General features: G+C 37.5%; 1 protein-coding gene across 1 annotated transcript; it reads left to right on the top strand.

Moving 5' to 3' along the window:
• Positions 1-57,834: 57,834 nt before the first annotated feature.
• On the top strand, positions 57,835-63,547 carry OLIG3 (oligodendrocyte transcription factor 3). The gene has a single exon (XM_007484620.3). It carries the CDS (start codon positions 59,632-59,634, stop codon positions 60,448-60,450), a length of 819 nt encoding a protein of 272 aa, XP_007484682.2. The 5' UTR covers positions 57,835-59,631; the 3' UTR covers positions 60,451-63,547.
• Positions 63,548-72,089: the final 8,542 nt, after the last annotated feature.

Below are 72,089 nucleotides of genomic sequence, written 5' to 3'. Positions count from 1 at the left end.
ACAAAGAGAACCCAGGGCTCTAAGAGGCTCATATCCAACAAAACCATGAATATTATACACATAGACAGAAAACTACTTAAATCCAAATAGTTTCATAATTCATATTGATCTTTTTGCTTATGATAATAATACTTTAGCATATTTCAAAGCTATTTCAAATGAACAAGGTTCCTTCCCCCCCTTTCCTCCTTTCTTATAATTCTGTAAGTCTGTGCACCACCCTCCCCATGTAAAAAAAAAATCTCCTTACATTGGACATCTGCTCCTCCAAAGTGATACCTCCCACAGCTTTTCAGAAGGGCTTGCAGAGAGAAAGGATGGAAGTGTGGGGAGGAAATACATATTAATGGTCAACAAACAAACAAAAAAGAATCAATATAAAATGATAAACAAACAAAAACGCCTTTGTTTTCAACCAGATGGAACTGAATGACAAAATAATAATTTAGGAATTGATCCAGATTCTTCAAAAGTCAAGGAAAGCAAATGCTCCTTTGGAACTATTTCTAGGTTCGTCAGAAATAAAGTTAAAACTGTGTTCTTCTTTGAAGTTGTCAAAGCCGAAGTGATCTAGTATCAGAATACTAGAGGAAAAATTCATTTGAAATCTGAGGATGACTGGTTCCTTTTGCCTTACCAGATGGGTGAAGTGGGTAAAAATTATCTTATCTTACATTCCCAGATATTTTTTTCTCTCCACCCACCTTGACATTCTTTATATCCTAAAATTCTATCCCTTCTCACCAATTCTGGAGCCATAATCGAATCCATTCTGTCCTTGCTCCTGGAAATGAATCTTTCAGTCATTTTTGGTCATGTTCAATTCTCTATGATCCCATTTGGGGTTTTCCTGACAAAGATATTGAAGTGGTTTGCCTTTTCCTGTTAATTTTATAGATGAGGAACTGAGGCAAACAGACTTGCCCAGGGTCACACAGCTAGTAAGTGTCTGAGGCTAGATTTGAACTCATGAAATGAATATTCCTGACTGCAGTCCTGGTGCTCTTGCCATTGTACCACCTAACTTCCTAGGGAAATGAATCTGCATCCCTATTGCTCTAATTACCATCCAGTAACCTTCCAAACCAAAATGGCCCTATTTACCTACCACTCCCATACATGTATTGCTTTCACCCATTAAAATAAAATGTAAACTACTTACACAAAGACTGTTTCTGATATTTCTGGGTTTTTGTTTTGTTTTGTTTATTTTGTTTTGACATTCTCTCTCTATCTCACTCAAACTAGAAGAATATGAGCTACTCACAAACTTGACCGCACTGTTATTTAGTTCCAGAACTTTCACTTGCTTCCTTTCAGATCTGAATAGGTTAGCCCTTCATAGGCTACCTAAATCCACCAGTTCCCAGGAGCTCACCCTAAGTAATGCTAGACTTAATGAGGATGTCCAGTAGACTTAGTGTTCTGCTATTCAGATCTATCAAGCTCAAGAGATCCAGCTTTCCTGTAGAAAGAATTACAGACATTAAACATTAGTTATGATGCCCCATTGATCCTGCTTTTGTATTTGTATCCCCAGCCCTGAGTCCTGTGCTTAGTCCTTAGTCAGAACTTAATAAATGCTTTTTCACCCAATCATTTATCCATTCATAATGGACATTTTGATTTTTCTATTAGGAACTTCCTAGAAGCATAATGCCTTCACCTGAAAAAAAGGAGTGACTGTAAATGTGAGAAGAGTAGATAATAAGGCTAGTTTGTTTGGAAATTATTTCTGAGAAGGCCAGCCTTTAAGCACTACCTCAGCAATATCATATAAACATTATTCTCTCCTCTGAACTTTCCTAATACTTTGCTTGTACCTCCCTTAAGTATGTGAAACAATTTGAATTACAGGCATTTATATACTGTTTTTGCCATCTACTATTACTCTGTGAACCCACACTTAATATACTATATAGTCTATATATACAGTAGTGCTAAAACTGTATACTATATATATATATTATATATAGTGAACTGTTTTCATCATCTCTACTCCTTGTAAACTTGGCATTTACTCTAAAAACTATATTATATATGCACATACTATATATATATAAACAATAATAATATAAATACCACTAATAAAATAAAACCAGTATACTATGTATAGTATACTGTTTTTATATCTCTATTATTACTTTGTGAACTCTAAACTGGAACTTCGTCTTATATTTCTTTGTATCTTCCCTCAGATCCAGATATAGTAACCTAAAAAATAGGGTATTGCAAAAGTCTTTGTGAAGTTTTAAATTTTAATATATATCAAGTAGATATTAAATATCAACAGTCTTAAAGCTTAAAACTTCACTAAGACTTCTGGGACACCCAGTATAATGTGTTTCATAAAAGTTTGATGAAATGAATTATCAGATTAGGAGGGGGAAAGATTACAGTCCATGAAAATCATTACTAAGAGACAAGAATGACATGATGAAAATCATAAGAAAACATTAAACTAGGGGGAAAGAAATTTTATGGCCAAAAGATCACTCTTTCTAATGGCATCTTAGTTTTTAGCCTTAAGGAACTAGAGTACAGACAAGCAACCATGTAACTTCTTAACAATGTTAATTTAATTCCATAGAATAAGAGAAAAGGAGGTCAGGAATGTCCCAGACACCATCTAACATTCATTTTCCTTGTTCTTTCCCTTTTCCCTGTATGTGTACCAGCTTACCAGCCCTTTAACCTGACTTAAGGAATTTGTCCCCCAGGCTCCATACCCACCCTTACAATGCTTATACAACAAGATTATATATATGCACGGTGATTTAATTAAAGTAAGATTCCAGTCAAATTCTATCCATCAGAATATAAATTGGCATTCAAGGACTAGATTGAACATTAGAATCACACAGGGCACCTGAGATCATTTAGTCTGATCCCCTTGTTCAAAATCTTCTAGTTAAACCCCTTGTATTACAGTTGATGAAATTGACACCTCAAAACGGTAGAGATGAAATAATTTAGCCAGTGTTACAGACCAGTAAGTGTAGAAGTCAAGATTTGAACCCAAGTATAAATATGGAGTCAAGTGAATCAATCAATCAAATAGCCCCTACCTTACCAAAAGTAATTAATAATATGCTATGGCCAGATAAATTTATAAAGAAAGAATGCGTTCCAGGTTTTCGCTAAGTGAGAAAAAACCTGGAGGTGTGACAAATCTATTTATATTGATTGGGGGCATTGGTCATGCCCTCTTACATATGTATAAAACTATTGAACTAGTTGAAATTGGAGATTGTATTGTCTGACAATGGAGAAGAGACAGAGACAGAGACAGAGACAGAAAGATAAAAAGAGACAGAGACAAAGAGATAGCTGCTTCTGAGAAAAAATCACTTTGTCACCAGAAGACCTCATGGATTTTAAAGGGTCTGGAGGACTTTCACTTTTTCCTTAGTTTCATAGCAGAATTCCGAGAATTGTGGTGGAAATATGTGCCTCAGGAGTCAATGACATACTGAATATGATGATAAAAGCATATTCGAAGCTTGACAAAGAGCCCAGAGAAAATGGAACCAATACCTGAGAGGGATCTCTTGAGGATTCAGGGAAAGGACTTCCAGGAGCTGTTAAGTTAATCCCTAGACTAAAAAAAGCCATTAAACAAATGAGTGCAGGCAAGGCACCCGGTAAAGATGGGATCCCAACCGAGGTGTACAAGGCCTTAAATGGAAAGGCGCTCCAGGCATTCCACATAGTGCTGACCAGCATATGGGAAGAGGAAGACATGCCCCCAGAACTCAGAGATGTCTCCATCGTAGCCCTATACAGAACAAAGGCGCACAAGCAGCCTGTGACAACTACAGAGGTATCTCACTACTCTCCACTGCCGGAAAGATCCTCGCCCATGTTATACTCAACAGACTCCTGTCATCTGTTTCAGAGCAGAACCTGCCTGAATCACAATGTGGCTTCTGACCAGATCGCAGCACCATCGACATAGTCTTCACGGTGAGGCAAATGCAGGAAAAATGCCTTGAGCAGAACCTGAGTCTCTACATTGTCTTCATAGACCTGACAAAGGCGTTCGACACAGTGAACAGGGACACATTGTGGGTGATCCTCAGCAAGCTCGGTTGCCCAGCAAGATTCGTCAAACTGATCCAGCTCTTTCATGTCGACATGACAGGGGAAGTCCTATCTGGTGGAGAGACTTCTGATCGCTTCAACATCTCCAATGGGTGAAACAAGGCTGTGTCCTTGCTCCAGTACTATTCAACCTATTTTTCACCCAAGTATTACGACATGCTGTGATGGATCTAGACCTGGGCGTCTACATCAAATACCGACTGGATGGCTCACTATTCGACCTTCGCCACCTGACTGCAAAAACAAAGACAACAGAGAGACTCATCCTGGAAGCTCTCTTTGCAGATGACTGTGCTCTCATGGCCCACCAAGAAAATCGTCTCCAAACCATTGTGGACAGGTTCTCCACCGCAACAAAACTGTTTGGCCTGACTATCAGCCTCAGCAAAACAGAGGTGCTGTTCCAACCTGCACCAGGGAGGCCAACGAACCAGCCGTGCATTACAATCGACGGCTCACAGCTTTCCAACGTCAACACTTTCAAGTACCTGGGCAGCACCATCGCCAACAACGGGTCCCTGGACCATGAGATTAAAGCCAGGATCCAAAAGGCCAGCCAGGCACTCGGGAGGCTGCGCTGCAAAGTCCTCCAACACAGAGGTGTAAGCACTGCGAGGAAGCTCAAAGTGTACAACGCAGTGGTCCTCAGCTCGCTCCTGTAAGGTTGTAAGACATGGACACTGTACCGGAAGCACATGAAACAGCTGGAGCAATTCCACCAACGCTCCCTCCGGTCAATCATGAGGATCCGATGGCAGGACCGAATCACCAACCAGGAAGTCCTCAACAGAGCCAACTCCACCAGCATCGAAGTCATGGTCCTCCAAACCCAGCTACGATGGTCTGGACACGTCATCCGCATGGACCCACAGCGAATACCAAGACAGGTATTCTATGGTGAACTGTCAGCTGGACTCAGGAAACAAGGCCGACCAAAGAAAAGATTCAAGGATCAGCTAAAGTCCAACTTGAAATGGGCTGGCATTACACCAAAGCAACTAGAACTCGCTGCCTCTGTCAGAAGCAGCTGGCGAACCCACATTAACCAGGCCGCCACCACCTTTGAAGATGAGCGACGTCGACGTCTTGCCGCTGCACGTGAACCCTGACACCAGGCCACAGTCGCACCTCCCGTAACAACTGGCATCCCATGCCCCGTGTGCCACAAACTCTGTGCCTTTGGACTTCAAAGCCATATGAGGGTACATCGTAGATGAAATTGCACAAAGACAATCGTCATTCTCGGTCCCGGAGAGACTATCACTACTACTCTAACCTTAAGAATGTTTCCCCCCAAACTTCCCCTGAGAGAGTGTGTCACCGACTTTTGGGGAAAATATTTGTACCTACTCTACCAACTATGCTACCTTAGTGAACCCTACTGTTTTTGTATGACTAGTGGATATCATTAATAAACAAGAAATAGTACACTGGGGGGGCTTTTGAGTTTTAGCATGAGAGGATATCTTCAATCCCTCAGGGATATCTAGAACTCTGAAAGGATGAAGCTAAAAACACCAAGAAGAACCTCGATACCATAATGTAGGAAATGATACAAGAAAACCATCCAGAACTTTTGAAGATGGACTACAAAACGCAAAGTGAAGTAATATATATTACCTTCAGAATAAACTAAAACAAAACAAAAATCTTGAGTCTCAAACTCCAAGAGATTCAATAGTTAAATTCAACAATTTTAATGACAAACAGCAAATAATGCAGTCATCCAGGAGAAAAACATTCAATTTTTCACAAAAAGGAAATCTTAATAACATAACATTATATATAATCAAGAGAAATCCCAAAAGCAAATGGAAGATTGCATTTCAATAGGCAAAGGAGCTCATACCGAAATGCATATTGACATACCTACAAACCTGAATCTAATTCACACAAAAACTAACATTTAACAACAACAAAAAAAAGAGGCATTTGAAGCATTTCTTCAAAAAAAAAGTTACATGAGTAGACTATTTGACCAGTGAACACCCAAACAATAGATATATAAGAAAGTCAAAGTAACATATGCTTCTTGCTATTTCTACTAAATGATCTTACACTTTACCTTTCCATGTCTATGAGAACTGTCACTCTTCCTTGAAATACATTCCTGCCTCACTTCTGCTGAGTAGAATTCCCTTGTTGTTGTTGTTCACTCATGTCCAATTCTTTGTGACTGCAGTGTGACTTTTCTTCACAATGACACTTGGTGTGGTTTGCCATTTCCTACTTGAACTCATTTTACAGATGAAGAAACTAAAACACAGGCTTAAGGGACTTGCCCAAGGTCTCATAACTAGTGTCTGAGGCCAGATTTGAACTCAGGAAGATGAGTCTTTCTGATTCCAGGTCCAACACTCTAGCTACTTCATGATTTAACTACCCGTTGGAATCTCCACATTTTTTTAAAGTTCAGCTGAAGTGTTATATCCTACACAAAGCCTTTCTTTTTTCCTCCCAGCAGTAACTGCATTCTCTCAATTACACTGCATTTATTTCTTTAAAAATTTTTTAATATAGTCAGAGTGCAAATGCAAAGTGTAATGCTCGAGGAAAAAGACTCATTTTTGCTTTGTATCCCAGGGGTCTATCATAGTTCCTGGCACATGGTAGGGACTGAAAAAAAGTCAGTTGATTAATATATATATATATATATGTATATATATATATATATAGATAGATAGATAGATAGATAGATAGATAGATAGATAGATAGATAGATATATGCAAAGATGTTTCAGATTTTTTTATTTTTATATGTACATTTCTTTTATCTTCTCATAACTACAACTTCTCTAGGATAAATGCTTTGCATGACATATTCCCCAAAATAGAAATACAACAAAACAATTTCTTTTAGCATTTATACAATACATATTAAAGTGGAGGGTTACTGAATATCAGATCAATTTGAGGAGTGTAGGCAGCTAACTTGGATTACTAGACCTAAAACTCTACTTCCTCTTAATAATCTTCATCTTTACAATTAAATCATCCACATAATTTGATAATCCTGAGCTTCCAAATATAGCATCCATAATGCCTCAGAAGTTCATACTCACAATTGTTTTTAAAACATCTGCAAATTAAATATTAGAACTTAAGTTTCAAGTTCACATTCATTTCAGAAAAGTGAGACTATTTCCAGTCTTTTGAAATGTCACTTTACACTAACATAAAATAACTCTGCTTGATCTGGTTTCTTCCAATGTATAAACTACACCCTGTGGATAAATTAGTCACTTTGTCAGCTGCAGTAGCATTTTTAGGTCACTTGGGAAACATTTAATATAACAAAGTAGTAATTTACTAAATTTATTACCTAGAACTGAAAGAATAAATGCTGTTTTCAAAAGTGTCTAACTTCCTTTCTAGGTGTGTCTTATGCCACAAGACAAGTTCTAACAAAGGTTATTTGCCTATTGATATTTGTGTGTGTGTATTTCATGTAGTGAATATATGTACGTATCTACATTTGTGCATATACCTCTATCTATAACTAATCTATACACATGATTATAGTTATGTCTATATTTTCTGTTTATTCCAGACTTGTGATTTCATTTGTGTAGGGGACTCCTAATGAAGCAATTCTCTTTCCTAATGCAGACTGATGGTTGCTCTGGAGCTAAAGTGATCTCATTCAACCACACTCAATGAGAAAGGTAAACTTCTGCACAAGTAAAGTCAATGCAATGAATCAGAAGAATAATATAGATTGGGAGAAATGTTTCCACTAAATAACCCATTGAGATCCATCATCAAAGTCTATAGGAAATTCGACGTGAATAGGTAAAAATAAGAGGCAAATAAACAAGTGGTCAGTAGCCATCAACGGTTTTGAAAAAGAGACACTCAAGTGATCATATCAACCTGGGAAAAAAAGAATACAAATGAAAACAACCCTGAAATCCACCTCATACCTTATTGAATTAGCAAAGACTGAAAGTTTCATTGTTGAAGGAATTGTGGGAAGGCCAGCTTGCTAATTAACTATTGATAGAATTCTACATTGATTCAACCATTCCAGAAAAGAATTTGAAACTATGTAAAAGTACTTACTCACCATTTTATATACCTTGACTCAGAAATTCTACTACTGGGACTAATTTAAAGAGATTACAACAGTCAGAAAAACTCTACTGTACAAAAAAATGTATAGCAGTCTTATTTTTTAAAACGCTTACCTTCCATCTTAGAATCAAACCAAGTATTGTTTACAAGGCAGAAGAGCAGTAAGGATTAGACAATTTGGGTTAAGTGACTTGCCCAGGGTCAAACAGTTAGGAAGTATCTGAGGTCAAATTTGAAGCCAGGACATCCCGTTTTTAGGTCTGGCTCTCTGTCAACTAAGCCACCCAGCTACCCTGAGCCTTATTTTTTTTATAAGAGAAGATGGGAAAAAAATGTATGCCCAGGGATTAGATAATGATTAAGTAAAACATAACTATTTATATTTATGCACAGAAATATATAACTCTACCTTGAGAAATGATTAAAAGAAAGGTCAAAGAAACATGGGAAGACATGAAGAAAGGGAAAAGTGAAGAAAATAACATAAACTCATAGGAACATAGGCATTGACTGAAATGATACGATTACAACTGACATGTAGAGGCAAAAAAAATCTTGTCACCTACTGTGATCAGTGTTACTACTATATTGTCAAAATTAAAGAACACATCCTCTCCTTTCCCTTAAAAATGAAAATCACTCAACAAGCATTTACAAGGTGCCTATAATGTTTCAGGCACTGTGCTGAGCACCAGAAATACACAGACAAATATAAAATAGTCCTTGTCCTCATGGAGTTCACATTCTATTGCTAGAGACATGTACATATAGAATATATAAAATATGTATACAAAATAAATATAAATTAATCTTTGTGAAAAGGCACTAGGATCTAGAGAGATCAGGAAAGGTCTCATAAAGCAAAAAGCCTTTGAATTGACACTTGGAAAGATCTAGGAACATCAAGAGGTAAAAGATGAGAATGGAGTGAATTTTAGGCATGACGGATTGCTAATAAAAAAATATTGAGCTAGAATTGGAATGCTATGGATGAGAAACAAAAGGTATGCAAATTTGGCAATATCATAGAGTTTATGAAAAGGAGTAATACATAATTGGTGTGGAAAGACATTAGAATAGGTTGTGATGGGCTTTAAATGCCAAACAAAGGAGCAATTTTTTTTATTCGTATTGGTAATAGGGAAATATTGGAGTATTGTGAGCAATCACTGAGCATTTATTATGTGCTAGGCACTGTGCTAAGTGCCATGGATGCAAAAAGAGACTCTCAGGAAATTCACAATCTGAAGAGAGAGACATCAAACAAACAGATCTAGATATATGAATAAACAATGTATAGGATAAATAGGAAATAATTAAAAGAGGGAAGATGCTAGTATTAAGAAGGGTTAGGAAAAGCTTCTTATAGAAGATGGAATTGTAGTTGGGACTTGAAGGAAGCCAGTAGGCAGAGATGAGATGGGAGAGGATTCTGGCATGAGAAACAACCAGAGAAAATGACCAGAGCCAAGAAATGGAGTGTCTTGTTAGTGGAACAATAAGTAGAACAGTGCCATTGAATAGATGAGTACATGTTGGAGAATAGGGTAGAAGAAGACTAGAAAGGTTGGGGAAGGGAGGCTTAGGTTATGAGGAGCTTTGGGTAGCAAACAGATGGTTTTCTTTTATTGAATAGGGTTTCACCTGGCCAGATCTGAACTTTAAGAAAATTGGCTGACTGGAGAAGGAATTTGAGTGAGGATAGACAGACAGACAAACCAGCAGGGTCTTGCAGATGAGGAGGGCTTCCACTAGGGTGATGGCACTATCATTGGAGGGAAGGGGGCATGTTTAAGATAAGGTGCCAGTTTGGAATTGATGGACCTTGGCAACAGATTGGATATGGAGAAGTAAGAAATAGTGAGGAGTCAAGGATAATGCTTATGTCGTGAGCCTGGGGCACGATGGTGGTACACTCAACAATTATAGGAAATTTGGAGGGGGTGAGGCAATGGAGGCTTAAGGGGGAAAATAATGAGTTCGGTTTTGGACATGTTGGATTTAAGACATCTACTGGATAGCAAAGGGAATTTTCACTCCTTTGAGGCACAGCAGAGTGAGGTTAACAGCTCCAACAGAGAAGGGGAGGAAAGGATAGAATCCATTCTTCTCCCAAAACTGATGGCTGCACCACAGCTGTAGAAAAGTGATTAAGAATCAAATACTATTTCAATCAGTTTTACTAAATAACCTTTGCTAAAAGAACAGTAAAAATGAAGCAGAGCCAGTAAAAGCTTGTGGGGGAAACAAAAGAGGGGAACTGGCAGCCTGTAAAGTGTGGCTGTCCATTCTACCAGGGCATGTTCAGCTTGTAAGAAGCGGGTTGTGGAGGAAAAGCAATTGAAGCCAACTAACCTGGGTTGCCTTTTCTCTCTTTGTGACGAACTGCTGGGCCAGCCTTTGGAATTCCAGCCATGGGGTTGCCTGTGTCCGGTTTTAGTGCCTTCTGCAGTAAAGCACTCCCTTTTCACCAGGCCCAATGGCCTCATTGGAGTGGCCGTGACAATGGATGTTCATTTTACCGCTATAAAAGGGCTTAATGATTAAAAGGCTGCACCATAGCACTCGCCCACAAAACCCTTTCTTTTGACTCCCATGAAGTCCCTTTGATTCAAAATGTTCTTTTGACAGGATCAAGAGCCGTTCTCATTCTGCCAGGCTGCAGAAACATCTGCATTTTTTATCCTCTACCTCCTACTCAGTGCACATAGTTAATGTGTAATTAATGGAACATCCCTTCTTGGAGTGGCACACAATCATTTCAGGTCTCCCACCAACCTCGCTCCAGCTCCAATAAACCAGCCCTGCCTTTATACTCTTGTATCCTCATTCAACCCTAGTAATAAACCCAGTTCCAGGCTTATCTGGCCAGCTTACATCTTAATCTTCCTCTCTTCTGTCTCCTTGGGGAAAAGGAATGAGGAGGTGGGAGCAGAACAGGGGAGGGACTTTTCTCTTTCTGGTTATTTGAGCTCATTGGGAGTGGATGAACCAAACATACAGATACATTCAAACACAAACACAAGGGCTAAAAAGAGTCTCTAGGAAAGACACAGGAAAGACACCAACTAAACAAAATTTTTAAAATCTTAAATATGTGACTTTAAAAGGCATACAGCAATACCTCTATGGCTGTTGAGGCTTGACTTTAAGAACTAGCAAAGGATTTTGGGACATTCTTAAAGAATACCTTTGGAATACCCATGGTTATCCTGATGCAATTTAACAGTGTTCCCCAATGAACTCTATTGCTCTTGAGTATAACGGTGGTCTCTGGGCAAGCCCTTCTCTTCATGCAACTCCATGCCCCAGTTAAATGGAATCACACTGGATAGCTCTGTCTCCTGGGTTTGCTCTAATCCTGCAGTGTGTTTGTGGGGTCTCAGCAAACTCTACTAACCTGGTGATGATTTTCATTCAAAAAAAATCTTGAAGCAATTTGAAATTATTCTAAAAAAGTGCACAAAATGTTCCTAATTGTGTACCTAGAGATCTTGCTAGTAGGCATATACCCCCAAATGGGCAAAGAAATAAAGAGGTCCCATATACTCCAAAGTATTCATTTTTGTTGTTCAGTTATTTCAAATTTTTCTGACTCTTCATAAACCCAGTTGGGGGTTCTCTTGGCAAAGATACTGGAGTGGTTTGCCATTCCTTTCTCCAGCTCATTTTACAAGCGAGGAATGGAGGCAAACAGGGTTAAGTGACTTGCCCAGGGTCCCATAGCTAGTAAGTGTCTGAGTATAGATTTGAACTCAGGAAGACAAGTGATCCAGGCCTGGCACTCTATCCACTGTACCATCTACTTGTCCAAAGTATTCATAGTAGCATGGTTTTTTGTTTGTTTTTTATAGGACCAATAACCTATAAATAAAGTACATGTCCATTGACAGGGGAACAGCTAAACAACTTGTGGTATATTAATATAATGACATCCCAAAATGCCCTAGGAAATAATAAAAATCCAGAGAAGCATGGCACGTGATAGAGAATAATACAAGCAGAACTAGGAATACAGTCTATACAATGACTAAAGCAATATAAATGAAAAGAGGAGACAAAAAAGACACTAAATTCTGTGTAATTATAATAATCCAATGTGTTCATGAAGAGGAGATGAGAAAATGTACTTCCCATCCTTCTTTGCAGACTAAGTGGGGGACTAAAAATGTGGAACGTTGCATATAATGCAAGACTCAGTCAATGTGTTAGTTGGTTTTGTGAAACTAATTTTATTTTTTACTTTTTTGTTCTCAGGTTCAAGGGGAAGATCTCTGGATTGAGGAAGGTTATATTTAGAAATTAAGGCAAAGGAAAGGTAAAAAAAGAAGAATAGAAATGAAAAAAGAAATAGCCCCATGAAGCCTGCTGTTAATGTTATTTTTTTAACTATGTCTTAGAAAAAAAAGGTTCTATTCAGAATTTTTAGTAGCATGACTTTCAATTTTCATTCCTGTTAACCTTTTTTAAAAAATCTGTTATCCTAACACATTTTAAGTTTTTCTAAGGAGAAGGGAGTTAGCTTTGGAGTTCAGAATAAGCCAAGAATTCAATGCACAGAATTTCTTTTTTTAAAAAAAGCATTTGGAAGACAGATATCCTTTCCAGAAGAAATCCTGCAGTGGGGAATGGCTAAACAAATAGTGGTATATGATTGTAATGGAATACTATTTTGCTATAAGAAATGATGAGCAGAATGCTTTCAGAAAAACTTGAAAAGACTTATGTGAACTGATGCAGAGCAAAGTGCACAGGACCGGTAGAGCATTGTAAATAGTAACAGTAATATTGCATGATCAACTGTGAATAATTTAGTTATTCTCATTAATTCAATGATCCAAGACAATCCCAAAGTACTTATGAAGAAAATTGTCATGTGTCTCCAGAAAAAGAACTGAGTGGGGTGTGAATCCAGGCCAAAGCATACTATATTTCACTTTCTTATTTTTTGTTCTGTTTTGTTTTTGTCTGAGTTTTCTTCCACAAAAGGACTAATATTAACAAATGTTCTATATGATTGCATATTTTAAATCTATATCATATTGCTCATTATCTCAGGGAGAGGGAGGAGGACAAAAGGGAAAGAATTTGTGACTCAAAAATTTTTAATTAATGTTAAAAATCATTTTACTTGTAATTTGGGTAAAATATTATTTTTAAAATTAAAAAAAGGAAAAAGATATCTGGTAATGGTGAAGAAGAGCCAAAATAAAACACTTTCATTTAGAAGAGAAAGCAAAACAAACCCATGGTGTATGTTTTTCACCAAGGTCTTTGAAGAGTTTAACCAGATATGGTTGCCTTGTGCCAGCTCTTGACCTAATGGTTATATAGTATTTCATTAAGCAAGAGACACTATTCACAAGCAATTATAATGGGGAAACCCTACACTATTGAGTGTGATTGAATCTACTCTAGATACCATCTCCCCTTAAATTTAAGGATTTCCTTATCAAGAAAATCAAGAGTCAAAGTGAATGTCCATCCTATGGGCCAATCATAATATATTTTATGCATATTCATTTCAGTTGTGTCTGACTTGGTGATCCCATTTCAGATTTTCTTGGTGAAAATACTAGAGTGATTTCCTGTTTCCTTCTCTAGTTGATTTTACAGATAAAACAAGCAAACAGGATTAAGTGACTCATCCAGGGTCACATAGCTAGTAAATTTCTGAAGCCAAATTTGAACTCCGGAAGATGTTTTCCTGGCTCCAAGCCCTGCATTTTATCCACTGCAGTGTCCAGCTACCTAATAATTGAAATTATTTTGCAGTAACTTTGTCCAGACTGCTTATATTAGTGGTACTGGATACTTAGATAGCACCCTATTTTCTTTACCACTGTCTTCACAAAGAGCAACCAAAGAGATGTTGAGTATAGCAGATAAAAGTCCTGGACTTGCACCTGGGCTTCTATCAATCAAACATCAAGTTCACGGTTTTATTCATCTCCTACTATTGGCCAGGTATTGTGGTAGGTATTGAGGATGCAAAAATGAGTCAAACAGTTCCTTCCTTCAAGGAGCTTACATTCTACCAATAAGAATACTACTTTAGACAATCACTAGCTGGGTGACTGAATGAATCACTTAATGAATTTAGTTGCTTGTTCTGTAGAATGGGGATTATAATAGCACCTACCTATAGGTTTTCTGGGGGATTGAATTAAATTATATATACATATGTATATGTAAAATGCTTTGCAAATTGGGACACTAATACACTGCTGATGGAGTTGTGAATTGATCCAACCATTCTGGAGGGCAATTTGGAACTATGCCCAAAGGGTGCTAAAAGACTGTCTGCCCTTTGATCCAGCCATAGCACTGCTGAATCTGTACCCCAAAGAAATGATTTAAAAAAAGGTTGTACAAAAATATTCATAACTGCAGTCTTTGCAGAGGCAAAAAATTGGAAAATGAAAGTGTCCCTCAATTGGGGAATGGCTGAACAAATCGTGGTATATGATGGTGATGGAATACTACTGTGCTATAAGGAATAATGAACTGGAGGTTTTCTATATTAACTGGAAGAATCTCCATGAACTGATGCAGAGTAAAATGAGAAAAACCAGAACATTGTACACAGAAAGTGAAATACTGTGGAACAATAGAATGTAATGGACTTTGCTGCTTGCAGCAATGCAGTGATCCAGGACAATCCTGAGGGACATATGAGAAAGAACTCTATCCACATCAAGAGGAAGAAATGTGAGAGTAGAAAAGCAGAAGAAAAGCATATCAATTGTTTATGTGGGTGCATGATTTGGAGTTTTGGTCTTAAAAGATTGCTCTATTGAAAAAATGAATAATATGGAAACAGGCATCAAGTAGTTACATTTGTATGACCTAGTGGAATTGTTCATAGACTCTGGAAGTGTGGAGGAAAGACAGAAGGGAAAAAATGAATCATGTAAAAATGGGAAAATATTATAAATAAATAAAATAAAAATAAAAATGCTTTGTAAATCTTTATGCTATACAAATAAGAATTATTATGAGTACTCTACTTCCAAAGGTCAACAAAGGATTTATCTAAAGCAAAATGGAGAACCTCGCATATCATTTATAAAAATGAATGGGGGCAAGTGGGCAGTTCCCTGGATAGACAGCCAGGTCTGGAGTTGGGAGGTCCTGGGTTCAAGTCTGGTCTCAGAAACTTCCTACTTGTGTGATCCTGGACAAATCCCTTAATTCCAATTGCCTAAATATTACTGCTCTGCCACATTAGAACCAATACTTAATATGGGTTCTAAGGAAGAAGGCAAGGGTTTAAAAAATGAGTGGCATACTTCTTCTCCCCTGGAAACACTTTTCCTATGCTTCAGCTGCCTCATTTTAAAATCTGTAAAAAGTGGTATTCATGCATTCATTTGAGAGCATTACAAAAATCCAAAGTATCATTGCTTCTTTTCCTTAGATAGTGAAGAGACCTGAAGAATACTTGAGAAGAATAGTTTATTATTTTCTGTTTTCCTTAAATATGCATTTAACAGCTAAGCCCAACAGAAGGTTAAGGATCAGGACATAAGGGTCAGTGCTCTTCTGGACTCTGTAAGCTAGGGTCAATTTCATTGCTGTCAGCTCTGTTTCTTCTGTCAATGGGCTATTTGATTTGCCTCAGTTTCCTTATCTGAAATGGAGACCATAAAAATGCTTACACAATGAGGTGGGACAGCTAATACAAATTATTAGGAAGCTTTTTCTGGGTATTGTAAAAAGAAACATTAATTCTTCTTGCAGCATTAACAGCAGCAATAATTTCCATTCCCCCACACATCTATGCTGCGAAGTTGCTGCCAACAACCTGCTTATGATTTGCAAACAGTGAATGAATGAGCACATAATGTATAATACATGAAGACCCAGCAGCATCGTAAGTAAAATATACTTGCATGATGAAAAAAGAAAGTGGTTAGGGAATAAAATACTATTTTTTTTTAAATTAAGCTTTAGGAAAATAGAAGAGCTGGTAGAATTTAACAGCTCTCTTTTACAATAAATGACAATAGTTCCGCCATGACCAAACAGTTTTACTAGGCTCAGTAATAACCTAAGAATTTAGCTACTAATATCTTAATTCAAGCATAAATCACTGTCAAATAGTTAAGGGATTTGACTCCAAAGTCTTGATAAATCTTAGGTAGAGAAACTTTAACCTTGAAAAGAGTCTTGCATTTGCCTAGACTTATTTTAACCCCATTGAAGTAAATGGCTTCTTGCCTTATAGGAGGAAAAATGAAGTGTAATCCCTCGTTTAATGCTATTGGAGATCTTCGCTGCAATTGGCGATCCTATACTTTCTGGCGAGAACTAGTACAGGAAATCTGTTAGCCACTGCCCAGCTTGCCTCCTCCTCAGACCAGCTCCTCCCCGGGGAGTCAAGGTTAGCCTTCATTCTGGGGCGCACAAATAAAGAAGGGAAGGAAAGCTTCAAAAGAAACTTTTTACCCTTGATTCCAGTGCATAAGTGGGTCAGGAAAGGATATAATGTTTGCTGAGGGGATTAACCCCCTACTGGGTCCACTACATCTGGAAAACCCTGCAGTTCCCCCCACCCCCACCCCCCAATAAAGGGAGAAGGGTCAGGGGACTTCTCTGAAATTGAACTTTTCCCCAGAGATATTTCCAGGCCACTAATGACCAGAGTCATCCAGGATCTTGTGAGAGTTAAAGCAAAATTGTCTCAGCTCTGTCATCCTCAGTGAAGTTTCTACCCAGGAAGAGCAAAAACTGATGAGGAAAGGGAACTAAGCAAAGGGGTAAGGCAGAGCCCAAAGCAGCAGTTTCACCAGAAAATAAGCTGGCTTCTTCATAGTCCATGACCTTAAGAGAGATCTAAGCAAAACATTACCATCTCAGCAGTAATCCTGACTTTCTCTGATCATTAAGTACAATCCAGGGATTCTTAAACTGATTATTAAATTAAATTGTGATTTATTGTGATTATTAAATATATGGATTAAATTGTGGTTATTAAATACAATATCTGGATTAAATATCAATGGTTTATTTAAAAGGCAAAAGAAACCATTTTGTAAAAGTCTAAAGAGTAAACCCATAGCAATTTAGGTTAGTCTGCAACTTTTTTTCTGATGAAAAAAAGATTTCACACACACACACACACACACACACACACACACACACACACACACACACACAGGACCTGTGACTTTAGTAATATAGGAAACTTCTGATAAGCAAACTTTCTTTGACCAGTACAGATCATCTTCTGTCCTGCAATTCTAATATTAGAGATTGAGTTGTCCAGGATCACAGTAATACTGTCAGACTTCTCCTAGATTTGGTCCTATCACAAATATTTACTAAAAAAAAATCAATTTGAAAAATATCCATTAAGTGCCTCTTCTGTTTATGCAAACCATTGTTTCGTTATGGGGAAAATATTGTGGGTAAAAGCACAGCTAGATGGCACAATAGATAAAGTACAGGGCCTAGAGTCAGAAACACTCATCTTCTGAGTTCAAATTTGGCCTCAAACACTTACAAGCTGTATGATCTGGGGCAAATCACTTAACCCTTCTTGCCTCAGTTTCCTCATCTGGAAAATGATCCAGAGAAATAGCAAAACCACTCTAGTATCTTTGCCAAGAAAACCTCAAATGAAGATATAGAATCAGAAACAACCAATAAACCAACCAAACAATAACAAAATGGTGGGTAAGGGAGTGTGTCATAGCTCTTGATCCATTTGTCTCCTAATATAAAATAAGCACCTGAAAGAGTTATCAAATGCTATATGAAGTTTAAGAAGGTAAAGGTCTAGGAAGACCTTCTGGAAAATATAACCTTTAAGTTGGGAGTGGAAGCAGATCATTGGTAGTTGGGTAAAGCTATGGGCTCCTTCTCAGAATGATATATTTTAAAGCATAAAACAAAATACATAGAATTGCAAAGAATTTTTATGTAACTTTTAAAATTTATTTACTAATTACTTTTTAAATTTTTTTTACCCTTTGGATTTGAAAAAAAAATTATTTACTAATTTAATTTACTCATATTTTATTTAACCATTTTACATTGACTACATAAAGCCAACTTTATTGAAATATATAGTTACTAAAAAATACATTTTAAGTTCACAAACTCCAAGTTAAAGTTTAAAAGATGAGTGAGAATTGAACAGGTAGAAGAGAAGGCTAAAGCATATGGAATAGCACAAGCAAAGGCATGAGGAGAGAAAAAAAAACAGGAAATTTTAGCAGGATCAGCCTTGGGGGACTATGGTGGGAGCATAGAGTACACGAGAAGAGAGTCTTATGAGGTAAAGGTGAAAAAGTAGGGAGATGCTCTGCACATGCACTATGCCCAAACCCCTGAATAATTTGTTGAGTGATTGGATGAGTTTCCTTTAGTATTTGTCTTCTTTGACCTTTTCCATTTTAGATGGCTAACTCCTGAAGGTCAAGGGCACCTTGCTGACTGCCTAGCCTAGCATTAGATGGGAAATGTTCACTTAAGCTGGGGATTCTTCTGTTTTCAGGTAATGACTAAAGAGGGCAACTACCCCATTTACTTGTCATTTGGAGAATTTCATAGGTGTCCTGTCACCTGCTCCTAGGTCCCTTCCAGTTTAAATCTATAATAGATAAAACACACAAGATTGGACTACATAGGAAAGCTGGGGGTTTTCTTTGAGATTTAAGATAGGATGGTTCCTCTAGTGTGCAAAAGGTGAAATGACTTGATCATTGGCACAAATGAATAATGCCCAAATCACACTACCAGGCTGTGTTTAGCATTGTTCACTGCATCTGACACATAGTGAGTGATGAATAAATATTTATTCCTTTCCCTTCTTTGCCATCCCCACCCCAAAGAACAATTCACTTTGGCACTTTAGCTAAACAAATTTGATGAGATTAAAATATGTAAAATGCCTAACACATGTTGTTGTTTGGTCATTACAACTGTGTCTGACTCTTTGTAACTGCATTTGGCATTTTCTTGGCAAATGTACTAGAGATATTTGACATTTCTTTCTCTAGCTCATTTTACAGATGAGGAAACTAAGGCAAAAAGAGTTAAGTGACTTGCCCTGGGTCATACACATACAGCTAGTAAATGCTTAAGGATAGATTTGAAGTCCACTCTTCTTAATTCCAGGCCCAGTGCTTTGTTCACTGCATCTGACACATAGTGAGTGATGAATAAATATTTATTCCTTTCCCTTCTTTGCCATCCCCACCCCAAAGAACAATTCACTTTGGCACTTTAGCATAAACAGAAGAGGCACTTAATGGATATTTTTCAAATTGATTTTTTTTTAGTAAATATTTGTGATAGGACCAAATCTAGGAGAAGTCTGACAGTATTACTGTGATCCTGGACAAGTCAATCTCTAATATTAGAATTGCAGGGCAGAAGATGATCTGTACTGGTCAAAGAAAGTTTGCTTATCAGAAGTTTCCTATATTACTAAAGTCACAGGTCCTCTGTGTGTGTGTGTGTGTGTGTGTGTGTGTGTGTGTGTGAAATCTTTTTTTCATCAGAAAAAAAGTTGCAGACTAACCTAAATTGCTATGGGTTTACTCTTTAGACTTTTACAAAATGGTTTCTTTTGCCTTTTAAATAAACCATTGATATTTAATCCAGATATTGTATTTAATAACCACAATTTAATCCATATATTTAATAATCACAATAAATCACAATTTAATTTAATAATCAGTTTAAGAATCCCTGGATTGTACTTAATGATCAGAGAAAGTCAGGATTACTGCTGAGATGGTAATGTTTTGCTTAGATCTCTCTTAAGGTCATGGACTATGAAGAAGCACTGGGCCTGGAATTAAGAAGAGTGGACTTCAAATCTATCCTTAAGCATTTACTAGCTGTATGTGTATGACCCAGGGCAAGTCACTTAACTCTTTTTGCCTTAGTTTCCTCATCTGTAAAATGAGCTAGAGAAAGAAATGTCAAATATCTCTAGTACATTTGCCAAGAAAATGCCAAATGCAGTTACAAAGAGTCAGACACAGTTGTAATGACCAAACAACAACATGTGTTAGGCATTTTACATATTTTAATCTCATCAAATTTGTTTTGACATTTCTGAAAAATACTAAAATAACCCTGATGGATGTTAAACCAATTGAGACTGTTGGTGAAGTGCTGTTTCTGTTTTTGTGGTTGGGTATTATTTTAAGTCTATACTTTGTAATAGTTAAAATTAAATTATGAGGCTGCTAGTAGCTTAAATAATTTTATTACTTTAAAATAGTGATAGTAAAGAGAAGGAAATGTGGGAAAGAGGTAGAGAGTAGCTTAGCTTAATACCTTATTTGCCATTCTGATGGATTGAAGCTCGCCACCCACAGAGATTCCTTCAGGTTCCAAGCTCCAGCCAGAAGAGGGAAGAGTCTCCTCATCTTGCTTTATTAGCAGTTTTCTCTACCTACTAGCTCTCCCATTTCCCATCTCAGGAACCAATCATAGTTCCTTAATTTTACTGGTACCACCCAGAAGGGCAGTGCCTGTGGGATCAGTTTCCTGTCTCTCATTGGTTTCAACTTCCTTTATCTGAGGGTTTGCACATCACAGTGTTAAAGACCTCCAGGTCACTGATTGATGATGTTAAACAAAGCAACATAATGGGGAGGGAAATTCCCTTCCCACAACTTAATGGATTAAAATAAATATTATCTCAACTTCCTTTACTGGGTGAAAAGAATCACCACTTCAAAATATGCCAGAGAATAAGGAAATGTTGGATATAGTCTTTATCCAATCTAGCATGAGCTCATTTTTCCTTTAAAGTCTCTATCCTGGGATGAGGGAAATGGATGGTCAGTGATTTTTATGTCCTTTTCCTTCTTTGAGCAGTCAAAAATGTCTTCCTTTTGATGTTTTATATATTTCCTTTAGCCACTTTACTTACAGAATCAAAATGAGCTCAACATTCAGCATAGGATCATAGATTTAGAGTAGGAAAGAACCTCAGAAATCATGCAGGTCAACATTCCCATTTTGCAGATGAAAATACTGAGGTTTAGAGATTGGATTGACTTGCCCAAGGTCACAAAGTTAAAAAGTAGAGCTACCACTATTTGACACCTGTTCCATTGACTCTGAATCCTATGCACTATTCATTTCTCCATTCCCAAAGCTTTTAAAGATTTGAAGTCCAAACTGCAATTTAGTCAGAAACTGATGCTATAACCCAACATAAGATTAACAGGAAAGGTGGGCTTCCATGAGACATAGTCTGAAGGAAGAAAGGCAAAGGATATGGTATTGGAGCTACAAATTGGGATCTTATTTAGCTTTGAGAGCCTTTGAAACATGTAATTACTAACATAACTCTGCCTCTGAACTTGTTCTCATTAACTCAGTAATTAGCAAGATCTTATTTGATCTTGGAGTTCATTATACATTGCAGCTGGAAGATTGCTTCAGTTTTAACACATCTAAATCTACAATTAAGGCGATAATAAAAAAAATCAATATCACTTTCCTGTTTATTACATTTTCCAAGGCTGCATTGTGGCTAATTAAACAGTGTTTTGAAGCAGCTTAAAATTAAAAAGCAGTGTTATAATACTTATTTCAGATGAACCTGAAGGCAGAGGAAACCTTACCATAGAGAAAGCTTATGAACGATGAAGTTATAGGCTGATCTGGCAAATGAAAATACTTCCCAATCCCTTTTCTGGAATTTTTCAGAGGGTCCAGCTTGGAAGCTCACAAGACTTCATGAAGTAGACTTCAAAAAATCTCTTCCCACACTTTTACTCTCTAAATAAAACTGTGTCTTCTATGTTTCATGCATAGTAATAAAAAACAGGAGAGGGGGGATGTTAATGAATATAAGGCTGGTCTTGGATTGAGGAAGAGGAAGAGCTGGGTACCAAAACTGATTCTGAAGCATATTGTCTATGACCTTGGGCACTTTGGTCCCAGGCAGCCCTCCCAGATTATAACTGCAGAATAGGTGTTGATGTGCACTTCCAAATAGTTTCACACCAACAAAATCACAGATTCAAGTCAAAACCACAAAATAGTCAGGTGGGACTGGATTCTATTTCTAGTTTTGCATCATTGCACCCCATTGTCTCCCAGTTTTCCCCATAGCACACTGTAGGTGCCACAACTTGTTATTGGTGTTCTTCTCTAGAAAAAAAAAGATTCAGCTCATTCATTGATTTTGTAGCCTTTTAAGGATTTTATTTATTGATACACTACTCTTTTATGGTGTTTATAGGGAACATTTGTACTTAGGTTACTTGTGTACATATATATATACACAGATATACATGTTCAATTTTGGTTTGCATATATTATTATAAATTATACAGAAATATATTACATATATGCTGTTTTTTGAAATTTTGGACTTCGTGTATGTATATACATAAAATACATGTTTATGCATTTATAGTATGATATATTAAACATATATAACATATACATTATAAAATATGTATCAGCACACATATTGGTATACATTTATGTGTGCACAATCCATATGCATGAGCATATAAGCTTTTGCATATACATAATAAAGTTGATTTCAAATTTCTTTTACCCACAAGTTAGACAATTTTTTAGAATTTCCTTTGAATTAATTAGACATAGAAAATCAGAGACTTTTTAGCCATGAAAGCTCAGTGAGTTCTATCCCATTTTTCAGATAAGAAAGCTGAGGACCAGAGATCAAATGACTTGCCCAAGGTCACATAGCTAGTGTAAATAATGTCCTTAATTCTCTGCTTTTCACAACCCTAACCAGTGACCATCCCTTCTGTGTGTGTGTGTGTGTGTGTGTGTGTGTGTGTGTGTGTGTGTGTGTGTATGGATTTTAAAAGTAAAGGAAAATAATTTGTCAAAGCTAATACATTAACCATATCTGATAGTAAATGCAACATTCCACATCCCTAAGTCCCCAGCCTTTGCAATGAAGAAAGGTGCATTTTCTCAACTTTTTTTTTTCTGAAACCAATAATGATCATTAAAATTAACTGTTTTATTTGTTTTTTTAATGTTTCCATTTATATTGTTGGTCATTAAACATATATGCATATATATTATTTCTTGTTCTACTTACTTCACTCCACATCAGTCCAATTGCTCCATTTTTCTCCAGATTGGTCATTTTCACCATTTCTTGTGACATGGTAATATTCACTTAAATTCATATGCCACGATTTGTTTAGCTATTAATTAATTAATTAACATCACTTTATTTCCAGTTCTTTCCTAACACAAAAAAAGTTGTGTTAGGAATAGTTGGGTTTATATAGGTTGTTTCTTATCTCTGACATCCTTGGGCTATAGGTCTGTAGAATATTTGAGTCAATAGGTATGAACATTTTAGTCACTTTTTTCTATCATAATTTCTAACTACTTTTTAGAAAAGTTGGTCTAATTCTCAGGTCTGTCATTAGTGTAATAGTGTGCCTTTCTTTCTGCAGCTCTTCCAACAATGATTATTTCTCTTTTTGATCTCCTTTACCAACTTACTATTAGGTGAAATCTCAGTGTAATTTTGTTTTACATTTGTCTAATTATTAATGATTTAGAGCAGTCTTTCACATGATTGTTAATAGTCTGAAATATTTTTATAAGTTTTTGTTTGTATCATTTGGCAGTTAGAAGAATGGCTTTGGCCTGAAATATTTGTCTCAATTCCCTATATCAAAAATAATTGATGCGAAGATTTGTGTGCTTTGAATCAAGTTTATATAGACTTTGTGTAATGACTTTTCTATTTCATGTGGTAGTAGTTTTGTCATCTGCAATCTCCTCTATCCTTTGGCTAGGTGAGGATTCTCCCTACTAGCCATAGTTGTAAGGGTACCTGATTTCATTAACTTCTAAATATTTTATAGTGAGATCTTTTTTTATATTCAGTTTTTCTATCCATTTTAAACCTATTGTAAGAGTTTTCTAACTATCTGATTTGAACTCTTACTCAGTTCCAAACTTTCAAATACATTTCCACTAAACTGGTTTTCCTTTTGCATAGATTTATTTATATTACTTCTCAGTTCAAAAGTCTTTACTGTTTCTCTATTTCATACTACTTAAAGTTCAAACTCTTTTACTTAGTATTCAAAGTCTTCAACAACCTGCCATCTACCTTTCCCACCTTATCTCTTCCAATTCTCCCTCTTTCCAAGGTCCTAATACCCAACCATGAAACAAAGAAGGAAAATTGTAGACCGATATCGCTAGTGAATGAAGATGTGAGATTTTAAAATAAAATCTCTGTAAAAGACTCTAACAAATATACACGTATGTATATGTACATACATACATGTGTATATTGAGTGTATACACACATATAGGATTAATAAGATTGATGCAAGGATGGTTCAATGATAGAAAAACAATCTGTAATCAGTCTTAATAAAACAAACCCAACCAAATCTACATGATTATAGCTTTAGCGATGGAAAAGTCTTTGAGAAAGTAAAATACTTATGTGCTCATTTTTTTAAATGAGAAACAGGCAGAGATAAACATTTAAAAAATTTAAATACATATATGTGAATCACCAAAACCTAGCATTATTTACAATGAAGAAATGCTAAAAGCTTTTCAAGCAAATACTGAAATAAAGCAAGCATGGCCCTTCTTCCATCATATTATTTAATATAGTTCTAGAAATGAGTCTGGTGGTTGTACAAAAAGAAAAAGAATCAAAGGCCAAGAGGAGAGACAGCATTATTCTTATTTTCATAACACGTGACAGCTTATATAGGAAATTTCAAGACTAAGCAAAGAAACAAGTTGAGACAAAAACCTCAGGAGAGTAGCAAAATGCAAAATAAATATGTATAAATAATTAGTATTTCTATATAGCAATAACAAATCCAGATGGAAATAGTTAAAGGGGAAATCCCACTCAAAATTACAACAAAATCATAAACTAACTGAAAGTTATATAAGATCTTCAATTTATTAATATAAGGCTTTATATTTTTTTCCTTTTTCCTTTTTTCCTTTTATGTGTGAAATAACTGAGACACAGAGGGGCTGCGACTTGCAGCTGCTAAGCATCTGAAGTGAGACTTAAACCCAACTCTTTCTGGCTCCATTTCCAATCTACTCTTCACTTATAAAATTCCTGTCTCAGGTTTAAGACTTACAAATGCAAAATCTTCTTTAAAGACATAAAGAACACATTAAGTATCTGCAGGAATATTCATTGTTGGCTTATGTCAATATGATAACCATGAATCAGGATAATTTACAGATTAACTCTCTATTGGTCAAATAAGGAAGGGTGGGATAGACTTTATAGAAATAGAGAATAGAATAACAATATTAATATGGAAGATGAAGAATCCAAAATTCCAGGGAAATAATGGGAATAAAGTAGAAACTTAGTTCTTCCAGATCTTAAATTATAAAGCAGTGATTATCAAAAACCATTTGGTACAGGTTAAAAATTAGAAAATATTTGTTAGATTAGATAAACAAGAATCTTGGGGTGGGGAGGGAGGGAATCAAGCATTTAGCAAGTGTTTGACCAGAACTACTAGGAAACTAGAAGCAATTTGACAAAAATAAAGAAATAAATTTAGACCAGCACCATACATCATATATCATGAGTTCCAATAGGATACTTGACTTAAACATAAAAGGTAGTCCAAAAAAAAAAAATAAGGGGAAATGGATGGAGTTGTCTTTCACAACTCTGTCACGGAAGGGGTAAAATTATTAACCAAAAATAGAAGACATCATGAAAATAAAACAGATCACTTAAATTATATGAAATTGAAAAACACTTGCCCAAGCAAAATCAATTCAAGTAAAATAAGAAGACAACCTAACCTGAGGGGGCGGGGGAATGTGAATTCAATATCTCTACTAAGAGCCTCAAAACCAAGATACATAGAGAATTACCAATTTATAAGATCATGAGTAATTTCCCCAATGGATAAATTGTCAAAAGACATAAACAAACATTTATCAAAAGAAGACTTACAAATTGCAAATATGAAAGGTTGAACTAAACCACCAATACTAAGATCCAAATGAAACAACTCTGAGATTTTACTTGACATCCAGAAAAATGGATAAATTTTTAAAATGTATAAAGTCAACATCAAAGTTGCTGCAAGTACATCAACATACTATTAATGGGGTTGTGAAATGACCAACCATTATTGAAAGCAATCAATAATTATGGGGGGAAAGTGTTTAAACTGCTCATATGCTTTGACCCATAGATTCCACTGCTAGGCATATACTCCCAAAGGGGTCAAAACTAGAAAGAAAGGTTCCATATACTTACCAACATTTACAGCAGCACTTTTTGTGATAACTAAGAATTGGAATCAAAGTAGATGCCCATCAACTGGAGAAATGGTAAACAAATTATGGTATTTGGAATATTAATATACCATAAGGAACAATAAATATCAATAATTCAAAGAAACAGTGAAAGACTGCCATGAAGTGAAATAAAAAGTACTTGGAAAGCACATATACACATATGTATATTTGTGAGTATATATATATATATTTATATTTATATATATATATAAGTCAGTGAGATTAATTTTCCTGAGTTCAAATCTGACATCAGATACATACTAGTTGGGTGACCCTGGGCAAGTCACTCACCCCTTTTTGTCTCAGTTCCTCACCTATAAAATAAGTTGGAGAAGTAAATGGCAAATCACTTCAGGATATTTGCCAAGAAAACCCCAAATGGGGTAGCAAAGAGTTGACAGACTTAAACAACCAAACAACAACAAATATTATATATGTGTATACACATACAAAATGACTACCACCACATAAATGGGAAGACAGATACACCAAAATACAAGTTTTTATAATTGAAATGACCAAACAACCCTGGGAAAAGGTTGGAAAAAATGTCCCTCCTTTCCTTCATTGCAAAATTGGAAGTTGGACACAACAGAAATGATTGAATAACAACCTCTTTTATTGAATCATTCAACATTATGTAATAGATGATATTTGGAGGGTATATTTGATGGTATACTAGATAACTAATGGATCAGATCTTCTTTTTGCCTACCCTCCTCTCTTTTATACCTCCCTTCCTCCCCTCTTCCAATCTCTCTTCCTCCCCTCTTCTTCCCTTCAGTTTCCCCTTCCCCCTTCTTCTTCAGCCTTCAAATCAGTCAGGTCACCACCAACTTGATTATCCCAAGTCCCAGAGAGAAACCCAGCTTCTTCCTTCAAAGTCACCATCAGCCCAAAGCCTTCCAAACAGTCACCATTGGCTTGGCTCCAAACTGCTTTTCCAGGTAACATTCCAAATGAAATTTTCCTTTTATTGACAGCTAACCCATCTCCAGCTTCTGTCCTTTGCATACATTTTCTTATAATTTCTCTCTTCTCCACAATTACTGCCTTCCTAAAGAACTGAAAATGGACATTGACCCATTATTATACTTATGCTAACTTGTTTTATGTCAGTTTGGTTTTGGTCATAACTGTCTCCTGTTTTTGGTGTGGTGTGATCATTTCCCTTAGCTAGCTCTTAAGTTTCTATAACTGTTCAGATTATTTTCTGTTCTAGTATAGAACTGTCTGTATAATTCTGTTGAGAATAGAACTGTTCTAGATTTGTTTAGAATATTTTAAACAAAGGTAGTAATGCATGATAACTTTATGAATTAGTACTTATTTACACACCTCAAGAACCCATGCCTGCAGTTTGTGGATCTAGTTATTCTGTCAACAAACATTTATTAAGGGTTATTCTGTGCCAAGAATAGTGCTAAATACTGTGTGTGTGTGTGTGTGTGTGTGTGTGTGTGTAAAGGGAGATAATCTCAAAGGGAAGGTCCTAGCAGTGGTTGAAACTACAAAAGATCTCTTGCAGAAGGTGAGAATTTAATCAAGTCTTGAAGGATTATAGGGAAACAAAGAGGAAGAGATGAGGAGGAAGGAACATTCCAGGAATGAGGGAGAGCCAATGAAAAGGCAGAAATGGAGAGATAAGAGTACCACATGCCAGGACTGAAAAGGCCAGGGATGCTAGACTGTAGATTGTATGGAGGGGAGTAAAATGTTAGAAGACTGGAAAGATGGGAAGAGGCCAGATGGAGAAGGGTCCAAAAGACGTATCAGACCATTCTACCCTCAACGGAGTAGATCATCAAGTCTCTCTGCCTTAGGAAAAACTATGTCATGGGCTGTGTTGGTTGACCACATTTACCACCACATTTCCAAGCTTCTAGTAATAAGCCTTTTCCTGAACTGAGGTAGATTGATCTTCAGAGGACAAATACATAGTTACATTCACCAAATCCTTATTTGATGTCTTTTCAGCTTGGTAGGACCTACAGAGTTCTCTCTCTGCTAATATTGCCTTTAAAAAATCCCAGTCTTTTATGCTTCAGGATGAGACATGTGGGGAAGACTTTGAGGCAGGACTTCATTTTATATTCCAGAATTCTAAATGAATCTGTGATCTTACTGATGTGGATATTTACTCCAGTGATATAAAATACAACCATTTGTACTGGTCCACCCCACGTAACCTTAATTATGTCTGCTTGTAAATTCGGCATGGAGATCTACCAACAAAGGAAAAAATATCCTTCCTAGTATTTTCTTTACATTTCACAGATTTTGATAAAGTATGGAGTCTATCCATAAGTTACCCCTGAATCTCACTATATGACCATAATTTTTTTCTTCCAATCATTTGTTTCTATTTTCTATTTTTATTTTTTAAATAATATATAAAAATGATTTTTAATAATTATTTTGTGATCCAGATTCCTTCCCTCCCTTCCTCCCTCTCTTACCTTTTCCCTAAATCAGTAAATAATCTGATGTAGATTGTACCAGTGCTGTCAGGAATTATATATTTTCATATCCCTCACACCATGAAAGAAGACATATCACATATACAAGAAAAAACTCATGAAGGAAATTAAGTGAAAAATTATATGCCTAAGTCTATATTCAGACTGAAAATTATTTCTATGGCTATGGATAGCATTCTTTAAAAAATCATTTTAACATCCCTTGGCATTATCGTGAATCCTTGCATTGCTGGTGATTGTTTAGTCCTTTACAGTTGATCATTGTAATTTCTATTACTCTATACAATGTTCTCCTGGTTCTTCCCACTTCATTTTACATCAGTTCATATAAGTCTTTCCAGAATTTTCTGAACTCCACCTGTTCATCCTTTCTTAAGGCACAATAGTATTCTATTATAATCATAGACCACATAATCATTATAATCATAGACCACAACTTGTTCAGTCACTCTCCAGTTGATGTACATCTCCCTAGTTTCTTTGCCACTTTAAAAAGAGTTGCTATACATATATTTGTACATATATGTCCTTTTCCTTTTCCTTTGATCTCTTTGGAATACAGACCTATTAGTGGCATTACCAGTTCAAAGGGTATGCATCTTTGTTATGGCCCCTTAGATGTGCTTCCAGATTGCTTTCCACAATGGTTGTATCAAGTTATTGCTCCATCAACCTTGTGTATCAATTTTCCCACAACCCCTCCAATATTTGTCTTTCTTCCTTTCTGGTGATATTAGCCAATCTGATAGGTGTGAGGTGGTATCTCATAGTTGTTTTTTATTTGCAGATCTAAACAATTGATTGCTCATGGATGGGATGAGCTAACATAATAAAAATGACAATCCTACCCAGATTAATTTACTTATTTAGTGCCATACCCATTGAACTACCAAAAAACTTTTTTACTGAATTAGAAAAAAAAGCATAAAGTTCATTTGGAATAACAAAAGATCAAGGATATCCAGGGGAATCATGAAAAAAATGCAAAGGAAGGAGGACTTGCAGTACCAGATCTCAAACTATACTATAAAGCAGAGGTCATCAAAACAATTTGGTACTGGCTAAGAGACAGAAAGAAGGATCAGTGGAATATACTTGGGGTAAACAACCTCAGCAAGACAGTCTATGATAAACCCAGAGATCCAAGTTTTGGAGCCAAAACTCACTTTTTGATTAAAAAAAAAACTGATGGGAAAATTGGAAGACAGTATGGGAGAGATTAGGTTTGGATCAACATCTCGCACCCTACACCAAGATAAACTCAGAATGGGTGAATGACCTGAATATAAAGAAGGAAACTATAAGCAAATTAGGTGAACACAGAATAGTATACTTGTCAGATCTTTTGGGAAAGGAAAGACTTTGAACCAAGCAAGAGCTAGAAAAAATCACAAAATGTAAAATCAATAAGTTTGATTACATAAAATTAAAAAGTTTTTGTACAAACAAAACTAATGCATCCAAAATTAGAAGGGAAGGAACAAATTGGGAAACAATCTTCATTACAAAAACCTCTGACAAAGGTCTAATTACTCAAATCTATAAAGAGCTAAACTAGTTGTACAAAAAATCAAGCCATTCTCCAATTGATAAATGGACAAGGGACATGAATAGACAATTTTTCAGTTAAAGAAATCAAAACTATTAATAAGCACATGAAGAAGTGTTCTAAATCTCTTATAACCAGAGAAATGCAAATCAAAACAACTCTGAGGTATCACCTCACACCTAGCAGATTGGCTAACGTGATATAGTAAAGGAAAGTAATAAATGCTGGAAGGGATATGGCAAAGTTGGGACATTAATTCATTGCTGGTGGAGTTGTAAATTGATCCAATCATTCTGGAGGGCAATTTGGAACTATGCCCAAAGGGTGATAAAAGACTGTCTGCCCTTTGATCCAGCCATAGCACTGATGGGTTTGTACCCCAAAGAGATAATAAAGAAAAAAACTTGTACAAGAATATTTATAGCTGCACTCTTTGTGGTGGCCAAAAACTGGAAAACGAGGGGATGCCCATCAATTGGGGAATGGCTGAACAAATTGTGGTATATGTTGGTGATGGAATACTATTGTGCTCAAAGGAATAATAAAGTGGAGGAATTTCATGGGCCTGGAACCACCTCCAGGAATTGATGCAGAGTGAGAGGAGCAGGACCAGGAAAACACTGTACACAGAGACTGATACACTGTGGTAAATTGAATGTAATGGACTCTCCATTAGTGGCAATGCAATGATCCTGAACAACTTGGAGGAACCTATGAGGAAAACTACTATCCACATCCAGAGGAAACACAGTGGGAGTAAAAACACCGAAGAAAAACAACTGCTTGAATAGATGGGTGGAAGGGATATGGTTGGGGATGTAGACTCTAAATGAACATCCTAGTATAAACATCAGCAACATGGAAATGGGTTCTGATCAAGGACACAAGAAATACCAAATGAAATTGCAGGTTGGTTGCAGGAAGGGTGGGTGGAAGGGAGGGAGGGAAATAATGTGATTATTTTAACCAAGGAATAATGTTCTAAATTGACTAAATAAATTAATTCAAATAAAAAAATAAAATCACAAAATAAATAATAAATCAATAAAACAAGAGAAAACAAAGTGTTTAGATTTTGTCATCTGACACAAAATTGAGGTTCCATGAACTAATTAAATGTTTGGGTGAGATGTTTTTCTATAGTTATATTTTCTTTTCTGTCAAAAGTTTTAAATTAATATTTTCAGTTGGGAAATGTTTCCATCACATTTTTCTGGACTAGCTCTAACTCTCTGCATTAATTAATTAGTTTATGCATTCATTCAACCATCTGATCATCTATTATTCATTCATTTATTTATTTAGAAGACAGTGTTTCCCTATCTCACCCAAGGTGGCCATGCAGGTGTAATAGGTCTCAATCTGATTGGCAGGGAAGCCAAAACCTGCTCAGTTTTCAACCCAGACAGTTCATCCCTCCTTAGCCTGGTGCCCACTCTTCTTCTTGAAGGTTGGACATATCAATGCCAAATTTAATGTGGGCACCAGAACAGCTTAGCCCAATGTAGCTCAGAATTTCTAGGCTCTCAAGTGATTTGCTAGCTTCATCCTCCTCAGTAGCAGAGATCACAGGTATACACACAGATACTCAGTACTAAAATCTAATTAATAAACTTCATTTGAATGAGAGGCAGTGTGGCATAGCAGAGACAGAGAGCTGACCTAGTAAGTTAGGATGACAAAGGTTACAGTTCTGTCTTTGACACATAATGGCTATCTGAACCTGGAAACAACACTTAACCTCTTATGGCCCCAGGCTTTTTTTTAAGACTAAAATATTACAAATCTGCACTAATAAATCCAGAAGTTCCCTATTCTAAAGAATGAGGAAACTCCCTTTACCAGTGCAGATCTGTCCCTCTCTAGTCTTAAAAAAAAAAAAAAGCCCAAAACTCCCTATGCTAAGATTCTAGCTAGATGGGGCAGTAGATAGTGCAGATCTGGAGTTAGGAATACCTGAGTTCAAATCTGATTTCCCATAGTTACTAGCAATGTGACTCTGGGCAAATCCCTTAATCCTGTTTGCCTCAGTTTCCTTATCTGCAAAATTATCTGGAAAAGGAAATGGCAAACCACTCCAGCATCTTTACCAAGAAAAACCCAAATGAGGTCACAAAGAATCTGGTGTAGGGCTGAACAACAACATGTTAATAAAAAACGCAGATACCTTTCCTAATCTCCGTATGGGGGAAATAATTACCCAAGTCCACAAACTTCATTGTAGTGATTATAAGTATATCCAGTTGCAAAAATACTACTTCCCTTGAGGTGCTGTTTCAAGGTCTCAAATAAAATTCGGTGTGAAATTGCTTTGAGAGATTATAAAGTCCTCCAAATGATTCTATTCTCAAGTGATCTGCTGTCCACCCAACCAAAAGGTCCATTTTTCACATATTCTCGAATTATAGGATATTGGCACAAGTTATTTTTTTGAGAATGAAAAGATTCCAGTTTTCCCTAAGCCTGTAGTGGTGAAGTCAAAATTCCTTAGAAAAGGTACAAAAGCTGCTGTATGGCCCCAGTTTCTATTGTATCCAGGATGGACAGAGGGGACTTAAATAAATTGAGAATGCTTTTTTGGGGGGGGGGGAATCTTTCCAGGATGGGCAGAGGAGACTTAAAATAAATAAATTGAGAATGTTTTTTTTTGGGGGGGGGGGAAATCTTTGTTGTCTACTTTTAGGATTTGTAAAGCTCTGGAACCAATGGGACTCTTTGGGGCTACCCAAGAATGATGCTGCTGAAGCTTATTTACTGGGAAGGAGGTAGTTTTGCTTTCTGTCTTTTTTTGAGGAAGGAGCAACAACTCACAATTCTGCAAACAAATCTGCCCTTTCTGAAAGGAGAGCTAGGAAATAATGAAGTCAGCACATTAGGCTCCCAGCCTGCTGGGCTCCCACTGCTGAAAGCTGCCGGTGGCTGAATTTCCCAGCCTTTGGAAACTTTTGTCTCAGTTCTGTGAGTTTGCTCAAGTGTGCGATGGCTGTTTGCGAGGGAGCTCTCCTGCTGGTGGGTTTGCTCTCCTCCCAGTAGCTCAGAAAAGGTGAGAGGGCTTCCCTTCTTCTCCCCCTCCTCTCCCTCCCCAACCCCCTTTCTCTCCCTGACACAATAGTCTCTTCAGCAGGTCCCCTCTGCTAGGGAGTCTTTCCCTCTCCTACTCTCACACTGGGACATTTTTCCACATTTCCAGGATTAAGGCCACTTTCACTTAGATCTATGTGTGTTGCCTTCCCACACAAAGAAGCACTTGGGGACAGGATTAGTAGGATTAGAAGAGATTCACATATGTCCAGTTCAAGCAATTGGTATTCAAAGCTTTACATTTTCAAATGCCACCAAGAGAGAGAAAAGGGACTTCGAACTTGCTTTGCATTTGAGCACCTCTGTGAGGGGGACAGGGCTTATTATTATAATTCATATTACAATTCGATATTATCTATGCTTAACCTTGAACATGTTATCTCCATCACATAGTAGATATAATGTATGTCACCTATATCAGAAGAAGAAGAAGACCAATGCACTAATATCGTTGTGGTTGAAAGTCATGAGGACAGATTCCTCTTTTGGTTTAATCAAGTCCACTGCACAGTGGTCTCCAATTTGTTACACTGGACAAGCGTGCCTCCATGCTCTTAAAATGAAGACTTCTATGTTTGAGTGCTTACTAGAATCTTCATAACCAGTCAACCAAGTATATATCCACAAGAAATCATTCATTTCCTAGCTGTGGTTTTCTGAGTTTCATTTTTGTTTTTTGTTTTTTCAAAAAATGACATTATCCATGCTTAGTCAATTAAGGCTGTCATCTTTTAAAAATGTTTTCTGAAAAAAAAAAACATTCATAGTATGGTCTACACTCCTAGAGAGCTGTTCATGACCATTAAATTTCAGCCGATTTTTAATTTGGAGGATGAGGAAGTAGAATTGAAGAAAGATTTGGGCGAGGAAAAGAGTGGATGAATGAATGGTAATGGGGTACACCATTTGAGAACTTCAAAATATAGACATTTCTATGGGGAGTTTGTTGGTTGTACTTTCAGTGTTGAGAGGAGTGGAAATATTTGCCTGCCCCTTCTCCTTTCTATGCCATGTGTAATGTTCAGAAATTACCTGGAGGCCTGTCAAATAGGGAATGCTTAGGATAGTTTCCCTTTTTGCCTTTCCTTTTTCTAATATAGGACAAGCTATTGCATTATCAAATTTCTGTAAATATATTACACATATGTATGGAAACAGACCTTTGAGAAGATGACAGAAATAATTTCGGTTTCTAATATTGACAGTTGTCAACTTATAAAAGAAAGGAAGAAAGGAAAAAAAAAGAAAGAAAGAAAGAAAGAAAGAAAGAAAGAAAGAAAGAAAGAAGAAAGAAAGAAAGAAAGAAAGAAAGAAAGAAAGAAAGAAAGAAAGAAAGAAAGAAAGGAAGGAAGGAAGGAAGAGAAAGAAAGAAAGAAAAGAAAGAAAGAAAGAAAGAAAGAAAGAAAGAAAAGAAAAGAAAGAAAGAAAGAAAGGGAAGAAAGGAAGGAAGAAAGGAAGGAAGAAAGAAAGAAAGAAAGAAAGAAAGAAAGAAAGAAAGAAAGGAAAGAAAGAAAGAAAGGAAAGAAAGAAAGAAAGAAAGAAAGAAAGAAAGAAAGAAAGGAAAGAAAGGAAAGAAAGGAAGGAAGGAAGGAAGGAAGGAAGGAAGGAAGGAAGGAAGGAAGGAAGGAAGGAAGGAAGGAAGGAAGGAAGGAAGGAAGGAAGGAAGAAGGAAGGAAAGAAAGAAAGAAAGAAAGAAAGAAAGAAAGAAAGAAGAAAGAAAGAAAGAAAGAAAGAAAGAAAGAAAGAAAGAAAGAAAGAAAAGAAAAAAGAAAGGAAGAAAAAGAAAGGAAGGAAGGAAGGAAGGAAGGAAGGAAGGAAGGAAGGAAGGAAGGAAGGAAGGAAGGAAGGAAGGAAGGAATGGTTAAACAATCTTCTCTTACTAGAGTATTATAGTGAACAGAAAAGGTATATTTAAAAATTTAATGGTGTATAAATAAGTGAACTACTTTTATTCAATCTTTTTCTGTACAAAAATTGGGTCTAGTACAGAGCTAACAATCATGGAACTCTGTTTATAGTTAATCCTGCTTTTACCACTAACTAGTTGTATGATCAATTACCAACCATTTATTGTGTCAACGAGAACTGAGAGTACAAAAACAAAAGCAAAACTGTCCCTACTTTAAATTTACAAATTAGCCAGGAATGAAGATGTGCTCCATTACTGGTACATACAAAATAAACACAGGATAATTGGGGGCAGAAGGAGGTACTAGTACCTGGGGGAATCAAGGGTTCAGAAAGGCTTTTTGCAGAAGGTGGAACCTGAACTGAGCCTTGAAGAAAACTAAGAATTTTAAGAAGTGGAGGGTGTGGCAGGTAGGTAGCTCAGTGCTTGAGGAGCTAGCCCCAGAGATGGGGAGACCTGAGTTCAAATTTGACCTCAGATACTTCCTAACTATGTGACTCTGGGCAATTCACTTAGTTCCCATTTCCTAGTCCTTACCACTCTTTTGCCTTAGATCCAATGCATAGCACTAATTCTTAAATGGAAGGTAAAGGCTTAAAAAGAATAAAAAATCAAGGGAAGTGAGGAGGAATGCATGACTGGCATGAAGCCATCTAATGCAAAGGCAAAGAAATGATAAATGGAGTATTTTAAGGATAATGTAGGAAGACCAGCTTGACTGGATGATAATATGTGTGCAGGGGAATAGTACACAACAAACCTGGAAAGAAAAGTTGGGGTCCAGTTGAGATTTAAGTGTCAAACAAAGGACCCCATTCTCCCCCACCCCACCCCCAGGAAATAGAGAACTACTGAAGTTGCTTAAATAAAGGAACCAACCTGATCAGCCTTTCCCTTTAGGGAAATAATTTTGGCAGCTGTGTGGAGTATAGATTAGAGTGGGAAAAGATTTGAAGGGAAACCAATTAGAAGTACTAGGAAACAGTGTTGTTCAGTTGTTTCAGTTGTTGAATGGGAAGAACAAGCACCAGAAGAGTGCTGATAGTCCCTGGGTCTGGTGGCTGAGAATAACCATCTCTGGATAGTATGAGAAGGTGATGTTACCTATGGGAAGGAAGCACATGCCCCCTGAATGTTGGCAAACTCAGGGAAAAGCTCTTTGAAGCATACACATTTCAGACTGATAATTAAAAGACTCAGGTACTTTCTCCAACTTGCTATGGGCAAATCATTTAACTTCTCAGATTCAGTTTCTTTATTTATAAAATGACAGCGTTGGGATAAGATGTTACTGGAGTCCTTCCAGCTCACCATACTATGAATTTCTTTAAAACAAAATATCATTTCAGATACATTCTTATGGTTCAAACAAAAAACTAAACATATGAACAGGAAAATAAATGTCACCATTACTGTCATATACTTTTAACCTCACTTTAGAAATACTGAAATTAAAAAAAAAAGATTATGAGTTTTCCTGAATCATAAAATTTGGAAATATTAGAGCTAGGGGTTTGGGTTGGTCTTTCTCCTCAACATTTTTTAAATTAAATTTTTTATTTAGATATTTTATATCTATATATTTTGCCATGATTACAAGATTCACATTCTTTCCCTCCCTTATTCTTTCTCCCCTCCCAGAGCTGACAAGCAATTCCATGGGGTTATACCTATGCCATAGTTCAAAACCTATTTCCATAATATTCATATTTGCAATAAATCACATCCCTATCAAACTATGTGATCTACCATATGTTTTTCTTCTGTGTTTCTGTTCCCACAGTTCTTTCTCTGGATGTCGATAGTGTTCTTTCTAATAAGTTCCTCTGGATTGTCCTGGGCCATTGCATTGCTGCTGGTAGAAAAGTCTATTACATTATATTGTACCACAGTGTATCAGTCTCAGTGTATAGTATTCTCCTGGGTCTGCTTCTTTTGCTCTGCATCAATTTCTGAAGGTCTTTCTAGTTCACATGGAATTGCTCCAGTTCATCATTCCTTTCAGCACAATAGTATTCCATCACCATTAGATACCACAATTTGTTCAGCCATTCCCCAATCAATGGATAATCCCCTCATTTTCCATTTTTTTTTTGCCACTATAAAAAGCTCAGCAATAAATTTTTGTACCAGTATTTTTCCTTATTATCTCTTTTGGGCACAAGCCAGATAGTGGTATGGCTGGATCAAAGGGCAGGCAATCTTTTAAAGCCCTTTGGGCATAATTCCAAATTGCCTTCCAGAATGGTGGGATCAATTCACAACTTCACTAGCAGTGCATTACCATCCCAATTTTGCCACATCCCCTCCAACATTTATTATTTTCCTTTGCCATCATATTGGCCAATCAGCTAGGTATGAGGTGGTACTTCACTGTTGTTTTGATTTACATTTCTCTAATCAGGAGGGATTTAGAACACTTTTCATGTGGTTATTTATTGATAGTTTTGATTTCTTCATCTGAAAACTGCCTATTCATATCCCTTGACTATTTGTCAATTGGGGAATGGCTTGATTTTTTTAAAATTTGATTTAGTTCTTTATATATTTGGGAAATTAAACCTTTGACAGAAAATTTTGTTATAAAAATGTTTCCCCATTTCTCAACATTAATTTTAAATTAAAAAAATTAATCACTAACATTTATTGATTTATTTTATTTTTATACCATCATTTCCAAGTATATTGTAAGGGTTACAAATTTTTGGAGACTGTATATAATTTATAATTATTTATTAGTAAAAGTTGGAGAGAGAGATCGTCATCAGGTCACCCTAACTAAAAAAAATGCTTCCATGCTTCCCTGGATCCAGTACCCAGCCAAAGTTCAAGTGAAGCATTAAGTACTACAGAGAAGGAAGAGGGCTCAAGTTCCAGCTCTGTTCAAGAAGAGCTCTTTGCCCAAGAGACAACACTACTGCCCTGTCCCCTATCTTCATAAGGTCAATGATATCACTTATACTGGGTCTCTCTAATTGGTCCTGAGTCCTAACTTCCACTTGCCCCTTCTTGAAGTCAGGACTCCAGGTGCCCATTCAGTCCTTTAATCACATGACTTGTTGACACCTGACTTAATGCACATGTGTGGGTAAGGAGTTATATTTTTAATATTAGTTTCACACAATATCTTTCACCTATCCAACTCAGTCAGTCATCCTCTTAGAATAAAAAAGTAGAAAAAATCTTCAACAAAATTAACCAACACTTCAACCAAGTCTGGCAATATATACAATATTCTGCATCTACAATCTCTAACTGCCCAAAAGGAGAAGCAAAGAACATGCATTTTCTCATTCTTTAGGAACTTTTGATCATAATTATACAACATTCATTTGGTGGTGTTTTGTTCCTTCCCTTTACATTGTTGCAGTCATAGAGTACATTATTTTCTGGTTCCCTTAACTTCACTCTATCTTTCATATGCTTCTTCTTGTGTTTCTCTGAATTCTTCATATTCATTGTTTTTCACAATTTCAGTGATATTTCATTGCATTCATGTACTTCAATTATTAAACCACTATCCAATCAATGAGCAATTATTTGTAGGATTTTTATTCTACAAAAAGTGTCATCATAAATCTTTTAATGTATATGAAATCTTTTTTTTTCTTTTCCTTTTTAGTCACTAGGGCATATCTGTAGAAGTGAGATTTTTAGTCCTTCCTTTCCCCCTTTTTAATATAAATTAAAAATGCTTTCCAGAGTATTTTGATCAGTTAATGTTTCCAACAGTTATGTATTACTATGCTTTTATTTCCAAAACACTTCCAAATGGGAAAATCCACATCTTTGTCATCCTTGAGAGTCTTCTGAGTTTCAGGTAAAAGTAGAGTTCATTTGGTTTAAATTTCTCTTAGGAGTTTGAGATGACTTCTCAAATGGTGAGTAATTTGTAATTCTCCCTTTAAGAATTGTTTATCATAATCTTAGCCATTGAGGAATGGCTCTTGATCCATATTTGCATTAATTTCATATGTATATTATAACATATATATGCACATGCATACACACTATCAATGAAAAGTGAGTTTCTCTATTTGCTAGCTCATTTCCAGGTTTTCCATTGTCCCTTTCTGTTGCTTCAGTAGGAGGAGAAAGAAAGAGCTGAGGCTGTTGGACAGTTTCATTGATCTGTGCTGGAAAGTTTGACAATACAGAGAAGAATTTTATCAAAAGAATGTTAGTCAGTGCTTGAGGCTATCAGCACCTTAGGCTTACTCTTCCCTCCCTCTCTTATGAGTTACCCCTATAGATAGATATAAGATCATAGCTAAGATTTTAAAGTTTTCCTCTTTTTACTAATAAGATTACACAGTTACTCCTAAACTAGGTCTCCTTTGCTTATCTCTCCTACTCCTATATTTAATTTAAACAGAGTTTTAATCCAAAATTTCTGGATGTCATGGCCATTCAAACTCCCAATCTCACTACTAACTGATGTGGTAGCTTTGATGTGCTCCAGTTCTGATCTGGACCAATTCATCTTACCTTGGGCCACCTAGTCATTCCCAGTTGCCATCCCCAGATTTAGCATAATGTGCCTAAACATGTGGGCCCTCTCTTGGTTTTAACCTTTCATAGCACAAAATTCCAAAGCTCAAGAAATCCACCAACCACTTTCTCCCCTCGCAGAAAAGATTAGAGGCAAGAGTGACTACACTTCACTTGGATATCATTTGGAAGAAATTCTTTCTTCTTTTTTCTCTTTTATTTTTCAAACCTTCATATTTTAAAATATTTTCATGTCTGACTAAAAACCTCTATAAACACATATAAGAATATCATACATTGAAGAATAAAAAGGGCATGACAAAAAGTTCCCAGTGCATAAAAAATAGTTCATTATTGATTTGGTAATTATTGACAAACTACCTTAAATCACTGTAAGATTTACACTGTCTTTATCAATTATAAGATCATGAATTTAGTACAAAAAGAATTTTGGATGCAATTTAGTCCAACTCCTGCATTTTGTAGATGAAGATCTAAGACCTAGAGAAGTTATCATTTGCCCAAGATCACAAAGTAAATAAATATCTAAGGCAGTATTTCAGTTTAGATTATTTTGATTCTAAGCCCACTACAGTCTTTTATGCCATACTACTTCTCTTTGCCAAGCCTTTGACACCATTCTATACTCATGCCTATTCATTTACTTGATCATAAGATAGATGCAAATATAAAAAGAACACTAGAGCATACAATAACCTTCTTGAAAATGGTTCTCTATTTAAAACATGCAGACAACACAAAGATGTCAGCAACTGATGTAATATACTAACTTTTAAGGGAAAGTCTTAAGTTTTCTAGTTCTGCCTAGCTTTCTCTTTATCATATCTACTAAATAAAACTGAGAATGGATTCCAAGTTAGACAGAGTAATAACAAAACATCATATCACTTTGTATGAATGGATGATATCAAAGTATATTACTAGGAGAAAAGAAAAGAAAAAATAATAGCTTCTTCATCTCATGGAATCTTTCCTTAGTGATATCAATACGTTATTTGGACCTGGTAAATATAAAATTTTTCATTCCCACCAAGAAAAAAGCCAAATGTTTATGTTTTGACCCATATTAACAAATGTAATACTAACAAATACCTCATTTAAAAGGAGGGAAAAGATTGATAATCTGAGCATATTATAAATTAAAATGTAGAGATTTATAAAAATATTTCTGGAACAAATAGACTTCATGTCACAATGAGATATTAAAGACTGTATATATATATATATATATGTATACATATATATATATGTGTGTGTGTGTATCACTAGATTTATCAAATATAACCAAAAAGGGTTATCTCTGAATAGAACATATGAAAAGCTAAGAACAAAGAATTAAAAAAAAGTCTTATGAAATCTATATCCACATGAATTCATTCAAAAGCATCTCAACAAAGACTTTTTTTAAATGGCCACATAATGAATAATTGCTTATGGAAGAAGAAGAATTCATGATAGTGATTTAGCATTAGGTTGTTGTCATGAAAAATACAAAAATATTATCCTTGAGGACCTTTCATTAGTTGATTCATCAATGGAACTTATGCTGTTAAATGTTGTAAAGTATATCACTGTGAGTTAAAACAATTTAGCAATTACCAGATACCTAAAAACATAATTAGATGGCTGAAATTATATAATAGATGCCTAGCACACTTTCTAAACTAACAGACGGTAATTCCCCGTACTAGAAAAATAAACCTAAAAATATTCCCAAGAATCCAGCAATTAAATTTCTGTTGAAGTGGGGCAGTATCATTATAGACAGAACTTTGAATCATGAACCATTTAACCATAACATTGGTCCATACAAACTTAAGAAAAGATTTTTAATCAATATCATCACCCTGAATATTCATCATCTCCAAACTACTTTAAATGAAAAGTTTTTAATTTCAAAAAAAAAAAAAGATCTAGCAGAAGAAACTGTTACTCTAGCATTTTGACTATGCTTGAATCTATTTTAGATATTTGTAATACATCATTAAGCCATGAATGTGGAACTGAATTGAAGGCTTTATGGCAATCAGTAAAGGGCATAGGTAACTATTACAGTGCTCTCTTGGGGCTCAATAATCATCAGATAGTGAAAGAAGTATTCTCTGATGATTGAGATCCAGATCTCAGTCTCATTGTGCCACCTCCTTTGCCTTGTGTCACCAACCTTAGCTTGTGGTTCTTCATGCCTGCCTCTGCCCTGTGATAATCATGCGATTATATCCCAATTCATGGTGTATAGGCTAACATTTCATAGCCCACATTTTCTATTGACTTAAATCCTTTAGTATTCAATTCACCCAGAACCAGAAGCATGGAATGAGGAAGTTGGCCTGATGATCAAGGATCCCTCTGGGACCAATGCATAAAAAGATCCAGGAGAATACTGTTGAAATAAGAACAGTAATTCTGGTATAATAGGTAGCACTCTAGCCATGGAATCAGTAAAAACCTGAGTATGAATCTTGCCATATATTCACCAGTCTTGTGATCATGGACACATTATTTAATCTTTCTAACTTTTAGCTGCTTTGTCTGAAAAAAATTAAAGCATAATTATAACATTTACTTGATGGGGTATTATGAGAATAAAATGAAATAATTTAGTCAAAGTGTTAATAAACCTTAAAACTTAATGAAGATATTATTATTGTTATCTTGTTCTTTGTCCCATGGTGTCTTGCTCATAGAAGGTATTGACTAAATATTTGTTAAATGAACAAATGAGGTATATAAATATATCTCATCTCTGACTCTTAAAATCCATAAATTCCTTCAAAATACAGTTCAAGTGCCCTTTCCTAGAAGATGTCTTCTATATCATGATCCTCCTCCCAATTGTTAATGGCTTCTCCCTCTTGAAATCATTTTATACCACTTTGGATATATTTTGAATTTATATGTGTGTTCAGGTTGCATTCCCTCCCCTTAGAGAATGTCATAATCACCTTGAAGGAAGGAACATTTTGCCTTTGTCTTTGTATTGTCACCAGCCACCAGACGGATCCCCTTATAGCTAGACTTTGATAAACGTTTGCTGAACATGACACAGATTCTAAATGCCTTGGGAATTCAAATGGGGGCAGAAAATTGCTATTGATTAGAGAAGTTAGGAAAGTCAGTATGAAGGAGAAAGGAAAACTATTTCTTGCTATTTCGTATTTATTTATTAAAACTATTTACTATTTATTTATTTATATCTGATATGATGGAGAGAAAAGGGTAAAGCATTGAGGGAGGTGAATGGAATAAGAGGGATAAAGTTAGGGATATAGGAATGACCAAGATGTATGTACACAAGGGGAAAAGGCTTGACTACTCAAAGAGTTCATGTTTGGGAAGCAATGCAAGAAAATTATGCTTAGGTAATGTGGAGTCAAAGGATAAAAGGACTTAAAGACAATGTCTAGTAGGGCTAAAATTGGTTGGCTGTTTTATAATTATGCAGATACAGAAGTATAAAATATGCACAAATTAACACAAAGTGATTTCAAAGAGAAGTAAATAAAAAAAGAGAAGAAAATAAATAAATAAGTTTTTTTAAAAAGTAATAATCGGGGAATCAGGAAAGGCATCTTCTAGGAAAGGGTACCTGGGTCAGAGACTGCTATGGAGGAAACTATGGATGCTGACAGAAAGAGGTAAAAATGTATACTTGATCCCAAGAAAGGATTGTGAGTCAATCATCCAGATGCATTTTTAGTCATAGGTAGTTGTGGAATTTCCTGATGATGACTTGAAAAAATACATTGTACCTAAGGCCTTTTTAGGCATAATTTCAGTTTTCATCAACATCCACAATGTATTTAGAGCTAACATAGAAGTACCATCTGGAAATCTCAATAATAGGCCCTAATCCAAGAGTTGAAGCCTCATAAACAAAGATTACAAGTAAACAGAGTCAACATTTACCATGTCTACTTGGGTAATAACTCTCTGTTGACTACAACTGGTAAAACCATTTTCAGTCTTTGTTCTTGGGTATTGTCTTTTAAAAAATCAATTATGGATGCTGTTTTGAATGCTGAAAATGCTAATGGCTCAGTATCATAGAGGGAGAGGGAATTCTCTTAGCAGAAGAGCTCCAGTAATATTCCATTACTATATGATTTCCTTTCACCTTAAAAGGGATATATTTCTCCAGCTCTACCTCTGATCCCACATACATAACATTTTTCCAATATATACAAAGTCTTTTGAAGAAAAGATTCAGACACTCTCAATTTTGGAAGAAATTATCTCCACAGGGTAACTTTTCTGTAGTCTACGGTTCTGCTCAAAAGGATAAATTCAACAAACTTAGTTGTAGAGTTGAAAGATATAAGATCTATTTATCATTACCCCTTTGTACTATAGAAGAGGAAAACTTATCCAGAGAAGTGTATAACTTACCCAGGATTATAGAGTTATTAGAAGAGTAGGATTTGAAACCAGATCATTGACTCTAAAAGAAGAATTCTTTTATGCAGCACTTTAAGTCCAATCAAGACCAGCCTTAGGCAAAAATTTAAGCAAAGAAAAGCTGCTTAATTATAGTGATGATTCTTGGTGCTGGGAAAGAGGTGAAAAAAATGCATTTCTCTCCTTTTATTGAAGAAGTAAGAGATCCAACAACCGTGTATATAGAATGTTATATATCCTGAGATGGTTCCTTGGTGGGGAGAGGGTATGTCTGAAAATGCATATAATGTATATACATATTTACATAAATACATACATATTTAGATAGAAATTTTTTAATTGAGTCAAGTTTTCTCTCTCTCTCTCTCTCTCTCTCTCTCTCTCTCTCTCTCTCTCTCTCTCTCTCTCTCTCTCTCTCAATTTGGTACTTCCAGGAGTTCCTTGGGGATCCCAGCATCTCAGACCTCTTCTCTCTTCTCCTAACCTGGTACTCTCTTCTTTCCTCCATTGCCTCCACTTACCCAGGGCTGCTATGCACCCTCCCTGACACTACATGATGAACATACCTGGCCAGTATTGCATCCTATGCCACACAAGGGCAGCAGCTCAGGCTGTTCAATGACAGTTCTCTGCTCACAGGAAAGGATTAAAGAGGAGCTCCCAGAAAAAGCACATCCTTAGTCTCTTGGAAAATGTTCTTCATATTTGTTGTTGAACTTATCTATAATTATAATGGTGGGAAATTTGAGTCAAGTAAGAGTTAGTAGGAAAAGAATTTTAGATAAAAGGGATCATGCCAAGCCCTGCTTAGGTAGTGTGTTAGTCCTGGCCCAAGAGAAATTAAATGAGTTGCTTAGGAAGTCTTTGCAATCTTTGTTATTATTGTTTTTCATTTCAATTTTATCTGACTCTTCATGATCTCATTTGAAATTTTCTTGGCAAAGATACTGGCATGGTTTTCCATTTCCTTCCTCAATTCATTTTATAGATGAGGATCAAATGAGCTGTCCAGAGTCACATAGCTAATAAGTGTGTGAGGAGATCAGATTCAAACTCATGTCTTCCTGACCCCAAACCCAGTGCTCTATCCACTGCGCCACATAGATACCCCAGTTCAATAGATAATGTTAGTTATATACCTCTCAAAATAGAACCAGTTTATATACAAACTCACCTCTCTTGAACTTTCCTACTTATATCAAGAACACCATCAAGATATCCTCCATTCCTCACTCACCCTCACTCTGGATAGCTAATTAAGTCATTAAGTCTTGTCAGTGCTTCTTCTTTAACATCTATTCCCTTCTCTCACTTTAAATGGCTGCTTCTCTAAAGTTCATATCTTCAGTCGGTAAGCATTTATGTAATGTCTACTATGTGACAATGCAAAGCACTCATAGCCATCACCATCTCTTGCCTGGACTGTTGCAATAATCTACTAATTTATTTTCCTATCTTAAATCCCCTTCTCTCCCCAATCTATCCTCCTTTGGGTCTGATTCCATTATTTATTACCTGTAGAATCAAATCCAAATGCCTCTCTTTGCTACTTAAAATCCTTTACAGCATTGGCTAAAAAAATGCTTTTTTCAAGCTTATTATATAAAATCCCCCATCATGCACTCTGCAGTCAAAACTAAATGACTTTCCTGGTGTTCCTCACATGTAACATGCCATCTACCATCTTCAACTTTGCACAAGTTAGAATGTGTTTCCCATGGGCTAGAATGTCTAACATCCCTTGATGCATAGAACCCCTAATGTCCTTTAAAGCTCAGCTCAAATGCTATCTCCTTTTATGATGTTTATGCATTTATACATATATGTATACATATACATATACATATACATATATACATATACATATATGTTGCATATGTCATCTCTCCCCGTTAGAACGTAAGTTCCTTTAGGACATATATTATTTCTTCCTTGTCTATGGTTCTTGGCCTCCTCTTGATAGAGTCCCTCTCTTCCTTTAAGATGAAGATCAAGCACCATCTTCTCCTGAAGCCTTTCCTGATCTCCTCTACTGCTAGAGTCTTCTATCCCCAACTACTTCATTTATGCTTGTATTTAGTTCACTTTATAGTCATCCTGTATATATTTTTATATATACTTGTCTACCCCCTATTAGAATGTATGGTCTTTGAGAACACATATTCTTAACACATATATCTTCAGTGGTTAGCACGATGCTTGACACATAGTAGGTTCTTTTTGCTAAAATATATTTATTTATTTAGAATATTTTTCCATGGTTCCATGATTCATGATTATTCCCACCCCTCTTCTCTTCCTCCTCCCAGAGCTGATGAACAATTCCATTGGGTTATACATATATGATTGTTCAAGATCTATTTCCATGTTATTCATATTTGCAGTAAAGTTAAAGATCTTTTAACATCAAAACCACAATCGTATCCCTATCGAACAAGTGATCTATGATGTGTTTTTCTTTTGCATTTCTGTTCCCACAGTTCTTTCTCTGGATGTGGATAGCATTCTTTTCTCATAAGTTCCTCTGGATTGTCCTGGATCATTGCATTGCTGCTAGTAGAAAAGTCTGTTAAAATTGATTGTGCCATAATGAATCAGTCTCTGTGTACAATGTTCTCCTGGTTCTACTCCTTTCACTCTGTATCAGTTCCTGGAAATCTTTCCAGTTCATATGGAATTCCTCCACTTCATTATTTCTTTCCTACTTATATCAAGAACACCATCAAGATATCCTCCATTCCTCTCTCACCCTCACTCTGGATAGCTAATTAAGTCATTAAGTCTTGTCAGTGCTTCCTCTTTAATATCTATTCCCTTCTCTCACTTTAAATGGCTGCTTCTCTAAAGTTCATATCTTCAGTCAGTAAGCATTTATGTAATGTCTACTATGTGACAATGCAAAGCACTCATAGCCATCACCATCTCTTGCCTGGACTGTTGCATCCATCACCATCAGATAACACAATTTGTTCAGCCACTCCCCAATCAATGGACACCCCCTTATTTTCCAATTTGTTGCCACCACAAAGAGGTATAAATAAATATTTGTTAATTGATTGATTTGTATCCCTACTGCCCAACTCATTGCCTGCCACATAGTAAGTACTTAATAAATTCATGTTGATTAATTGTTTGATAACTAAAGTCATTCAGAATATGTCATCTGTAAAATTGAAAAATAATGATGATAATAATAATTAGCATTTATTCAGTGCTTTAAGGTTTGCAAAGCACATTAAAGATGCTCTCCCAGGTGGTCTTCACAACAATCTCATGAAGTAGATGCTTTATTGTCCCCATTTTACACATGGAAAAACTGAGCCTTGGAGACAAAATTAACACTCAGGTCTTCATGACTCTGAGTTCAGTATTCTATCTACCTGGTCACCTTACTGCCACAACAAAAATATGGAGATGATGACATTTCTATTATTTATCTCCCAGCATGGTTGTGAGGAAATTTTGCAATCCTTAAAATGTCACATATAAACTTAAACTAGTATTCTTATGCCTGGCATTCATTTTACTCCATCAAAGCCTGTGCCTCACCAGGTTTTAGGCTGTAATATGATAAAGCAAAAATCTATTCTAAAAGGGGAGGATTCAAGTCTAAACCTAGTGCTCTCTCCTGAATCACTCTGCCTCTACCAAAGGGCACTACAGAAGAAAGTAAAGTGGTGGACTTTTCTCTAACTTTGAAAAACAGTAGATTATCTGGGTTTAAGTGTATCCCACCAAAAATCATAAACTGGAGAGACTTGGAAATTTTCTTTGGAGCTAATGACATAACCTACTAATATTTGTAAGCTTTGCCAGAAGGGCATATAATTAATTAATGCAATGTGCATTTTAATTTTGTATATTTCATCTAAGTGTTGAAGTACATAATGCTATAAGTATCATTTTTCATTGTTCTTGGAGTTATAATTGTTAACAAGGGCTGTCAAGAGTACCACAAAGTACCCCAACTGGATGAGATCTGAGATGGGAAGCAGTGGTATTGTTCTCTTACGCGTATCTTTCCAGTGATTTGCATCCCTAAGCAGCATCTGCCCTTAGGATTCTGTTTTCTGCAGCTGTACACTTTTAGAGTTTACTTGGTTACAGGCTCTTAGACTCAAACAGTTCCCGCTTCACAGCTCTTTAAACAACATTTTCCTATTTGATATCTGTGGCTGGTATGATCTTCCCCAAGGGCGTTATTTTCCATTTATTCTAAAGCACTTCAATTAATAAATGTGGTGGAAGCACAAGCATTATTATTCCCTGCTTTACTGACTTTCAGATGCAAAAGTTGAGCAAGGGCAGAGTGGCAGAATAACTCAAGTAAACACATTTTTAAAAATTTTATACATGTTTTATATTTCATGGGAACATGTTAAATTTGGCCCAAGTTGCCCAAGAAGAGCATGTCTGGGCTCATAAGGATTTGAAGTTTAATCTTGGGGGGCTTTCTCTTAATAATCACTTTGACTTATGTCCCCAACTAGGGTTTTTTCAAAGGATATCCAAATTTGTTTCATATATTTCTATGATATCTAAGCTTCCATATGAGCATCTGGGCTAATAAATTGTCACAAAGTTTTGCTTAAACCAACAAAAAACACGAAGAACTCATATTCTAGTCAACAGTCAACACCTCCCTTTCCATCTCTAGTAGATTTCTGCCTTTCTCTGACAACCATATATTCTTTCAGGCTTATAGTGTTACCCTGGGTAACCCCAAAATGAGAAGTTCAAAGCCACTAGGGAGTTAAGCAACCTCTTCTCTCCCCCACCACCTCCCCCACTATTAACTGTATCTTCCCCAGGGAGTAATGTAGTCCTCTGGAAATCTAGTACTATCCTGGGGGGGGGGGGGAAGATGTATGGGATATTCAAGGACAAGTACCTCTGGTGTGAGGGTGTGCTGAGTCTTTTTCAAGGTTGCTCATCCATCTTTCACCCAAATCTCACCTATAATTCCAAAAAGCTATAGCATTTATTTGCAGCTGCCAAATCCTGGAAAGATGGGCTAAATCCAGCTGAAAGTGGCCAATAGTACTCAAATCCATTGAGGAGTTAAGGGGATGTCTATCCCAAGTATGTAAAGACTATCCCCTGCAGAATGAGTGGATAAGAATATTTTGTTCCAATGGCCATGAAAGCAGCTGAAGAAGGTACCATTGAGCCTTCAGAACTTGGTCAGATATGGAAGATGCCAAGGCCATCCACTGCATCTTGGGCATCACAAGTCATCCTGACTTTTGTCTTGCGCTAGACTTCGATGACCTTGAAAGAGAGAGTGAGGCTAAATGTTTTGTGCAATTCTGCTTTACTTAAATCCAATTCAAGAAGGACAAGCAACTAACCAGGTGAAGTTCTCCTCCCCACTCCACACCCACACTCCACACCCAGAATCCTTACCAAAGGGAAAGAATTTGAGATTACTAGAAAGTCAAGCAACACTATAGTCTCCATGATTCACAGCATCAAGTCATGACTTCCTAGCATGCCAATCATTTGCATCTCCATCTTGTGAAAGATCTTTTCTTCCTTTTAAATCTATGTATTATAATGTTTCCTATATTTCTGTTTTGACCTTCCAGAAAGAAGGACCTCTCTGGAGTTTCTGATTCCTTTCCTTAAAAAAAAAGCTTGCCTTCTCTCTACTCTCTTCTCCATCTCCAACAGATGCTATTGCCCAAAGTATTTTCCTAGTGGAGCTATGTGGTTGTTCAGTCTTCTCTCTAAGAAATCCACCCTGGAACTTTGTGTAGCCCCTCTGAATATTTCTATCCATATTCTTTTTCAAGCTAAGTCCAAGGACATACTCCAGATGTATACACTTTAAATAGTACTTTTATCAGAGTTATCTCATCAGAATTTAGAATAAGGGGAAGTTATACAATGTTTAGGGAATTTATATATTGTGAAAGAGGTACAAGAGGCTGGATAGAGGAACTCCTTTTAGCATATGACTGGGTAGACTGACTAGAAGTACATGAAAATTATTTCTAAAACTTCCTCCAAACTGATCTATAATATCTTTATCATTTTTTTATTATAGAAAGACATAAATTTTTCAACAGACTTGGAATTTCACTGTAGAGGAATTGTAAAGTACTGTATTCTTACTGCATTTCTCTCATATAGTTTATTTGAATTAAAGAAAGGAATCAATGTTTCATAAACCACTCTTGAATATACCAATGTGGTCTTTCAATCAAAAACTGAAAGAAGGTCTTTTAGTGTGTAGAAGAAAGTTAGGGAATTCTCTGGTGAATTTTATTAATTAGGGAAAATCTAGATGATTAAATTTCTTGTCTTTCAATAATAATTTAGTCTTTTAAACAAGCTCAGTGAAATGGTAAACTTGGTTCTTCATTTTGTATAGACAACGCCTCTAACCCCTCAATATTCAACAAAATCATAATCCAAAGGGATTTTTCAACTTCTTAATTCTTCTCAATTTTCTTCTAAGCTGAACATTCTTCTCATTAGCAAACTAGTAAAAACCTTTGGACTCTTTCTCAGAATAATGTTTTCTGAAATAAATAAATAAATAAAATAAAATGCATATGCATAGAATTAAAAGGAACCAATTATATCAAAATACTTAACCTTAGGTTGAGAATCCCTGCTCTCAACCATGTTCCCATCATCCTGTAAGCTTTAGAAATTGTATAAATGATTACTATGATCTTCCCAAACCCAGAAACATTAGCTATGGAACAATATTGTTGATTGAAGCAATCTCCATAATGCAATCAAAATGAAGTGCTTTTTAAAAAAAATCTTAGTATCAATTTGGTGTATGTCAGTTTTATTAAGTATAGGTAAGTATCTTCAAAGCCATTCCTCAAGTTTTATCTGTGAAAGTAAAAAGCATTTGACATTTAAATAACAATTGTATCATCAAGTAGTACACACACACTGTATGCCCTTCAGTTAATGGTTTTACCTTGCCACATATCTACCAAAAACATAATCATCATAACTTGTCTTACTTAAAGACAATAATGATTAAAGTAATAATAAGAACACTACATAAAAGATCAATGTCCCAGGTTAATTTTTTTTCCCCAGGCTAGATTCTTGGTTTTTTGGACATTAAAGAGTTAAAATTCAGACAGTGCCATTTTACAAATACAGTATTCTGTATGGACCAATGATTAAAGGTTGGATTATGAGCCCATAAGGAGCAAAGTCATGTAAATCATACATAGTTGATAACTAGCATATCATTCCATGTCATTCCAAGGAAACTTAAGTTTCAAGTTTCACTTGATAGTCTCACTACCTTGAGTCATGTTTACAAATTTCAAATTCCTAAGAATTCTAAATGCCAAACAGAGCTTAAGACTATGAAGATTAACCAAATATTAAGTTGGAGACTCCTAGCCATATCCACAAGGGGAAAATGGAATTTGCATTTCCCAGATATATGATAAATTATTCAATCAAGTTGCTTTTTTAATGAATTAATCATATTTTCTATATTTTTAGTCACAATTGTCCCTGTGATCATGAAAAGCCCTTCAACACTCCCAAATAGCAGACTTGTTTTAAAGGCTATATTAATTACATAGTCCCTTCAATCAGCCATTTTACTTTGTCTGTATAGATACATACAGATGAAGCCAAATAAAAAGTAGACAAAAATGTTGCTCAGCCTACATTATGTAAGCTGAAGTTTTCTACTTTCCATACAGATTTTGGGTATTAGATAAAGCCAGCTTATGAGTAAAAGTTCACTGAACAGCAAGCAAGGCTCTCCCAACTTTTCATGTTTTCATAAAAGGAAAAAAAAATCAAACCCAATGCAGCCTTCAATAAAACCTGTTAACAGTCACAACCATAAAGTCATGTTTTAAATCTTATAGAAAACAAATTAGCCTCTGAACAATTATCTAACAGCACTGCCATTTTAACTTTCTGCATTTCTGTGTGCAACACCTTAAAAATTTTTCTCAAAATAAAATATGCAAGTCTGTATTTGCAAGCATTCAAAGCTATCCAAGGAAATTTCACAATTAGCTGTGACAAGGAAATCACTTTTAAAAGTTTAAAATGGTTTACATAGCCATGTGATAGAAAACTATGTATGGAATATTTCCCTTGTTCGGATTAATACTGCCCAATCTACAAAGCATTCTTTATGATAATTGTTAACTTATATTTCAACAATAGGAAATAAATCATACATTCCAAATGTGTCAAGATCTAGTTCAACAAGTGAATAAAAAGGGCTTTTATAATTATTTTGTAGTATATCTGTTTTACAGACAAAAAATAATGTATCTGATCATTTGTGTCAAAATATTTATGAAACAAGTATAACAAGTCTGGCCACCTGTAATTAAAGGACAATTTTATACCTTATATTTTTTTTAGATAATCAAATATTTCTTTCTTCTTTCTTTTAAAAAATTTATGTACAAAGAAATTTTAATTTCTTGTTTCCACCTATTCATTCATTTTGTTCATAGCTCTAACACACAAAGTAGAATGTGTTAATGTCTTTAAGATAGTCTCATTTATGAAATCAAATTAACATTCTATGAACATCATCTATAATATAATGTAATGCCAAATCATATAAGCATATGAATGGGAAAATAAAAATAGAGTAAATCCACAAAATATATAATTTTTAACTCATAGTATTCTGCCAATTTTACATTAAAATGTTAAATATTAGTTCTAAGTGACACAACACCAAAGAAGTAACCTGATAACAATAAAATAATAGCAAGAAATGATCTGTTTAGTGGTTCCCAAAATACTGGTATTAATGGAGCTACAAATCTGGAATGCTAGAGTAAATGCCAAGAATGTGTGTGTATATATATGCAAATTTTGTTGTAATTCATGCCTTTATGTGATTGATCACTAACACTATTTAAATCAACATTCTTGACTAAATGCAAAAAGGTCTGTCCTTCCTATAAACCGTCCTTCAGTTTATAGGCCTCCTACATGTAGAAAGAAAAAAAAAGCAGATTTTTGTACCCAGCAGATGTTACCAGGAAAACCACACATATAATCCCAAACAACCCTAAATAACAAATACCAAACTGTACTCACTAATTAAGCAAAATCCCATAAACAAAGCCCACAAGTTCATATCTCCTTTGACTTTACTCAGTCTTTAAATAATTATAATGAATCTGTAAGTTGTAGCCAGCACTGCTGTTTATGCATCATTAAGATCTAACTTCGACTTCTGCCAGTATATTAAATTCTCTCTATACTCACATAATTAGCACCTCATCATTTTATGCTATTCTGGGACTTCCTCACATCCTCCAAGTCTCACATTCAACATTGTGAAAAAGCAGTTACTACCGCATCATAAAATGCTGCCTTCCTTCATCTTCTGCTATTTTTCCTGTATAAAATCAGGTTCAAAAAGAAAGGGAGGGGCAGATACCAGCTGTATTAACAAGTGAGTTTCAGCCTATCGGCCATTATAGATAGATAGATAGATAGATAGATAGATAGATAGATAGATAGATAGATAGATAGATAGATAGATATACAGGCAGACAGGTAGTAGGTAGGAAGATGATAGAGATATAAATAATGAGGGGAAATATGAAAGCTAAATTAATATTCAATTAAAACAACTGGCCCTAGTTCCTTCTTTTATCTAATATTTTTTTGTTTTGTACTCTATTTTTCTCTCTATAGAACTCAGTATTTTATATGTATCTAATACACAACAAATCAGATGTTAAGGTTAGATACGGTTTATAGTGATGGTGATGTGTTTGCTTTTGTTGTTATTTTGGTAAAAGCTATCAGTTTTTATAGTGCTTCCACGACTATTGGACTCAGATATGTGGAAGAAACTATTTTGCAAGAAAGTATTTAATAATCTGCCAGTTCTTGGGTATTTTCTCAGTTGAGCTTTCCCCCGGATATAGAGCTTGCTTCTTTGATTTCCCCCCCCCCCCCCCCCCCCATGAGAAGCTAGAAAGCAGGGGAGATAATGTTCAGATAGCTGCCAAAGTTTTTACAGGTTCAAGTGGGATCGGGTAGTGTTTTCAGTAGTGTTAAAGTGCCAAAGAAAGGGGCTTTCCCTGGTTGCTGGGTGACTAGCTTCTTACAGCCCCAGTGCCACCGACAGTGGTCACGGGTGGTGAAATATGCTTCTAGGATCCTGGGGGTTTTCGCTTCAAAGCAAAATTTGCAGTCCGCCAAAGCCACGGGCTTCTAGAGCAGAACTTGAGGCCACATCCGCTTGAGGAGTTGAGGGGGCCAGGAATCCAGGCTGCTCCTTTCGGAGGTCACACAAGGACATCTGGTAAGAGGGTCTTGTAAGTCTCCTGAATAAATAAAGGACGGGCTGGGACGAGGGGAGGGTGATTTTTTTTTTTTTTAACTCACCTACCTGGACATGACTATATATGTTCCTAAGCAAGTAAAACCGAGAACCATACTTTGGTCTCGAAAACTGTGAAAAGACTCGGCGTGGGCAACTCTAAGACTTGTCTAGAGGTATCTGGCCGGAGCAGACAAGAGAATGCGGCGGGGAGTCAGGGTACTCTGAAGTGGAAGGGTCCAGAGGAGCCAAAGGATTTTTTTTAGAGGAGGTGTGTGTATATCTGCGCGCTCGCGCGCATGCCCGCGGGTGTGTGTTGGGGAGAGGGGAAAGCTGGTTGCTTTTGTGTTAATTTCATCTGACTACTAAATGGGGATCATAGACTGATGATCCTCAGATAAATGCCTCCGGGCCTCTCCCGGACTGCTCGGTACTGGGCCAGTTAAACTCTAAAGCCCTACAAAGAACTTTTGAAGGATGAGAAAAAAGGAAGCCCTCTGGTCTAGGAGAAGCTGGCATAATCCCACTGTTCCAGCCCAAATTCTGAGATTCGTTCATGCAGAAGGTCAGCCCCTTGTTTCTCCCTCTTTCCTCTCCCGTCCTCTCTCTGGGTTGGAAAACAGAGAAATAGGACTGAATGGCCCCAGGGTGTCTCGAGTCCGCCCCTCTCTGAGTTGTGAGCACTCTTTGAATGGAGCCCCTGAGCCAGTGCCAAGTTCACGGCTGAAGGTTCCTGAGATCTGCTGCTGAGGCTTGAGAACATATATACACTTGCCCACACCACAAACGGGCGCGCGCACACACAACCTAGGCCCACGCACACACATACACATACACACACACACACTCTCTCTCTCTCATGCACGCGGAGCCTAGACTGAGCCTGGAAATGAGCGGAGAGAGCTCTGGGATAGAAAGATAGTGGAGGAAAACGCATCTGTGTTTAGCCTCAGTAGCCGGAGGTCGCGCACCTCCGCCAGTCCTCTTCTTGGGCCTTTATTTGAAGGTTTCACTGTGAGTTGTAGTTTCATTCACAATTGCAGAAACAAATGAAAGCCCTCTAGAGGCAAGGCACCTTTATTTCCTCAGCTCCCTGTAGTTAAATGAACCGTGCATTTGGAGCCAAAGAACCTGACTCGGATTTGAAGCCTGATTCTGTCTTTTAACCAGCTCCTCTCTGACCTTGGACCTCAGCCCTCTGGGGCATCTTGCTCTCACCTTCTAAAAAAAAAAAAAAGTAAGGCAAACGAGATTATATTTAAAGTCCCTTTCAACTCTAAAATTTGCGACTTTATTCTTGGAAAACAGACTCTCTCACCGCCCCTTTTTTGAGATAGACTTTGAGAAATTCTGCCTGAAATCTCTTGTCTCTGTCTTAGTATGTCTCACTGACTCTTTCTCTGTCTCTATCTTTCTTGGTCTCTCTAACTCTCCTCCCAATTTCACCCTCAAAAAACTGGGGGGGGGGAACCTCAATCTGTCAATTCCCATCACCAGTGCTACTCCAAACTCTTTAGTATTACTCTAGCATCCAACGGACGATTTGGGGAGTGAACTTAGCGCCCTCAGCAAATGGGGTGAAAGGTAAAAGGTAAAAAAAAAAAGATCCGTGGACAAATTAAGGAGACCTCCTACTTTCTGATAGCAGACAATTTCATCCCGAATCTGCTTTGGGGCATGCCCTCTTGATGAGGGAGAAAAGTATACTTTGAGAAGCTTAGCTTTCTAAGCTGGCAAAGACAAGTCTCTAGTCAAGGTTTCTCAGAGTAGTACATTGCAGTGCTGAGTTCATCCACCGCTGTAGAAACATCCTACCCAGAAATTCTATCAGAAAGCAGCCTTTCCCTCTAATTCTATTGGGGAACTACTTCTGCCTCTCTGATTGAGCATGCAATTTGGAATTAGCATGATTCATTTCTTTATTTTCCCTATCACAATTTTTTTGGTGCTAGCCTTTGAGGGGATACCCTTTACAACAGCAGCAACAAAAGTATATGTTTTTAAAATGTAGAAAGTAAATATGAAAAATACATCTATCTAGATGAAGGGTAGTTTACCACCACCCCTAACTAGGCCCTGATGTTACTTCAATCCAAAATGGAAAGGAAGGAAGGAAGGAAGGAAGGAAGGAAGGAAGGAAGGAAGGAAGGAAGGAAGGAAGGAAGGAAGGAAGGAAGGAAGGAAGGAAGGAAGGAAGGAAGGGACAAGTGATAGATCAAAAACCAGGTGAATGTTTGAGAGTGGAATGAAGTCCCCAATGGGACTTAGTCAGACTTTATCTGTGTACTGACTCAAAAAACTGACACATTTGATTTAATGATATCAGCTTCCAAATAGTCCAATGAAAATCTAATTTATTTGTTTTTATGCACAAATATACGTTAAGAAAAGTGTTGGCTAAAAAAAGTGATCCAGATAGGAAAAGAGTTTCTGTTCTTGGTCAGTATAATAAAAATGTAATTACGCATCTTTTCAAAAGAATTGCTTGAAGGTTTCATTCTGCAAGAAAGTGTCCAAGCCATGAGGGAAAGAGGCAAGCCAGTGACCTCCTTCAACTCTTTTCGGACACAGTTCCTTTGACCTTGCCCTTGGACTAAGAGTGAGCCGGTTTCCCCTTCCCGCCCCCCCCCCCCCTCTTCTCTCGCTTAAAGATCCCACAGCCCTTACCATAAGTTCAGTATGCAAAAAGCATTTGTTCCATTGCTCTCTTTCCCCTCCCAGACATCGCTAACAGGTCCACAGATGTGCTTCTAATTTTATCAGCCGATTAGGCACAGCGTCTTAAAACACAGAAACTCTTGCTCTCTAGTCAGACCTTCCTCTTCCGGTGGGGCCGCAATTTGATCAGTGGAAATTGTCGGGTCTTCATCAATGTCTCCTTTAGACCTCGACAACGGCTTAGAGGGAAAAGTCCCAGGACCCTGCTTCTCAGGGTTTCTCTGATTGGTGTTGTTTTCCCTCTCTAGCCCCACCTCGAGATCTTTTCTCCCTTTCTTCAAAGCCTAGGGACCCGGCACAGACACCAATTCGTAAGGTTGTGTGATGCAAACTGCAAGAGCTATAGAGTCAGGACATGAAGGTTTCAGAGTCTGGCACTGCCCTCATCTTTCTTTATTTTTTTTCTCCTCTGGCTCATTTGTCCTAAGTTTTCTTTTTCCTCTTCCCCCATCCTTTTGCTGTCATTCTATGGAATCTTAAATGTGACAGCAGCAGCAGCACCAACACTAATGACAAACCATGTGTGTAGGGAGGTAGGGGACAGTAGGAAAGCCCCCCTTGTAGCTGTATATAACCATTCCTCACAAAGGACTCAAACTTTCTACTCCCATTTAATAAAGAGAGCAAATTCACTTGCATGTCTAGATCCAAAAACTACAGGTTTTCTTTAAACTGATTACAGAAATTTTGAAGCAAATAATGTTTTCTCTCCAGAAACTAAAATGATTCTTTGCACCTTCACATTTAAATCCTTTATTTTAGAAAAATACAGGATGGTAGAGAGGGCATTTGTCTTGAAATAGCTCAGGTATAAAACTGGAGCGTTATAACTGGGATGTAGCCCACCCTTTGTCAGCCAGTTTCTGGTGACCATTTTTTTTAACTTTCTCATAACTAACATAACTTAGTATTGTGTCACATATCCAATTCTAGGAACAATCTATTATTTTCTCTAATTCTAGCTGCTTTACCCTTAGTTAAAATTTCCATTTTACCCGTCCTCCCAGAGGTTCTTCATCTAAAAAGACAGATAATTACACAGTTTGGAGATTTTCCCAGTTAATTCTCTTTTTAAGAAATAGCATAGCTATCAGTAGACAGACAGATAGAAAGACAGACAGACAGACAGACAGATAGATAGATAGATAGATAGATAGATAGATAGATAGATAGATTTAAAAATGCAAGACCCTCAGAAACAAAAGCTAGAAAACTCTCAGTGGCTTCCTGAACAACCCTTTGGTTATCAGAGTCCAGAGAATTGAATCAACTTGCCTGTACAAATTCCATACTAAAGATCTCAGGGAGACAGATAATGAACAGAAGATCAGTATAAGAAAAAGGACAGAATACATCCTATTTTCTGTGAAATGGTTTTTTAAAAAGGCAAAAAATCGAACTTCACAAAGCAACACGCAATTGAATCCCCAACCTCTGCTCACCCCTTGTTGTCCAAACCTTTTGAGCCCCGTACCTTTTTTACCCAGTAGTCTTCCCTAAAACTGTTGGTGTCTAGAAATTTAGAGAACCTGTTTTTGTTTTTTAAATCCCAATCTCAGTCGAGTGATCCTAACCTCTTGGTCCCCTCCAGTCCCCCCCCCCCTTTTTTTTTTCCTCGTTGGTCTGTTATGTGTGATTCGACACCAAGAATTGGAAACGAGGCTGGGAGAAATCGGGAAGGAATGAGATAAAAAAAAAAACTCAGAAGAAGGCGTGAACAGAGAGCGGTGAGTGTGTCAATCAAAGGGTTTTGTGTCTCCTTGGCTCCTGACGGTCCATAGCAGAGGTGTCCCAGGGTGGCACCACAATGAATATGAATAGGAGTCCTTGCTAAATGGGACAGTCAAAGCGCACCGCCCTGAATGATGGCACGTCATCCTAACCAGACCAGTATAGATAGGAGGGCTCCTTTTGTCTCTTTTCTCTGCCGCAGCTCTATAAAAGCCCCTCTTTTTCAGCGTGAGGTTAGTTGAAGCACACACCAACTAGCTATCCAGAAAAGACTTACTAACCAGAAAGAGGTGAGGGAGAGAAGAAGAGGAAGAGTTCCCTCCGTTTTTCTTCTGTCTTGCAGCTGAGAAGTACGTTCTTGTGTAGTGCGGATTTTAAAAAAACAAAACAAAACTGCTTTGCTTTGCTTACCACTACTATCCCCCAAAGCCTCCTGATAGCAGGGATCCCCTCTAATAAAATGAATTCTGACTCAAGCTCTGTCTCTAGCAGAGCTTCCTCTCCGGACATGGATGAGATGTACCTGAGAGACCATCACCACCATCACCACCATCACCATCAGGATAGTCGCCTCAATTCGGTCTCCTCCACCCAGGGTGATCTGGTGCAGAAGATGTCTGGGGAAGGCCTTTCCCGCAGCGGCTCCAAAGCCGGAGGCGAGAGCAGCAAATACAAAATCAAAAAGCAGCTCTCGGAGCAGGACCTGCAGCAGCTCCGGCTGAAGATCAACGGGAGGGAGCGCAAGAGGATGCACGACCTAAACCTGGCTATGGACGGACTTCGAGAGGTCATGCCCTACGCCCATGGGCCCTCAGTCAGGAAGCTCTCCAAAATCGCCACCCTCCTGCTGGCCAGAAACTACATCCTGATGCTCACCAGCTCCCTGGAGGAGATGAAGAGGTTGGTGGGCGAGATCTATGGGGGGCATCACTCCGCTTTCCACTGTGGGACTGTGGGGCACTCTGCAGGGCACCCGACCCACGCAGCCAATGCAGTGCATCAGGTGCACCCCATCCTAGGCAGCGCTCTCTCTTCCACTAACACCTCCTCACCACTCTCAGCGTCTTTGCCCGGAATTGGCACCATCCGGCCACCTCATTCTCTGCTCAAAGCCCCCTCTACACCTCAGGCCCTGCAGTTGGGCAGTGGCTTTCAGCACTGGGCCGGACTGCCATGCCCCTGCACTATCTGCCAGATGCCTCCGCCGCCGCACCTGTCCGCCCTCACTACAGCCAATATGGCCCGCCTGTCCGCGGAATCCAAGGACTTGCTCAAGTGACCCATGGCCCCCAGACTGGAGAGGATTCAAGAAAGAGACAGGGTGGGGAGCGAGTGGTGGCTAGGGGCACAGGAGAGACCCTGACCCTCTGTTGTCCTTTGAGATGCCAGAGAAAACACTTCAAACTGGGGAGGGGGGAACAAATCTACCCTTGGTGGTGGAAGGGGATTCGAACAAGATGTCCTGGGTCTGCATGCATGCTTCTATTTGCCATTGAAGCCACTTGCCACATGGTCTTGTCAAAACTGCATTTCTTGTATAAACAGGGATGAGGGTAGTGAAAAAAAAAATCGGCCTTGAAAAGGTAATGTCCAAGTTGGATCCTCTGGCTCTGTTTTCTTACTTTGGGGGGTAAGAGAACCGGCAATGTAAATATTTCATTGAAATGGATGCAATTCTGATCATGGCTTGTACGTACTCTCCGCAGGTTCCTAAGCTTCCTTTAAAACTAAACTCAATTTCGGCATCTCTTCCACTAGCGGTTTCGGGGAGTGACTTCTTAGTGGATGTTCCTTTGAACATAGATCAAAAGAATGCTTGCATGCTTCTCAATGAATCTCGTTTATTATGTCCTGGCCTTGGTGCCTCACTCCTTGTAACAAGGATTTATTAGTGAATTCTCCGAAGTACTCCATAGTCTCGTCCGTGGCAGTTTGAAACGAAAACGGGGGCATCTAGTGCAAAAAGCTCACATTTGAGTACTCACGCACACCCTTCCCGGTCCCCCTTCCTCTCTACAAGGGAACATGAACTCTGCTGGCAGTTCTAGGGGCAGGCATTTCAGCCTCTTGGGCCCCCCACCCCCACCCCGCATTCACACTCCTACCCCTTCTTGGCCCTCATCTCCCTTGCTCAGCTCTTGTGCATGCAGGGTCGGCTCTGACAGGAGAGCAATCAGTATTATCAGACTTTAAAACTTTGGGGTATCTTTGGTTCATTTTGTGTTCTTTTGAGAGGGCTGGAGTTCTGTTTGGTTTGGTTCTCCTGGGCATTTGCTTGAAATATTTTGTTAGGGCCTCAAAGACAGTGCGTGTCTTTATTTTTTATATATTCTTGATAACTATCAATATATTTATTATTGACCCAGTGTTTCTGGATGAGATTTCAAATAAAATGAAAAAAAAAAACTTTAAAAGTCTGGCTTTGCCTTTGCCTTAAGTTTTAAGTGAAGATGGCGCAACATGAAGGTAGAAAGGTGTGTTCATTTGGAGGGAAAAGATTAAGTGAAGAAGTTTTAATTTCTCTAAACCCCCACACAGCAAAAGAAAACATATTTGTATAGAGGGAATTGATAATCCATTAACAACCCTTCCTTCCATCTATTAAGAATATATATAAACATATATGACCAAAATATTCAGATATGGATATATCTATATTTCATATCTTTCTATGCTATATAATCCTACATTTCCCGATGGGCATTGTTTAAAGACACTTTCTTTTGTGGCTTAATGCTGTTTGAGTTTTTCTGTCCCCACAGTAAGCAATGTTATCAACTCATCAAGTAGAAAAAAAAAAGTAAACTGGAGTGCTAGTGTGACAGAAATAGGAGGCAGAATGGCAAATTTGGGACCCTGTGCTGACAATCAACAGAGAAAACAAACACGCAGCTGTAAGTAACTTTCTTCTATGTACTTTCAAGTCCATGCTTCAGAATGGAGCTCCAGTTTGCAGTGTTTTTCCTCAATTTAAAAAATTAATAAATGTTTTTAGCACTCTAGCTCCCCCCTAATCATGCCCCCTACCAATCCACTCCCACCCTTGTCTGCTTATTCTCCTGAGAAAAGAGAATAAAGCTCCCCTTTGTAAATGATGTTCTGGGGTTAATTTTAATGATCACAGAAGCCACCTAGTTCCCCTGTCTGGTAGATTTATAGCAGGAATTTCTAACTCTCCTCACCCTCCCATTGAGGGCCCGGAGGGCTGAATAAGAGGTAGCTCTGCCTTCTGAGCAAGAAATAGCCAAATAGTATGCATTAAACAATTTTTTTTTTCCTACTAAATACTTTCCTCTCCCCTTCAGGATTCCTTTTTTTTTTTTTTAACCAGTTCTACACCCCCCCCCCAAACATCTTAATAAAGGCAGAGAGGGAGCTTTACTAGGGTCATGATTTCATAGATTTAAGGAAATCTAGAGATAATGCTCACTGAAAATTGCACAGTTGGCATCTGGCCCTGGTTCCCACTTAAATTCTTCCTTAAATTTCATAAAATATCACCCAATAAATGACACGTAAATTCTCTCTCTCTCTCTCTCTCTCTCTCTCTCTCTCTCTCTCTCTCTCTCTCTCTCTCTCTCTCTCTCTCTCCTTTTTTCTCCCTGACTCTCCTTTCCTTATGAAACCTCTTTTGTCCCCTCATCTTCACTCTGTAGAACTTTATTTCCAATTTTGTCTGCCCTATTGAGATTTTCCCGAAAGATGTTGGAATTACTACCAAAAAAAAAAAGCTGACTTGCTTTTTTACTTCTTTTTTCCTTCCCTTCTCTTCAGTCTCCTTTCCTCTCCTCTCTTCTTTCCTTCCCCTCCTTTCCTCTCTTCTCCTCTACTCTCTCTTTTCCTTTCTCTTAACTTAATAAAGAGAGGTACAAGTGTATAGATCTCAGAGAAATTTTCCTTTCCTCTCATCCTCTCCTCTCTCCTTTCCTTTCTTATCCTTTTCTTTCTCCTAATAAAGAGAGGTACAAGCATACAGACCTCAAAGAAACTAAAGGACATCTGCATTGATGTGGGTCTGAAGGTCTGTGGCTTCCCCACCATCCCTAAAGGCTGCCTGTGGAGTCAATGGAAGGAGGTGAAGGATGTAGTTACGATTGGAGATGGAGGGAAGGGGTAAAAGTCTCCACTGGGTTTAGACAGACAAATGGGGAAATAATAGTCTGTTTCCCTTGGGTGATTCATTTCACTGGGTGAGGAAGGAGCTGCTGAGGATTTATTTGAAACAAGCACAGAGCTTTTCCCTGTGACTTTATTATTTGGAAAGAGGAAGGGGGAGCATTTCATTAATCAGGAAAAAAAACACCACTCCTATTCCTCCCTAAGGCAGTTCATTTCCATCTTTTCTTATTTTGAAAAGCTTCCTTGAGATTTGCTTGCAGGGGGTGGTATGGCCTTAGTCCTCTCCTCTCTTCTCCAGGGAGAAACAGTTAGACTATATGTCACCTGGATACTTAGACATATAATTTTCTGATTTAGAATCCTAGAATAGAGATCACCGAGTCTAGCCTTTTTGCTTTTCTGATAAGTAAACTAAAGCTTAGAGACTTTAAGTGACTTGCTTCAAGTTCGCAGACCTAGTTAGTTGCTGAGTTAGAACTGGAATTTTGTACTCTCAGCTGGCTGGTCCGTAGTCCTTGCTCTTTCCGTTGTTAAGTCAATGATTTTGAAACGAACAATCTCTCAACTCAGTGGTATTCTTCTGCACCGGCAGTTTACTCCAGTGGTTGCCCGGCTACTGCTATTATATCTGGATAAAGAATCCCACCAAGCTCCCTAAATTCCCATGAGCCGGTAGGCTGTTAAAGAGAACAGCTGAAAGGCGAGCTTCTTGGCTAAATTAGATAGGAAGAGCCTTGGGAGTAGATGAGAAACAGGGTAGACTTTGGGAGAGACTCCTGAGTTGATCTGAAAAGTGAGTACCAGCTTTCAAAGTTGCTGCAGTTTCCATAAAAATGAATTAGATGATCAAAGCTGATGTCAGTTTTTGTGAATCTCTTAACTTTGATAGTAGTTAGGGACAGATGGGGGGTTAGAGTGTGAGAAAAAAAAATCCCTTAGGGGAAAAGTAAAACCATATGAAACAAGCAAAGTAATGTGAGCCATGTCCCCAGATTTCTCTTGGCTCAACACTTTTTCTAGTAATCTTTTAAGAAAAAGAGCTTTGTGCTTTGGGTTCAGTATGCATCTTGCCTACTGTAGAGCATCCTGATACAGGGGTTACTGGATTTGTGTACCTTTCACTTCCATAATTGAAAGATATTATTAAATTCACAACCAAATCATCTCATGAACAAGGATATGTGGCATTTTTCTTACTTGTTGTAAAAAAGAGGGATGAGAAGGGCTCCTAACCAGTTTGAATGAGATAAGGGACTTCATAATACCAATTCTCCTTACTTTAAAAGTTCTAAATAGCTTCATTTCTAGTGTATAAACATCAGCAAAAGTGAGGAAATTGGACTAGATAATCTTTAACGTCTTTTCTGTGACTAAAATCTATGATCTTATTAATGTGATGATGAAGCTGTATATGTTACAAACTGAATCATGCTATTTAAAAAAAAGGGAAGAATGGAAATCAGAGAAGTCAAAGATTTTAAAACCTATAAGGACAAGTGATTCGGCTTTTCAAGAAGAGTGAGAAAAAGATACTAGCTCAAGTGTGGATTAGAGTTGTAAAAGTGAGACAGGCAGGAGAGTGTTTGTTTCTAAGGAATATCCCCATCCTTGAGTTCAAAACTTTGAGTTCCTTTGTTTTATCTCCCAGCTTCAACAGATACTTTTTTTTTTTGGTCAAAGGGAGCAGAACTCTTTTAGGACTAATACCATGGACTACTCATGATTCTTGTTTTCATTGATCAATCTAACACATTTGTTTCCTTCCCAGAAGAAGGTCATTAACTCCACTATTGAGAGCAAAGGTTGGATTGCAAAAGACCCCAGAGCTATTCTATCTTTCACATTTCCTATTCTCCCTGCCCCTCTCTCTACTTCCCCACCCCACACATAGCTATTCTTTTTTATTATTGTCCCTTCCTTCTATTAGTCTTCAGTTTCACCTGATCTATTGCTCTGTAAGGCAAATGTTTATGACAAGATGTAGGTAAATAAGCATATGTAAATATACACAAAGGAATGCATATATGGAAGAACATTATGTATATGTGTGTATACATACATAAGGAAGTATGTTTGTGATATGTTTGTGTGTATGTATATATATGTACACACTATATATTTTTGTGTATACATATATATATATATAATATCATAAATAAAGCATTTCCTTATTTCCATTTGATCCTACCTCCCATATCCCTCTAGGTAGAATGGGATCTGGTGCAGAAAGTTGAGTTGCAAAAATTTACAGGTTCCTACCTGGGCACAGGTGAGTCAGGGAGTTTTCCATAACACAACTGGTGGTCCTATTGAAGAATGTAATATGACTGTGGCCAGTGCCATAGCAGGGTTCACAGGGAACCCGGAGATGGGGATTCTCTCCAGGCCCTTATCCTGCAGGGGCTCTTCTGCTAGCATCAGACAGAATCCAGTCACCTCCTTTCATCAAGGGTGGAGAGCCCTTGCCCATAGGCAGGACCTGCTCTTTGGGCCCCATTGTAGCAGACAGGATGGTAGCTCAGAGGGACTTCTGCTTACCAGTAAGTAAGTAAACAAGCATTTATTAAGCAATCACTATGGGCCTCAGGGAAAAATGCTAGGGATACAAAGTAGAAGAGGAGTTTGCTGCCTAGCTGCCCCAGAAAGAAATCAAAGAAAAAATTGCTCACAGGCCCAGGGGATTGTAGTCCTTTCCAAAGCTCTGTTTCCTACCTTCAGAGCTCTTCCTACTTTTGCGCTCCTGATGACTCTGCCTGTAGTCCCCAGATCACCTCCTACAAGGTTTTCACTTGGATCTGGAACTACAAATCACTAATACCTCTCCCAATCATGCCCGGCATACTGTGCCAAGCTGGATGCTCACAAAGGTCTCTCTACTGGAATAAGGCCCCAGCTTGTTCCCTAGTCAGTGCTTAGGCTGTCCTACACTGGAGTCTCTGAAAAGAAGGCAGAAGGGATGGGGAAATGGATGGGAAGGAGAAAGGAAGGAGAAGGATTGCTTGGAAAGGGAGATGAATGTGAACCGTTTGGGAATGAGGGCCAGAAGTTATAGAGGAGCCAGAGCCTTCCTGTTCACCAGTTCTCAAGGTTCTGGCCTCATTTTCCTTCTGCAGAGCAATCACTTCATAACAAGGAAAAGGGAGAATCTTGGTAAAGAAAACATTTTCTTGAAAAACATTAAATAGGAACCTGCATGCAAAATATGGACAAATGTTTTAACTATGAATTGTCCAATTACTGCTTGTTGAGAAATACTGTACAAATCAAAGACACACATGCACACACACATTGATTTAACATATATAAACACCAATGTGTGCACCCACATGTAAACCTATCCCCTAATGCACACATGCACACATACAGAGTTTTCTCAGCTTCTATTGATTTCATGGACTAACAATTCTGGAACTCCCAGTACAAGCTTGCTGTCTCTGACTGTTGCTAAGTGAAGGGGACTTTTCCATTTCCAAAGTTTTCCTGGGTCTGGGGAATGATGGGGATGGGGAACTAGGAGAGGAGACCTTGCTTGTTGGAGTTCAGGAGCTAGCAAGCTAGAGGGGGAACGAGGAATGCGTGGGATGCTTCCGACGCTGTCCTTGCTCCCACTTGGGAGCGCTCTGTTAGTCCCTCAGCGCTTTCTCGGGACTTGGGCACAGGGAAAAGAGGCTTTCTCTCTGAGAATTATGCATAGTAGTACCGAATGCTTTTCGCCTCCGCGCCTAAAGTGGGGTGGCAAATCCCGGTTTCGAGTCTAGCTAGCCGCTATTGCCTGAAACCCAGAGCGGAGAAGCATGTGGAAGTTTGAGGATGAGGAAGCGTGAGTGCGATTGTGAGTGTGTTTCAGTTTGTGTGCCACAGTCCTATGGAACAAGGTGTTAAAAGGCCTTGGAGTGAAAAAGGGCTTATTAATAGAAAATATTCGGCCACTGGGGAACTTGCCAGGGAATACGGAATAGCCTTCCGGCCCAGTAGAACGAGATGTATATGAGTTTCCAATCCGGCACAGCCCACTCCGAACCTATTGGGCTAACTTGTCCGGACCATGCCAAGTTTTCCTTTAGTCTCCTGGTTTGGGCTGATGTTTGCGTCCAGCAAACAAGAGACGGAGTATACGTCACTGGTTCCGAGCAAACCGAGATAGGGCAAGGAAGGCCCTGAGTAACTTAGTGGTTTCATTTTCAACCTTCTCTCTCTCACCTTCCTCTCCCTCTATCACTTTGGCTACCAGGATAGGAATGGCTCTCTGGGAGAATTCTCTGAAAGGGGATGTTGGGGATTGGAGAGAGAGAGAGAGAGAGAGAGAGAGAGAGAGAGAGAGAGAGAGAGAGAGAGAGAGAGAGAGAGAGAGAGAGAGAGAGAGAACTAGTATGCAAGACAACAAAGAAGAGGCAACCACCTTTATTATCAAAACAAATAAAAACAAACTCAAAACAACTCGAATAATATGGACATTGAAATAAAACCTAGGACAAAACTTTCCAAATACAACTCGCTTCCTTCCTCTTCCTTTTTCCCACTTCCAGCTACTTCGAAAGATGACAAGTCTTTGTAAAGTGCAAAATGCCAGCTATGTGCTCTATGATAGTTATGGTTATTATGAATTTCAGTTTTGCAAAACACTTATGAGAATCTATATTAGGGATGTGTAGAAAAATGAAATTGATTCCATATCCTTACACTTATTTCTCTTCAACATCATCATCCATCGGGAATCACAATCAGAGGCAGGGATGGTATTTGCCACGACAAACATAGCATCACCAACCTGGTCCAAATGCCTTCTCTTTTAAAAAAGTGAACAGTTCTCCAAAACCCCTCTCTTATAACCCTCAAACCCAGCAAGTGATCAGCAGAGCTAAGGAAATCATAGACTATGAGGCTGGTGAGAGGCAAATCAAGGGTCCGGTGGGTCCCCAGCTTTTACTAAGTAGGCTGTTTTCTCTCTCTCTAGTGAAATTTTTTGCTCTCTGAAACTCCAATGGAAATTCGAAATTCTGTGCTGGAGTCCGTTTCTGAGAGATTGAAAACTATCCAGGACCCTTTCCCCAGCAGTTCATAGCTCTTTACGTGCCCAGTCACCTCCGAGCTTCACGCACTCTCGGCCTTCACTAGCTCTGATCACAACCCTGCTATTTAAGTAAGCACAGAGCGGAAAGCTGCATTTTACATCCTTGGGAAGGCGCAACCTGTGGCCATCCCACCTGCCTAAGCTGTCTTCGGTGAGTGGAAACGACTAACGTTAGTAAGTCCGCTTTGAGAAGTTAGCATTACTGACCTCCTGGCAGAATTAGAAACGCTTTGGCAGGCACTGCTAAACCCTTTCTCTTCCTAGCGATAAGTTAGGGAAAAAATGGCCTTGCTGTCTATTCTTCATTTACTTAGGACGGAGACCTTTTTAAAAGATTCTACTTTTGTCCCTCTGGTCTATGAATACATCCCTTACCTTCCCCCCAAATTAGAATGAGTCAACAGTGTGAAGATTCATTTATTAATTCAAAAACACATGCAAAACAGGCACGCCGGCATGGAGAGCAATCCCAACTGAAGTGATGCAGTGGGTGTTTCTGAAATCTTGGTTGTGCTTTTCCTCCCTCGCCTTGGGGGATGACGCTTTGAACTCGGTCCTTTTACCCATATTTTGAAAGCCCATTTCTCCTTTCCCTCAGCAATAGAGAGTGGGAGCGTTGCAGATGCCTTTGATTAATATGGAAATAAAAGACAGCAATTGCGGCCGGACTTAGTTTCAGGGCAGTAGGTTAGAGATTTATTGATACTGAGATGAACACCAAGTCTGGGAGTATCTCAGTAATTCATGTCCTCATCACTTATTACCAAATGAGCAAATCGTTTTTCTTTGAACTGCTGAAAAAAAAAATAATAAGACGGGGTTGGGGTGGGGACAGAAGGAGGTGGGAGAAGATCTTTTTTTAATGGGATCCTAGTGATTGCCTTCCCATCGCTGTTGTCCCCGAGCTACTGAAACTGCATAGGAGCACCAGGGTTCACCAGGCGGTGTTCTAAACATAAAACAATCCAGTAATTTCCTTCAAGAACAAAAGTTCTCAAAGAAATGACCTGCAAGGAATCCCCCTCAATAGAGCAGTAGCGACTTAATGGCTTGTTAATTACTCCATCTCTGCAGGGGGAGGGAAGTTTTCAAATGGAGTGTTGCAAACCCTGTGTTGATTGAAGATGTGGTTTGTCCCCAAATGTTACAGCTGGGTTTGGCCCATTCAAAAAGCAGACAAAACAAAATCTTTGATAAATAATCCTACCTAGAACACAGAACTTCAGTAGTCAATTGCTAGATGCTGCTGCCCTGTAGCCATAGGATTGGGGAGGATTTTCTGAGGCTCCAATACTTTTTAGAGCTTGAAAGATTTCCTTTTCACAAATGATAGAGGCTAAACCATCGAATCTGTCCTGATACCTTTCTGTTAAAACTTCTTTCTTCCTGTGATCAGATCTCAAAGACTGTCATTTTGGAACTAAATAAGGTTTGTTTCATCTGATCATATGGTTCTCATATAAAAACAACAACAACAACAAAAGAATAAAACAAATCCTTGGTTCTTCCCAATGATCTTCAATTCTATGACTGTAGCACCAGGAAGACAGAATAAAGTATTATAGGTTAGTGAGAGAGGAATAAATAGTTTTTTACAATTTTAATGTATTAGTTACATGGAGGGTCCTTAAAAACATCATAGAGAAAGGAATGATTTAAAATCTCCTAAAATCAATAAATAATAAAGTGTTCCTTATTCTGATTTTTTTTTACTGAAATACTCTGCTCTAAGGACATTTGTGCATCCCCCCTAAAAAATAAAATTTGTGTATCAGAGGGAGACAATTTAGATGATACAGCATTTTCATTCACTTTTCAATAAATCAATCAACATATATTTATTAATCATCTATTTCTGTATGTACCAGACACTAAGCTATATTCTGGATGTACAAATATGAAGAATGAGATAATTCCTACTCTCAAAGAGCTTACTTGTACCCCAACCTTAATTGGGGGACAGAAGTACATTTATAAGAATATGCAGAATAAATTCAGAGAGGATAAAATACATAGTTGTTGTGATAGAGGGCACTAGCAATTAAGAGGAAACAAGAAAGGATCCATGTTGAAGATGGTGCTTGAGTTTCATTTTAAAAGAAGAGAAAGCTTTTATGAGGCAGAAGTGGATAGGAAATACATTTCAGGTGTGGGAGTTGCCAATGGAAAAGACAGGGATATGGGAAGTGGAATATCATGTTTGAAGAGCAGAGAAGATTAATTTGACTGGATCTTGGATCACTAGAAGGGGAGCATATTCTATTTCTTAATCCTATTCCCTATCCTTCCTGGTAAAATTACTACAGGCTGTTTCAGTTTAACTTTGATTGGGTGAGTCTGGTCTGAGTAATCTGATTTAAAGCATGCACAAGTGTGAAATTAAACTGGGAACTATTGGGGTGATTTAGAAATGTTTCTGACTGTAACGGAAAGAAGCTCTGTAGCTAAATAAATTAACTTATAGTTTAAAGCATCTCTCTTACAGAGAATTGTGAAACAGGTAAACTCAGGGTCTGCTTTGTAGTTATATGGAAAAGGCCTAAGCCTGGAGGTGGGAAGATGGATCTTTCTGAGTTCAAGTCTGACCTTAGATATTTGTGATCCTGGCCAAACCACTTAACTGTTTACCTCAGTTTTTTCATCTGTAAAATGAGCTGGAGAAGGAAATGGCAAACTACTCCCATATCTTCACCAGGAAAACCCCAAATGAAATCACAAAGAATCAGACACAACCAAACAACCACCTTACTGGAAGAATTGTTTTGTAGATTTTTGTCTACTGACTGTTGAATTGACTCAACTCCCTCTTTTTTTCCCTTCTCTTTTCCCTCTAGTTGACTATATATAGGAATTCTAAACCCTACCCTCAAACCTTAGATCTCCAATGAATGTTGAAGACAAAAAGTTGTGTTAATAATTCTATTCTTTTATCTATGTAGGAATCTCATCAGGGAATTATCCACAAATCAATACAGAAACTACATAGATGGTCTACAAAACGGATTTGGTATATCAACAAGGTGTTTGAAACAAATGAACCATTAAAGATTTGGATCCACTCCACCCTGAAGCACACAAGGGGGAAATGACAGATTGCCAAAAGTCACAAGGTAACTTAAATAGCAGACACACAATTCAAACCTAGGTCATAGAATGATAAACATTGAGCTGGATAGGACCTTAGAGCCTACTTTGTCCAATACACTAATTTTACAGGGGAAGAAACTGAGGCAGACAAAAATTAAGTAACTTGCCCAAGTCACAGAGCTAACACGAAGTAAAGGTTATATTTGAATCCAAGTCCTCTGATTCTGAATCTAGCACTCTCCATTGTACTATACTATCTCTTAACACCTCTCTCCCCAAAGATGCACATTTAAAGAAAAACTCTCAAACAATAGTCTCTTTGGAATATTTTCAAACCATGGAAGCCCCCAAATCCTTTGGAATGCATTAATTAATGCTACAGTTAAGCAAGAACATAGCCTAGCTGATCTGGACAATACTTTGCTTAGGGACAGAATAATTCTGTTTTTCCCACAATTGCTCCCTGACTTTAGCCACTGAGAATCTCAAAGAGAGCAAGATTATTCCCTCCTTTTTCCACCCCCTTCTTGATTATAGTTTCCATTGCACTTTTACATGAATAATGTCAAAGAGTATTCTTGAGCATATCAGAACAAAATGAGGTCTCATCAGATTCTCCAAATGAAATCTTTCAGGGTACT

The sequence above is a fragment of the Monodelphis domestica genome, chromosome 2 (genome assembly GCF_027887165.1).
Source record: "Monodelphis domestica isolate mMonDom1 chromosome 2, mMonDom1.pri, whole genome shotgun sequence".
Classification (NCBI taxonomy): domain Eukaryota; kingdom Metazoa; phylum Chordata; class Mammalia; order Didelphimorphia; family Didelphidae; genus Monodelphis; species Monodelphis domestica.
Note: the sequence above shows the minus strand (reverse complement) of the source record. Positions and strands in the feature narration are given on the sequence as shown.

Coding starts and splice junctions, on each gene's coding strand:
- OLIG3 (XM_007484620.3), top strand. CDS start 59,632: ATGAATTCTGACTCAAGCTCTGTCTCTAGCAGAGCTTCCTCTCCGGAC.